The sequence below is a fragment of the Dermochelys coriacea genome, chromosome 14, assembly GCF_009764565.3.
Source record: "Dermochelys coriacea isolate rDerCor1 chromosome 14, rDerCor1.pri.v4, whole genome shotgun sequence".
In the NCBI taxonomy this organism is placed as follows: Eukaryota; Metazoa; Chordata; order Testudines; family Dermochelyidae; genus Dermochelys; species Dermochelys coriacea.
In genome coordinates, this window is record NC_050081.1 from 11,654,395 (window position 1) to 11,715,342 (window position 60,948).

Sequence of the window (60,948 nt, forward strand, 5' to 3'; positions counted from 1 at the left end):
ATACAGCAACACTGTAACATACATTATGAAATATATATATGGCCAGCCATTTGTATGGAAGACAGCAGAAGAAAATCGCCAGGTACTAACCCATTTCTGTCACACACAGCTGTGAGGAGATTCAAGTATTGTATCTAATTAGTACTAGAGCATGGGATCACCCAGATACGATGCCCAGATGCAAATGCATTATTCACTATGAATAGCTGGAATGAATAAATATCCACCCTATAGAACGTTCATGAACTGTTCAGTTTGTCAATGCTGATTCTTTTAGATCCGTCATCAGCTTTTGGTACCTCAGACAATGATTATCTGACTGTGTTCCTGGGCATACCTGGAAGGGGCAGATAGCATTTCTCTTAAGTGATTCCATTCTGAGCTTTCTGAGAAGACCCAGGGGGTAACTGTGGACTATTGCTCTTCTTCCCCAAAGGTTCTCACATGCCATGGGGGGTCTATTTCATCATCTCTCTTGCTCAGTGTGTAAGAGGCCACTGGTAGGGCTCATAGGGGAAGAGATGGACTGTGAAATATTCAATATGCTGACACCCAGATCTAGGTCTGTAACATTTGACCTGGCTTTTGTGCTGGAAAATGTATCACAGGGTTTATAGGAGTTTGGGGCTTGGGTGAAAACTTGCTGATGGTGGTCCAATCCAGACAAGATGGGGCTAATGTTGATAAACTGGGAAAGCTTGGAGAAGATCCTATTGGTGCTTTTGGGAGTTTGTCACACTGGTGCACAATTCAGGTGCGTTACTAAACCCTGGGCTACTCCTGAATATGCAGGTAACATCTGCAATCTAAGAGTGCTTCCTTTTCTCTGTGCACAGTGGGAGGAAATCAGTAGGAATGCTGGCAGAGTAAGGTATTGCTCAACATGGGTAAGAGTGGCAGGATCTAGCTCTTTGAAATTAGCCAGTTACAGGATCTCATCCACCTGGGAATTAGCTAGTTTCTTAAAGATTAACGTATGTGCATACCTCACATTAATCACAATAGGAGCTGTGTGTATGAACAGAGCAAACATACCAATAAATCATACTCAGCCTTTGGGAAAACACTGTAATATTTCAATATGCTATTATAATGAAGAGAACAATATCTGAACTATGTAACGTGGTACATAAATATACTTATTGCCAATTAGGAATTCCTGATTATTTCTACTCTGACTATATGTAACATCATTGCCAGCTATATTAGATGCCTCTTCTTGACACAAATATTACCAGACAAAAATAAATAAATCTGTTAAAGAACCCAACAGATTTATCACCTGCACATAATGTCTGATATTTTCACATGCCCTGCTCTAAAGAGCAAGCTTTTGTCTGTTGGCATTTTCCAAATGTGAGAAGTTAGAGATTCAGAAACTAGCATTTCTGAAAAAGGAATGCTTAATGATTAAATCAAATTAGGCTCACATTACCTGATACAACTAGTACACGTTCCAGCAATTACTTTTTGACATACTAATCAATGAATTGTACATTCAGTTGCAACATCATTTTTAAATGCTTGTTTTAGTTAGCTACATGTGCTGGAAAAATAATGGCTGAGGTTGGGTGGGTTTCTGGATAGATAGCAGGCCCTTCTGCCTTCAAAACAACTTTGTAATCAGACTAAGGAAGAATCAGAGTCTCAAATATCTTCTCCATGTGAAATACTGAGATGCTTAAGTAGCTAACCAAAGCAAGCTTTTAAAAATGATGTTGCGATTGAATGTACACAAGAGATGGGTAGGAGGAAGAGGATAGGTGTTGAGATAAACAAGACTATGAAAGTCTTTGCAGAACCCAAATCTCTTAGCCTGCAAGACAAAATGGAAACCTCATTGATCACTTGAACACTTGCCTGAGAGGCTAAAGTTGTAGGGAAGATATGGCGCTGATGCTGGGGCTGGTTTATTATTTATTCCTTATAATTTGCTGGTTGCTTTAAATGCCTGTATTTGTGCTTAGAGCTTGAAGGGTAAATGCCTTCTGCAAATAAATATAAACTGGTCCACAGTTTTCACTAGGGTGACCAGACAGCAAGTATGAAAAATCAGGACGGGGAGGGGGAGAATAGGCACCTATAACACAAAGCCCCAAATATCAGGACTGTCCCTATAAAATCGGGACATCTGGTCACCCTAGTTTATATACAGTCCTTACTCTGGCTGACATCAAGTGGATAGAATACAAAGTGAGAGAGAATATCAGGACTAGGTCCATTCTCTGCAAAGCATAGAAATATCGTTCAAATGTTGCCCTTGAGATGTGGCTCAAACCATTTTGTCAATGCATTAAATCGTGCACTAAGGACCTGATCCAGAGAAGTGCTAAGGGCTTGTAACTCGCATCGTCCTTAGGCCTTCAGTGCCACTCAAGCTGAAGCATTGATTCAGGCATCTAGAGAGAGCTCCGATCAGCTTTCTAACAGAATGGCTACTGTGTATGTGTGTGCATAGGCAGGCATGACTTCCATCCTACACATCACCCAAATGAATACCACCTGTAACTGACAATAACTGGATTCAACAGCTTTATGTATGAATCAGCAACATTTACTGACCGCCTTAAGGATTCCATCAAATGAGGGGAATGAAGGTAAGCAAATTGCACTACAGAACTCTGGGAGAGTTTGAATGATTATCTGAAATGCTCAAATCCACAGAACTAGAAGGAAAATCACATGGGCACAAGTTTTTGGATACTTTCCAGTTGTGGTTAGAGCTAAAATATCACATGAATGGTCTCTCCTGTGATTTTTTTGGTGCTTCCCCTTTAGCTACTGGTTGGAACCAAGAAACGCAGACATGAATGAAAGTAAAAGTGTGTGTGCAGGTGTGTGTATTCTGAAAGGCATTTCTGAGATTCAAATATCAGGTTAGCTTTTAAAATATCTATAGAGAGATGTATATAGTTATTTGATAAATATAGTTTAAAAAATTAACATACTTGTTTGAATCTCAGAAATGGTTACATACAGTCTCAAGCATTGGGTAAAGGTTTAGTTCATGTCTTAGGCTCTGATCTTCGAAATATATACACATGTGGGCTCAGCAGGACTACACACCGGTTCTAAGTTACCCAAATTGACTTCCTCACCAACAGTCACCACAATTGCTTCCTGCATTCATGTTCCAAGAAAGCTGTCCCCAAACAAAGCACCCAGAAACTGTGAAGTCAGTTGTTTGTATTAAGGATGGAGTGGTACAGGATAGGTTATGGGAGTTTGGAAATCACCACTGGAAGTGGCAAATGAGGTATGAAATGACAAATCTCAGCACAGTGGCGTGCTCACCAATAACAGACTAGTGCAATCAGTGCTACTCTGTTTTGTGCCTTAGAGATACACAATAGGGCCTAATCCTTTGGAGTAACAAGCACTCCGTTCAAAAGAGTTAATGTTTACTCTGCATTTCATGGGACTGACCCCATAGAGAAACCCCACAGCAGCTCTTCACATTCATATGTTTATCTAAAGCAACAGCCCAACCACAAATAAATGACATAACCTAACGGATAGGGTACTGGACTGGGAGTCAGGACACTATGATTCTATTCCCAGCTCGGCCACTGACCTGCTATGTAACCTTGGGAGTGTCACTTCACATCTCTGTGCCTCTATTTCTCCTTCCATCACTTGTCTATTTAAATCATACGCTCTTCAAGGCAAGTACTGTTGTTAAAATAGGCATGTACAGAGCCTGACACAATGGGGCTGGAGCCTCCGAGTATTACCATAATGCAAATAATAATAACTAATAATAAAATAATAATAATGTTAGAAATTAAAAGAAAAAGTGGTGCCTGGCTTTCCTTTTTTCTCTCCCTGTCAAGGCTATTCTTTGTGAATTCTGCTGCCATTTGTTCATATACATTTTGCAGTCCTTTTGGTTATAGTTTCGGATATTTTTAGTTTTCACATTAATCACCAAATAAAAACAAACAAATAAACAAAACAGATCACCACTTTCCCTGGCAGAAAACGGTCTGCTCAAAGACTGCTTTTGGTCCTGAACCTGCAATCGGGCCCATATGGATCTCGGGGGCTACGCATAGGCCTAAGGATGTGCAAGCTTGGATGTGATTGCAACATTGAAGTCTTAAGATGTTCTCCTGTGGCAGGAACAATCAAGAAAAGGTGAACTCAGATCTTAGCAGGTAATGTGTCTGTTCTGTCCAACTTTTTGTCAAGTTTTCCTAAAGGACTTTTCACCATTTCCTTAAAGAAATATCAGTTTGCAGAAAAAAAACTGCCTTTTAAAGTGGAGGGGGGAAAATGCAGGGATTATCAGAGCTGAGATGAAGTAACCCATGGAAATACCAGGACAAAAGCAGTCTGTGATTCTGTAACCATTCCATGAACACATCTCCCATTGATTCCAGTGGAAGTTCCAAATCTTGACCAACTGAAAGATCAAATCTACCATGTTTCCTGGTTATTTCTTTCCCTTTGAGTCTGATTCTGAGCAGGCACTAACAACTGATTTACCCCTGTGTACACGAGAAGAGAATCAGACTCATTGCCTCCAATATATTTTCTCACCAGATTAAAAGCAACAACAAAAGAATAGGCAGAAATTATGCAAAAATCATATACAAGGGCTCTAAATTTTTTTTTTCTGCCAAGGGGTATGGCTTGCCTTTCATTTTTATTTTCACCCTCCACATCTGCTTTAGCAAATGCACAGCATCTGCTCTTCCATACACAGTGTGCCAGCAGAATCTGGATACTGTAGTCAGCACCGTTAGCACAGAAACAGTGGCATTCTAGATAAATGTTTGCTGAAACTGTGACATGATGTGACAATTTTCCTTACCCACCCATCTCTCTTCGCCCCTCATGTTTCTCCCTCAAATTTTCACTACTCTTGGTAGCCCTCTAGGGTGAATATCTAAAATATTGACCACAGTTACCAGCCCTGCCCAGGAAAAGATCAGTTAAGCAGCAGGGATGCACAACAATTTGGATTTTATACATTACTCTCTTCAATAGGAAACAGTTACAATGTTTATTTAAATAGTCTCTGTGCCAGAGTCACTTGTGTTGGCAAAGAAAGAATGCATGAAATGTGTACTGCATACCAATGCTGACTGTCTGCTCCACTAGAATGATTTATCAATGTTTAAATAATTTATAACACATCCAGGGCAAGATTTTGACACCTGCATTTAAACTTTACTTCCTTTGCCCAGCTGCTAAACCTCTCTCTTTCCTTAACAGAAAATTTTTCATGACTAGGAAAACCAAAAAACACATTTATTGGACTCTTAACAGGCTTTTGTGAGAGAAGTTAGCTGATATCAAGCCAGTTATATTATTGCTTTATAATATTGTATGCAAGTATAGCACCCGCACCTTCGAAGAGTAGGGTGACCAGGTGTCTGGTTTTCGACCAGATCACCTGGTCGAAAAGGCATCCTGGTGGCTCCGGTCAGCACTACTGACTGGGGCCGTTGACTGTCCAGTTGGTGGCTCCATGCAGCGGGGCTGGCAGGCTCCCTGCTAGCCTCCGCGCCACACGGCTCCCGGGTACATCCCTCCTCTAGCTCCTATGCGTAGGGGCTGCCATAGGGCTTTGCACACTGCCCCCACCCCAAGCACTGCCACTGCAGCTCCCATTGGCCAGGAACCGCGGCCAAGGGGAGCTGTGGAGGTGGCGCCTCCAGAGGGAGCAGTGTGCAGAGTCACCGGGCCACACCTCTGCATAGTAAGCGCTGCCCAGAGCCTGCACCCCAAGGCCCCCTCTCACCCTCCAAACCCCTCAATCCCAGCCCAGAGCACCCGTATGCACCCCAAATCCCTCATCCCCAGCCCCACGTCAGAGCCTGCACCCCCAGCTAGAGCCCTAACCCCCCATGCCCTAATCCCCTGCCCCAATCCTGATTCCCCCTGCCACGCTCCAAACCCCTCAGGCCCAGCCCGGAACAGTCTCCTACACCCCAAACCATTCAGCCCCAGAGTCTGCACCCCCCATCTGAACTCTCACCCCCCACCCAGTACCCCAACCTCCTGCCCCAGCCCAGAGCCCCCTCCCACACCCTGAACCCCTCATTTCTGGCCCCACCCTGGAACCCGCACACCTAGCCCCTGTACCTCCTCCCATACCCCAACCCAACAACTTTGATGTTGTGAAGGCCAAGACTATAACAGGGTTCAAAAAGAACTAGATAAATTCATGGAGGATAGGTCCATCAATGGCTATTAGCCAGGATGGGTAGGGATGGTGTCTCTAGCCTGTGTTTGCCAGAAACTGGGAATGGGTGAGAGGGGATGGATCACTTGATGACTACCTGTTCTGTTCACTCCCTCTGGGGCACCTGGTATTGGCCACTGTTGTAAGACAGGATACTGGGCTCGTTGGACCTTTGGCCTGACCCACTATGGCCATTCTTATGTTAACCCCCGCCTTAGCCCAGAACCCCCTCCCATACTCCAAACCCCTAGCTCCACCTACCCAGTCTGGACCCCCCTCCTGTATTGTAAACCCTTCATTCCTGGCCCCATCCCTGGGCTCATACCCCCATCCAGAGCCCTCATCCCTTCTCGTATCCCAACCCACTGCCTCAACCTGGAGCCCCCTCCTGCTCTCTGAACTCCTAATTTCTCTCCACCCCAGAGCCCGCACCCGCAGCTGGAGTGCTCACTCCCTCCCACACCCTGGCCCCCTCCCGTGGTGAAAAAGAGAGAGAGAGAGAGAGAGAGATGGAGAGAGTATGAGCGTGGGTGTGTGTGTGTGTGAGAGTGAGTGGGGAGAGCGAGGGATAGAGGGAGAGGGGCATAGAGTGAGCAGGGGCAGGGCCTTGGAGAAGGGGCATAGCATGGGCAGTACCTCGGAGGAGGGGTGGCACAGTGGACGGGGCAAAGGTGTTTGATTTTGTGCGAGTAGAAAGTTGGCAACCCTATCCAAGACTCACAAAGTGCTTTGCAAACAAACAGTGAAGCTTCACAACACACCTGAGAAGTATTATTACCCCCTCTTACAAATGGGGAAACTGTCACAGAGAGGGGACATGCCTGGCCATGGTTACACAGAGAGCCTGGGACAACGACAGGAATAGAAACCAGCTCTCTATGCTCCCAGTCATGAGCTTTTCCCACTAGGCGTCACTTACTTTCTGTATTCCCCAGAGTTCCAACTGGCCAAAACAAAGCATGAAAATTTTTGCAGCAAACTATTTCAGAAAATATTCCAGCAGCCCTGCTCTAAATCTATTACATGATTTGTTTTGCATTTTGGTAACTAAGTCCTTAAGGACTGAACCCTGTTCTCATCTTATTTGGGCATGTAATCCCACTCGGATCATTTGTGGGCTGGTGAGAATATCCATTTGTATTAGCTTAACTGTGACATCGGGGATGGGATTTAGTACTGAGAAGTTCTAATACCACCTGTATTACTGTAACTCACCTAAAGGCTCCAAGTGAAATTGTAGCACTGTTGGGCTAAGCACTGCACGAACACAAGGTGAGAGAGAATCAGAGTAGCAGCCGTGTTATTTGCAAAAAGAAAAGGAGTACTTGTGGCACCTTAGAGACTAACACATTTATTTGAGCATAAGCTTTCGTGAGCTTCAGCTCACTTCATCGGATGCATTTGATGGAAAATACAGAGGGGAGATTGATATACACACACAGAGAACATGAAACAATGGGTTTTATCATACACACTGTAAGGAGCGTGATCACTTAAGATAAGCCATCACCAGCAGCAGGGGGGGGAAAAGGAGGAAAACCTTTCATGGTGACAAGCAAGGTAGGCTATTTCCAGCAGTTAAAAAGAATATCTGAGGAACAGTGGGGGGGAGAAATAACATGGGGAAATAGTTTTACTTTGTGTAATGACTCATCCATTCCCAGTCTCTACAAGCCGTCAGGAACAGTATCCCTGATAATGTCACAGCTAACCTGGTAGCTGGACTTTGTCCTCACCCATAACTTTTTCACATTTGGGGACAATGTATACCTTCAAATCAGCGGCACTGCGATGGGTACCCGCATGGCCCCACAATATGCCAACATTTTTATGGCTGACTTAGAACAACGCTTCCTCAGCTCTCGTCTCCTAATGCCCCTACTCTACTTGCTCTACATTGATGACATCATCATCTGGACCCATGGAAATGAAGCCCTTGAAGAATTCCACCATGATTTCAACAATTTCCATCCCACCATCAACCTCAGCCTGGACCAGTCCACACAAGAGATCCAGATCATACCACAAGATCCATTGTCTACAGCCAAGCTCTACGATATAACCGCATTTGCTCCAACCCCTCAGACAGAGACAAACACCTACAACATCTCTATCATGCATTCCTACAACTACAGTACCCACCTGCTGAAGTGAAGAAACAGATTGACAGAGCCAGAAGAGTACCCAGAAGTCACCTGCTACAGGACAGGCCCAACAAAGAAAATAACAGAACGCCACTAGCCATCACCTTCAGCCCCCAACTACAAACCTCTCCAACGCATCATCAAGGATCTACAACCTATCCTGAAGGACGACCCATCACTCTCACAGATCTTGGGAGACAGGCCAGTCCTTGCTTACAGACAGCCCCCCCAATCTGAAGCAAATACTCACCAGCAACCACACAACAGAACCACTAACCCAGGAACCTATCCTTGCAACAAAGCCCGTTGCCAACTCTGTCCACATATCTATTCAGGGGATACCATCATAGGGCCTAATCACATCAGCCACACTATCAGAGGCTCGTTCACCTGCGCATCTACCAATGTGATATATGCCATCATGTGCCAGCCATGCCCCTCTGCCATGTACATTGGCCAAACTGGACAGTCTCTACGTAAAAGAATGAATGGACACAAATCAGACGTCAAGAATTATAACATTCAAAAACCAGTTGGAGAACACTTCAATCTCTCTGGTCACTCGATCACAGACCTAAGAGTGGCTATCCTTCAACAAAAAAGCTTCAAAAACAGACTCCAACGAGAGACTGCTGAATTGGAATTAATTTGCAAACTGGATACAATTAACTTAGGCTTGAATAGAGACTGGGAATGGATGAGTCATTACACAAAGTAAAACTATTTCCCCATGGTATTTCTCCCCCCCCGCCCCACCCCTCACTGTTCCTCAGATGTTCTTGTTAACTGCTGGAAATAGCCTACCTTGCTTGTCGCCATGAAAGGTTTTCCTCCTTTCCCCCCGCTGCTGCTGGTGATGGCTTATCTTAAGTGATCACTCTCCTTACAAAAAGAAAAAGGAGTACTTGTGGCACCTTAGAGACTAACAAATTTATTAGAGCATAAGCTTTCGTGAGCTACAGCTCACTTCATCGGATGTGAGCTGTAGCTCACGAAAGCTTATGCTCTAATAAATTTGTTAGTCTCTAAGGTGCCACAAGTACTCCTTTTTCTTTTTGCGAATACAGACTAACACGGCTGCTACTCTGAAACCTGTCACTCTCCTTACAGTATGTATGATATAACCCATTGTTTCATGTTCTCTGTGTGTGTATATCAATCTCCCCTCTGTATTTTCCACCAAATGCATCCGATGAAGTGAGCTGTAGTTCACGAAAGCTTATGCTCAAATAAATTTGTTAGTCTCTAAGGTGCCACAAGTACTCCTTTTCTTTTTGAGAGAGAATCCTCACCCTACAGAGTTTACAATTTAAATAGACCAAAAGAGACTAAAGAAAGAGAGAAAAGGAGTATTCTCCTCACTTTACAACGGGGAACTGAAACAGAGAAAGATTAAGTGACTTGCCCATGGTCACACACAATCTGTGACAGAGCCAAGGATTGAAACCAGGTGTGCAGCCTAGTTCAATGCATTAACAATGGGGCCCACAAGCAGTCCATTTGGTCCCAGCAGTATCTATCTTCCTTCATTTTTAGCCCTGTGTTATACACAGTACTTTTATTTGAAACGTCTGTCATGGGGGCTTTCTTTGTTTTCTTAATTCCATTAGGCTCAGCGTGCTGGACGTAGGTACAATATGCACTAGCAATGCCATTAAAAAAAAAAGTTAAAGCACTACAGCATAAAGAGAAATAAATAATTCCAGAGAAAAAAAACCAAACTGAAAATGAGGTTAAAGCACTGAGTCTTCTAATCTGTAGAATTTAATGTATACCCATAATGATCACACATTTCTTCCTTATTACATTTCCTCTATTTAACTGATATTGATGTTGTCCCAAATGTAATTGCCCTACACTGGCTTCAACAAGATGAAGCTGAGCTTCAGTAGTTTTCCAAAAACAACTTCTTATCATCATCTTTCCTGCTTCAATAAGAGAATCCTTTCCATAATGCAATATGGATGGCTTCTCATTTGTATGCACAGCTTCTATATTGCAACAGCAGTCCAGGATCACATCCAAATGTCTTATGGGTTTTTTATGGCTACAGTACATTTGATTTACAGCTACTCCGGCAAACTGTTGTATTCATTATCATTGTAAGTTGAGGCACTTATATCCCTTTTGCTTTCATGTTCCTTGCATTATTGCAAGTTTAAGAGGCTCTAGTAACATATCACTGACAAAATCAGGCTCATATTATATTTTTCCACTTAGAATTATCCCCAACCCTGGGATGGAAAATACTTTCTGACCACACTGGTGGGAAAGGACCTTTTTTTTTTTTTTTTTTTTGTACTGACACTACAATTCTTGTAAAGTACCACTATTAATTCTGAATAAAAGGAAGTTTAACAATCATTGTTCTGATTCATTGGACTGGCCAAGTCACAATGTTTAAAATATTGATTATCACAATATCTCAGGATTCCCAAGTGTGTTTCACAAACTTCAAGGGCAGTCACTATCTACATAATTGCATAGATGTTTATCTAAGATATAGAGGAACATATTGTATCCACTACGGAAATTATTTTGCTTATTAGTAGACATGCATATTTTCATTTGAGTAGCTGACAGGGTCAAGGCTTGGGAAGTAACGTATCCTGACATGAATTGATTTGAACAATAAAAGATCTACGAAACATACCTTTGTAAAATCAAATTGACTCAATTATTAATTAGCACACCTTGACCTCCCTCTTATTTCAAAGAATGCACTTTCTTTAATTTATAATTAAACCTGAATGGGAGCCAAAATGTATACTGCAAAAACCCAGTTGGATTATTAACCATGTATTTCTTAACAGCAAAATGCCCATTCTAAAAAAAAGTTGCAAGATATAAAACCTGATAACAGTTTAAAACCAACTTTTTTGAACAACTATAAGAAAGCTGTTTTATCTTTAATTAATCCTCATGGGTTAGAGCACTCACAGATCAAGTTCACACCCAGGGAGCACTAGGTCTCTAAATCACAAGAGACATGGGGCAGTGGTTTTGAATGATTTCTGTTGTAATCTCTATTCCTCCATTTTGATTCTGCCCATTCTCAAAGTTTGTACAATAGTTTGCAGCTATCTGTTTGCTTTCTATAGATTACTACAAGCTCTGGACTGACTATATATTTTGTCTTCATATTTTCACCATCGATCAAGAACTGCAGTCAAGAAGAGAACTTGGAGTATTGGTTGATCATAGGATGACTATGAGCTGCCAATGTGATATGGCTGTGAAAAAAGCTAATGCGGTTTTGGGATGCATCAGTAGAGGCATTTCCAGTAGGGATAAGGAGGTTTTAGTACCGTTATACAAGGCGCCGGTGAGACCTCACCTAGAATACTGTGTGCAGTTCTGGTCTCCCATGTTTAAAAAGGATGAATTCAAGCTGGAGCAGGTACAGAGAAGGGCTACTAGGATGATCCAAGGAATGGAAAACTTTTCTTATGAAAGGAGACTTAAGGAGCTTGGCTTGTTTAGCCTAACTAAAAGAAGGTTGAGGGGAGATATGATTGCTCTCTCTAAATATATCAGAGGGATAAATATAGGAGAGGGAGAGGAATTATTTAAGCTCAGCCCCAATGTGGACACAAGAACAAATGGGTATAAACTGGCCACCAGGAAGTCTAGACTTGAAATCAGACGAAGGTTTTTAACCATCAGAGGAGTGAAGTTTTGGAATAGCCTTCCAAGGGAAGCAGTGGGGGCAAAAGATCTATCTGGTTTTAAGATTCTACTCGATAAGTTTATGGAGGAGATGGTATGATGGGATAATGGGATTTTGGTAAGTAATTGATCTTTAAATATTCAGGGTAAATAGGCCAAATCCCCTGAGATGGGATATTAGATGGATGGGATCCGAGTTACCCAGGAAAGAATTTTCTGTAGTATGTGGCTGGTGAATCTTGCCCATATGCTCAGGGTTTAGCTGATCGCCATTTGGGGTCGGGAAGGAATTTTCCTCCAGGGCAGATTGGAGAGGCCCTGGAGGTTTTTCGCCTTCCTCTGTAGCATGGGGCATGGTTGACTTGAGGGAGGCTTCTCTGCTCCTTGAAGTCTTTAAACCATGATTTAAGGACTTCAATAGCTCAGACATGGGTGAGGTTTTTCATAGGAGTGGGTGGGTGAGATTCTCTGGCCTGCGTTGTGCAGGAGGTCAGACTAGATGATCAGAATGGTCCCTTCTGACCTTAGTATCTATGAATCTATAAACTTCTTTTACTATGCACCTCTGAATTCATCTGTACCTTTGAAGAATCTTTCCTCTAGTAATCTTTTTATTTTAAAGCCTATACTTCAGACTTTAAGAATAATTAGGACCTGTAGGGACTTCAAAATGACATTCAGGCTCATATTTATCATTACCAAATTAATTAGCACTCTTCCACTAAGGACAAAATAATTAACTAATCATGTTTCATGTAATTTCAATGATAGTTGATGTCTCTAAGAAAGAAATCTAAAATACATTCATTGGAGTAATTTGCTACTAGTTGGATTTTTACTAAATTAAACTTCCTTTCCTGATTTATGTGGAACAGCTTTTCTCATTTCACTGTTATAAAACAAAGGTATCAGAGACCCCTGGTCATTTTTAGAATTGTTTGTGAACCATTACATTATACATGCTCACTTCCATAAGTAAGAGGACTATTATTGGCCAAGCATTCATTTTTATAGGCATGTTCCTTGCATTAAATTAAACTAATTGCTCCATGGCTACTGAGCAAGGGATAAGTGATTGCAAGAGATCAGATCTCAGTAGTATTGTGAAGTTGGAATGGAGAAGTATGCATTTGTTCAGAATCTCATCTACAAATTATCCAAAATTTTGATCATAGGGCAGATCCTCTCCTTAACCACTTTCTTCCCTCTTAAGCTAGTATCACCTCATTTCTCTTCCAGTCCTTGCTCCTAAATTTCATGGTAATGTTGGCTCCAGCTGTTGCATGTTTGTGTGTGTATTCTTGCTGAAGCTACAATATTGTACTGCTTTAATGGGAACAGCATGAGTACCTAGACAGAGAGTCATTCTATCCCATCTCTGATATTTAAAATAAGGACCCCCGTTGGGACCAGGTTCCAACATGACACTTTGGTTTCATTTTACTTTGAATGGCATTTTAGAAGTTATTAGTCAGGATTAAAATTGTTGCAAATTACAAGACACATTTATTAACACACCAGAGAAATTCAGGCAATATGGGGCATCAGGAATTGAGGACACTCCCAGTGCTTAAATCCTCCTCTGACGTACCATCTGCCCCCTTCCTTGAGGCCTTTTGCTTGGGGGGGGGGGGGAAGGAGGAGGGCAGAATGGGAGGAAAATGGGCAGGGACGGGGTGGAATCAGGGGAGCACATCCCCTACCACTCCTACCCTCCTAGAGCCACTCTCCCCATCCCCATGACAGGGAGCCCCTTTAAAGGGAATAGTAGAGGTATCGGAGGTCAGAGGAGTCAATGGGCCCCTGACTTCATGATAGCAGGGACCTGCCAGGGGCCCAGAGCCATCTCAGAGGTATAGATCCTCCATTCAAGTGGTCCTGGCATCCTACATACAGAATTTAGGGTTAGGTCCAAAGGCCTATTACTTGGAGGCTGACATATAGTATAGTTGGATAGATTAACAATATTGCTGGTTGGGTTTCATGAAGTTGACAGATTTCCACTTAATGCATCCAATGAAGTGAGCTGTAGCTCACGAAAGCTTATGCTCTAATAAATTTGTTAGTCTCTAAGGTGCCACAAGTACTCCTTTTCTTTTTGCGAATACAGACTAACACGGCTGCTACTCTGAAACCTGTCATTATTCAAGGCACTGAATTTACCATATAGAGTGGAAATCTGTCAACTTCATGAAAAAACTCGCACAGATACAGACAGACATCATCTTCCTCTCCAAATGCAAACAGATGGACATCATACCGAAAGGACTGAAGGTAAAAAATCCATTACAATCTACATACCACACAGACTATGCTGACAGCTTGTGCCACACACTCTCAAAGAAACTGCGGAACCACCTGATCAACATCCTCTACAGCAAACAGGGAAAGATTAAGAATGAGCTCTCAAAACTGGATACTTTCATAAAGAACCAACCTTCCACACAAACTTCCTCGTGGCTGGACTTTACAAAAACTAGACAAGCCATTTACAAATCACGCTTTGCTTCTCTACAAAAGAAAAAGGACACTAAGCTATCTAAACTACTATATGCCACAAGGGGCCACAACAATGGTTCCCGTAACCCACCCAGCAATATGTTAATCTATCCAACTATACTCTTAGCCCAGCAGAAGAATCTGTCCTATCTCGGGGCCTCTCCTTTTGCCCCTCCCCCCCACGAACATGATACAGTTCTGTGGTGAGCTAGAATCCTATTTTCGACGTCTCAGACTCAAGGAATATTTCCAACACCTCTGACCAACATATTAACCCACAGAGACCTTCCTGCCAACACTACAAAAAGAAGGATTCTGGGTGGACTCCTCCTGAAGGTCGAAACAGCAGCCTGGATTTCTACATAGACTGCTTCCGCCAACGTGCACGAGCTGAAATTGTGGAAAAGCAGCATCGCTTACCCCATAACCTCAGCCATGCAGAACACAGTGCCATCCACAGCCTCAGAAACAACTCTGACATCATAATCAAAAAGGCTGACAAAGGAGGTGCTGTCGTCATCATGAATAGGTCGGAGTATGAACAAGAGGCTACTAGGCTCTCCAACACCACTTTCTACAAGCCATTACCCTCTGATCCCACTGAGAGTTACCAAAAGAAACTACAGCATTTGCTCAAGAAACTCCCTGAAAAAGCACAAGAACAAATCCGCACAGACACACCCTGGAGCCCCGACCTGGGGTATTCTATCTGCTACCCAAGATCCAAACCTGGAAATCCTGGACGCCCCATCATCTCAGGCATTGGCACCCTGACAGCAGGATTGTCTGGCTATGTAGACTCCCTCCTCAGGCCCTTCGTTACCAGCACTCCCAGCTATCTTCGAGACACCACTGACTTCCTGAGGAAACTACAGTCCATTGGTGATCTTCCTAAAAACACCATCCTAGCCACTATGGATGTAGAAGCCCTCTACACCAACATTCCACACAAAGATGGACTACAAGCCGTCAGGAACAGTATCCCCAATACTGTTACGGCTAACCTGGTGGCAGAACTTTGTGACTTTGTCTGACCCATAACTATTTCACATTTGGTGACAATGTATACCTTCAAATCAGCGGCACTGCGATGGGTACCCGCATGGCCCCACAGTATGCCAACATTTTTATGGCTGACTTAGAACAACGCTTCCTCAGCTCTCGTCCCCTAATGCCCCTACTCTATTTGCGCTACATTGATGACATCTTCATCATCTGGACCCATGGAAAAGAAGCTCTTGAGGAATTCCACCATGATTTCAACAATTTCCATCCCACCATCAACCTCAGCCTGGACCAGTCCACACAAGAGATCCACTTCCTGGACACTACGGTGCTAATAAGCGATGGTCACATAAACACCACCCTATATCGGAAACCTACTGACCGCTATTCCTACCTACATGCCTCTAGCTTTCATCCAGATCATACCACTCGATCCATTGTCTACAGCCAAGCGCTACGATATAACCGCATTTGCTCCAACCCCTCAGACAGAGACAAACACCTACAAGATCTCTATCATGCATTCCTACAACTACAATACCCACCTGCTGAAGTGAAGAAACAGATTGACAGAGCCAGAAGAGTACCCAGAAGTCACCTACTACAGGACAGGCCCAACAAAGAAAACAACAGAACGCCACTAGCCGTCACCTTCAGCCCCCAACTAAAACCTCCAAAATCTCCAACGCATCATCAAGGATCTACAACCTATCCTGAAGGACGACCCATCACTCTCACAGATCTTGGGAGACAGACCAGTCCTTGCTTACAGACAGCCCCCCAATCTGAAGCAAATACTCACCAGCAACCACACAACAGAACCACTAACCCAGGAACCTATCCTTGCAACAAAGCCCGTTGCCAACTCTGTCCACATATCTATTCAGGGGATACCATCATAGGGCCCAATCACATCAGCCACACTATCAGAGGCTCGTTCACCTGCGCATCTACCAATGTGATATATGCCATCATGTGCCAGCAATGCCCCTCTGCCACGTACATTGGCCAAACTGGACAGTCTCTACGTAAAAGAATGAATGGACACAAATCAGACGTCAAGAATTATAACATTCAAAAACCAGTTGGGGAACACTTCAATCTCTCTGGTCACTCGATCACAGACCTAAGAGTGGCTATACTTCAACAAAAAAGCTTCAAAAACAGACTCCAACGAGAGACTGCTGAATTGGAATTAATTTGCAAACTGGATACAATTAACTTAGGCTTGAATAGAGACTGGGAATGGATGAGTCATTACACAAAGTAAAACTATTTCCCCATGGTATTTCTCCCTCCCACCCCACCCCCCACTGTTCCTCTGATATTCTTGTTAACTGCTGGAATTAGCCTACCTTGCTTGTCACCATGAAAGGTTTTCCTCCTTTCCCCCTGCTGCTGCTGGTGATGGCTTATCTTAAGTGATCACTCTCCTTACAGTGTGTATGATAAACCCATTGTTTCATGTGTTCTCTGTGTGTGTGTGTGTGTGTGTGTGTATATAAATCTCTCCTCTGCTTTTTCCACCAAATGCATCCGATGAAGTGAGCTGTAGCTCACGAAAGCTTATGCTCTAATAAATTTGTTAGTCTCTAAGGTGCCACAAGTACTCCTTTTCTTTTTGTGAATCCATTTTGCTTTCATTTGAAGATCATCCCTTCAGAAGCAGTAGACTGTTGCCAAGATACAATGCACTTGCAATGCTGTGGCAAGGCACAGCTATTCCAAGTAGATTCACTAATCAGTTCATCACCCGTTTTTATTGCACAGTTTTCATGTATTTTTTTTAAACAATGTTTATCTTGGAATCAGCACAGGATGTATAGGATTTGCTGAACAGAGTAGTATATTTTTGATTTAAAGTTTTTTAATTTTATACAGCAAAGATTTGTTTTCCCAGGCTCTATTTTAATACTTCAACAACACTATTATTTGCTTAAAAATATACTTCAACAATCTCTTATTTTCACTACAGAACACTCCCAAGTGAGTAGAGAATATATGGTATGAAAATAAAATTGCTTTTAGAAGATTTTCAAGATTTCTTTTATGCATTCCTTATAGAGGCAAAGGATGGTCGGGGGTTAAGGTATTCTAAACTGTGACCTTGGTTCCTTCCCAGCTCCACTACAGTCTTCCTGGATGATCTTTGTGCATCAGTTCCCCATCGGTAAAATGGAGACAGTATTTCCCTACCTCACAGGGACATTGTCTGGCTAGAGTCATTAATGCATAGGAGATGCTCAATCACCACGCTGATGAGCGCCATAGAAAAGCCAAATTTCCATTTGCTTTGCCTTCAAAATCAGAATCTTAAAGGGCACAAATTGTTATCTTTCCTACTATCTTAACTACTTTTAGGTACCCATTAGGAATTAAAGATTATGAGATGCTCAGATACTTTGAGGTCAGGAAGTGCTAGTGTCCCCGTTTTATGGATGGAGAACTGAGGGACAGAGACAAGTTGACATGTCCAAGATTACAGAAGTTTGTAGCAGAGTAGGGAGTTAAACTTGGATCTCCCTTGCCCCAAGCTAATATCCTAGCCCTGGCAGTTCTTTCCTCTTCTCATAGGTGGACTCAAGGGTGCATGATGTCTTTTGATCTTGTTGAAATCTGAAAAAAAAAGCACACTGGGCCCACATTCTCCCTTGTGCTAGTACTACATTGTGTCAAACTGCCCGCGCATAGTAGATCTCAGGCTTGGTAGCCAGGCCCAAGAGGGTCACAGCAGTATAATGTTCCTATGCCATCCTTATGTCTTCATAAGGGGTATGGGGCCACCACCATAGCCTGAAGATCCCTACCTGTTGTGATGACCTTTTGGGGACATCAGCATCTGTCATAATTTAGAACCACCTTCAGACTTTACCTTGCACTGAGAAACCACCCAAAACACAATCATCCCAGGATTGGGAGAGTACAAAGAGTTCATAAACCTCACTCTCCTTGAGTTATATTGTATTATCCTTGGCCACAGCAGGTAATTGGGAATCTCCATTTGGATTATGCACTGAAATCCATAAGGAATGGAGGAGACAAAATAGTAAATTAAATGATCTACTGGTAACAGGAAACAGATTCCTTTATGTGCGTCTTCAAGGAGGAAATATATACCAACCATCAATTCAAATGAGATTAAATACCAGCCATCCACTATATAAATAGTCTGTGTGGTTTTTTTTTTTGTTTGTTTTTTTAAAAACACCAGGCAGGTAGGGATGACCTTTTGTAAGTAATTTACATTATAATTGTCTTGTTGTCAATCCCTTCATTTCCATTCTATGTCAGTCTTTGGCTTTCCAGTGCAATTTCTATTTTAACCTAAAAGTTCCCCGATTTATACAACTTGGAGATGACTCTGGATGAACTTTTTGCCATGGTGCAGCTACTTTTCCATTTATCTACCATGGCCATCACTATAGTATATAGATGCTGTCATCCGTCTCTGCAGGAAAATTTGAATTAGAAATGGGCTAGAGGGTTATGGGGTGATATTAAATCTTGCCGTTATGGGTCAGGCCTGGCTGCCGCCTCACATTCAGAATAAATGTGAAGAAGCCATTCTAATCACATGGCTCAAACAATAGCAGTAGCACCCCAAAACACAGGCACATGGAAAAGCTCAGTAGAAGCTCAATCAAGTGGCCAAAGGGGTTTCAAATGTAAGTACTAGGGCTCTGGTTTGGAGGAACTGTTTTTGGTCTGGGTTTGCCCACGAGATAGACAATGGAAGCAGAAGCAACACAGGACAAGGTGAGGCATGACAAAGAGAAGCAGAAGGAAAGCCAAACATGCATAGCCTCAATAGTCTGGCATAAAGAGCTTGTGCTGCAAAGAAGGAAGCTGCCTCCTGCATTCAGAGAAGCAAGACTTTCTATATACCTTGTAAATAAACAAGACTGCATGAAAGAAAACAGACTCCATCATTGATTTCTACTCCCAACTAGAAAAACCTGAGGGCCCTGAACTTTGACTAGCCACCCGGGTCAAAAGGGGGGAACAGTGGTTTAGTCAGGGTTGAAACAGATCTCCAAAGCTTCAGGCTTCCCTACTATGGAGGTGCTTGCTAACTTAGAGGTGATGGGTCTGCCTATTCCATCACTGGGAAGTTGCCACTTTTGGAAACAAAATTGAAATTCTCTAAACACTCTCTCTGGAGACTCCATTCCCTAACCGTAAAATAGGGATAATACTTTCTCCCACCCTGTGTCTTTTTTCCTCTACTTAGACTGTAAGCCGTTTGGGACACAGACTGCAACACTGTGTTGGAGTACATTGGGGGCACAGTATTTGTTGGAGCCTCTACACTCTCCTGTAATAAAAACAGTCTACCAATTTTCTGCACCAATTGTTGTAAACTACATGTCATTTTCTCTCATATTACACCTCATATTAAATGGATTCAGTGAATATTCAGGTTTCAGAGTAGCAGCCGTGTTAGTCTGTATTCGCAAAAAGAAAAGGAGGACTTGTGGCACCTTAGAGATTAACAAATTTATTAGAGCATAAGCTTTATGCATCCGATGAAGTGAGCTGTAGCTCACGAAAGCTTATGCTCTAATAAATTTGTTAGTCTCTAAGGTGCCACAAGTACTCCTTTTCTTTTTAGTGAATATTCAGTGAATCAAATGAAAAACCCACTTTTGTCAGGTTTTTTTCCATAAGAATATTGCTGCTATAACATAGATATCATTAACCCAGTCAAGCTGCTTCCACGGTTATTACTCCTAGTTCGCTATTCTTCATAATCATTGCCTGGCATATTTTATGGTTGTGTACGAGTCCCACATAACAATGTCTTAATGTAATGGACTTAAAGCAAAGAGAACCTTCAATCGATGGCACAGTCAACATTGCCTGTCTTGCAATGTCCACAGGGAGGTAGCTGACAATTTCTAACTGCCTGTTTACCCTAACAAAATATAAAACCTTATCCTTGAAAGTTCAGAATCCATATGTATATTTAAAATGATCAAATTATTGGGGAGCTAGGAATTTATGAGGGAACTATATACACTCCTAACACTCATTCCCACCTGATTTCCCATTAGAGATGGGAACAGACGTAAGAGGATATTTGCAGAAAGGTCCTACTGAATTGAGAAGATACTATACTAATAAGAACCCTATTGTATTTCTGAAGTTATCCTGAAAAAAACAATTTAATAGCTATTATTAACCTCCTGTGAGGTGTCATAATTTAATGTCCCATAATTCCAAAGATGAGACCATTCTCAATTCAGTTCTATAGGATGAAGAATGGGTATTTATTAGTTGTTGGACCTGGAGTCTCTTCTGTGCTTAGTTTCTGTTCCTCGACACCTTTGCTGGGGTTGTAGGAAGTGAAGGACATGAGTCTGTAACAGCTCCCTGGTTTTCAGACCCAATACAGTTTAGAGAAATCTGGAGACTCTTCCAACTTCTGCCAGCTGGCAATAATTCCCAAGAGACAACTGGCCAGCTGGGAGTAGCTGAATTGCACCTTGCTCTGACCACGCACCACCCCATGGCATGCTGCAAGTTGTGTCACAAACTGGCTATGCCAGCTCAATGCCTGCTGAGGATTCTCTCTGAACAGCCAGTCTCTGTAACAGCACAAAAGGGGCAAAGCAGGTCAGAGACTCCAATCCATCATTCTCAAATAAATTCTAGCGGCTTTTTCTAGGGCTACTTTGGTGCCACTCCAGCAATGGAAACCAACCTGAGGTTGGTTTATAAGGAAGAGGAAGCAAAGAACTTTTCTTCTCTTCCTTCCCTTTAGTTCCTTCCTCTGTTCCATGTTTTTCATTCACTCAGGATGCCTTTTAAACTCGGGCCTTTGTCTGATTTCTGCTGCAGCCAAGCTGCTGTTCAGCATCCTACAGGACAACGCTGATTCAGCTCTCGGAGGGACAGGGCAAAGAGATTGACTTAACTGACAAAAAAAATGGGTGTGCCCTTTGACCAGAAAAAATTATCAGGTGCATAGTTGTCTACACATACGCTTGCCGGATCCCGCCCTACCACATCTCAAAGGCAGACAGTCATAATAAATAATAATAAAAGAGTACAGAGTACGTAAATTTTAAAAATGCAAACAGAAGAGACCTATTAGCAGTAGGCCACCTCTATGCTCCTATTAGATGTTTTGTATCTGCAGGAGTTGAGAGTCATCTGGGTTGAGGCACGGGCCCCTTCAACCTTCATGCCACATCTCACTGGTAGCCTGGCGCCACTGGATTTTATGAGAGTTATTTCTGCTCCAAGCCAGAAAGTGCAGTGTGAATATTAAAACATTAAGCTCCCAGCTCTGCAAGCCTCACTTGCTTTGTGTGGTACTTTGCTCTGCTGATAAACTCATTGATTTCACCAGGATTATTTGTAGAACAAGGTACTACTCAGTATGAGCAAGGTTGGCTGAACCGGGACCTTAAATAAGGAATTGTAGTTTTTCAAACCTCAGGGTTTGGGTTGGATTTCTGATCTGAGCAAAGCTTTCAGTTGCTTCTCATGTTATTCAAACAGATGGCCTGCCCTTACTGTATTTGCTGTTTTATTCTGCAGATGATTCTCCCATCATTTCAGCAAATCCAGAGATCTAGCCTTGGAGATTTTTGATGCCTTCCCCCCCCACCCCCAGTTTCCATGCAACTTCATTCAGTTGGACCCAATTTAATTGATAATCCTGGATAACAGACGCTCCAGTCTCAGCTCCCGACATTGAGACAACACTCCTCTCCCCCCCCCACACACTTTGAAAACCTACAATTCCTTATTTTAGGTCCCAGTTCGGCCAGTCTGGCTCATACGGAGTAGTACCTTGTTCTACAAATAAGCTCATTGATTTTCACCAGGATTACCAGCAGAGCAAGATCCTACACAAAGCTTTCCATACGAATATCTCCACGTTCTTTAACAAAACTGATCTTAGGTACTTATATAGTCCCCGTTACCAATTCAATTTTTTTTTATCATCATGCATCACGTGTCTATTTATCACAGCTACATTTAGTGTTTGAGCATACTCACAATCTTTAACGTGTGAGGAAAAACACCACCCAAGCAAGATAGGGGCATTGCTATTATCCCTATTTTATGGAGGGGTAACGGAGGCATAGAGAGACCTAGTCATTTACCCATTGTCACAAAGGGAAATGAACCGAGGTCTCCCCTGCCCCACACTAGTGCCCTATCCACTGGGCTGTTCTTCCTCACAAGTGTAAACTTTGCTATCCCTATTATTTTAGCTGGAATAAATGACACACAGAACAGTCCACAGCCCAATTGTCAGAGGAGCTTAGCACCTCAGCTCAAACAGATTACTCACCATTAGTAGAGGGAGGAATGGAACACAGACTATCCAGTCCTCCACTCAGTCTATCATACCTCAGCTGTGGAGTTGCACAGCTGGTAAAGGAATGTGGTACGCATAGCTATTTGTTTTCCCAATAACAGACTTTTTGCTCTCACTTTTATATATCATACTGCACTTTAGACCCATCCCATTAAAGAGGCATTGAATTCCTTTATACCTACTTGCTCATTATGCTGAAGTCATACAATTTATTTCCTTCACTTTATCACCTCTCGTATATATAGCCTGTAAACAAACAAGGTTTGCAATAGAAATTTTAGGAACATGTAAATCAGTTGGAAACATTAATATATGGGTACCACAAATGCCTTTTATTTAACTGGAGGACCTGCTAGCTTCACTGGAGGGTTGTATGAAATCTTAGCAGGTAGCACAAATGCCCAGAATCTGAGAGGCTAATCAAACTACTGCTTCAGAACACTGACAGAGCTTTGACTCCTGGTATACCTGAAGACTTTGCCTTCTCATTAATCTTTCGCTGTTGACAGAGCATTTCCATTGGGTCTCAGAGTCATCCTCTCTGAGCACAGGCTTGGCAAAAGCAAGAATATTCTCTTTTTAAAAAGCTTTTCCCCTGTTGCCCCCTTAAACTTAATGGCTTTGGAAATCTGCTTCTAGGTTTATTTTCATCACAGCAAAATCAGCTGTATTTGTGGAACGATACCAAGCAAGCTGCATGCTAATTATTTTGATAATAGACTCAAGGTCATAAGATTTCTGACAATAGCAACTGTAGCTCCATACTAGAGGGACTCTGCTTTTCCACGTATAAAAAAAATAAGTCACATTAAAAAAAGCTCTGCTAGAAAGGCATTGAAATAATTAGCATGCAGCAAACATGGAGAGGGGGAAAAGTTCTTTAGTGCAGTAATGCATACTCCTTTCCTGAGCCTCATCACTGCAGTTCGTGCGTTGAATATGAATTGGGCACTTAAGGTCCAATTATTAAAAAAGGTGAGGTATTAGAGAAATTAGAAATGTACAGCCTATACTTTCTGGCTAAGATATTGAGTATGATTTTATAAGCAGAATAGGTTATTATTGATTTGTAATGTGGCAGTGGCAAAAGGTCTCACTCAGGATCAGGAATCCAATACTAGGTGCTATAAAAACATAAAGACATGCTTCTTGCAGCAGGTATGAGGGGAGGATTATGAGCCACAAAATTCAATGTTCACACATAAAAGGGAAATGTACGTTGGGTGGAATAAACTCATAGGTTCTAAATAACTATAACTGCCCCGAGAAGGGGTCTATGCACATCATTGTGGCCAGCCCAATGAGAACCTCTGTCCAATGCCAAAGACATACACTAAGCAAACAAAATGTTAGCGTTAGAGCTGGGCAAAGCATTTTTTTTACGGGGGGGAGGGGGTGGGGGGGAATGTAGATTCCGGTCAATTATTTCGGTCAAAATGAAAAACAAAACAAAAAAAAAAACAATAAAACCACCACTCAGAAAGTTGAATGAAATGTTTCAATTCAATGGGGGCTAGATTCACAAGTGTTTAGGGTCCATTTACAAAACCAAACAGGTGGCACCTGCCTTAAACCTAATAGTACAGTGGACCAACGTGTTCCAGGTGCAGGCCCTAACCACTGGGCTACAGAGTCATGCTCTCCCCCCACAGTGACTATTCAAATATTTTATACAAAGCAGAGAAGCTTCAACAGAAGAGTGAGAGAGAGACCCAGAATACCCAATATCTCAGTGGTTAGGACATTCACCAGGGTGGGGAGACACCTACATTCAAGTCCCTGCTCCAGAAAGATTTGAACCTAGATGTCCAGCGTCCTTAGGGAGCTCCCTGACCCACTGGGCTACTAGCAGGAGGGACAGGGAACCCTGACCACGTCATTGCTGTGAATCTAGGCCTTCATTTCCTTGGATTTTGTTAAAAAAAAAGTTTACAAATACCCCACACAAAAGGTTTCATTTTGGGTCAAGGGGAACCATCTGGCACAAAACAAGTTTCCTCAACCTTCTCAATTAGCTGAAAATTGAAAACAATTTCCATTTCAGTTCAGGCTAAACTGATTTTTTTTTTAAATTGCCAGCAAACTGACAAGTCAATTATTCACACAGCTCCAGTTAGGATGTAGAAAGAATGGATGGAAAATAGTAAAATATTATACATGGATGGTATGGCTCACATGAAACACTATACTAAACTGGAGTCAGCCCATCAGAAAACAAAACTATAGCAGGAATAGGTATCCCAGGTTACAGTATGTGATCAAATTGATGAGAGACACAGAAAGGCTTTTATGTGAGGACAAGGATCATAAGATAAAATAGGGAAGAGTGACAATGAACTTTGTTCCTCCATAAAAAGACAAATATTCATCACAATTAAAACTGTCTTTGGTCTCTAGATCTGGCTTGCAAACATGGTAGAACATCACACACAGTCTTTGCTATCCATAAAGTTGATGCTTTGCTGTAGCCTATGTTCTAGGTTCAAAGGTTATTTCCTTGGTCTTTTCTCATTGGAGGTCAGATATTTCTTCCAGCTCCTTTTGCTGTTGCTGTTCACCATTCACTCATGCTTTGCAACATGGGAGTTGAGGGTAAATGATGTCACCAGGATTCTTAAAGAGACGCTGTTGTGTTTCCAGGACACCACTGCTGGCTGGCACACTAAAGTGAGTCAACTTCTATCAAACTGAGCTTGTACTGATAGTATTTGATAGCCAATAGCTGATCAGGAGATTTCCTGCCTCCTGTCCCCAAACAAACCAAAATAAATATAATGATTAGTCACATGAGGATCAGGCTCTGTACATCATGGCCATTTCTACAGTATTTTCTAGTTATTCCCTTCGTTAGGCCTTGAGACATTTACAGATTCCACTAATTTCGGGAAGATACTATCTAGTAACAAAGGCACACATGGAACATTAAGGCTGACCACAATACAGAATAGTTTAGGATGTGCACAGCCAGATTCTTAGGATGGGTTACAGCCCCTATGCACCACTCAGGTGACAGAAAGGGGCCATAATCCAGCCACCAATCACCAGTAGAGAATTCTCCAGGTGAAGGTCATCTCTGGTATAGCCTAGTGGGATTGAACATTGGACTGCTGCTCAGGAGACCTGGTGTTTATTGCTAGCTTGCCACGACCTGCTCAGTGATCTTGGGCAAGTCACTTCCCCCCCTTTTCCCTCCCCTGGGACCCCCATGCCCACCCCCCCCCCCCCTCCTGGCCGCAGTGTCCCCATCTGTAAGTTAGGCAGAGATACTGACATCCTTTGTAAACACTTTGAGACTACCATGAAAAGTACTATATAAAAGAGAGAATTATATTAAGTACAACATTTACCTCATAGGTTCTTTGGGGACTGGGCTATCTGACCTTGTACAGCAACCAGGACAATAGAGCCTTGATCTGAAAGGAGGCTCCTATGCATTGCAATAATACAAATAAATGGGCAATTCTTAAGGTACCGTTTACACTTTTCTACAAAAGAAACATTTTACCTCTTCTCTGATTTGCTATTTGTATTTAAAAAAGTCAACAAATCTGAATGAAACCCAAAGGTGAGTAGTCAGAGCTGGTGCACTCAAGAGCAGTGGTGGATTATGCTCTTTCACCAATCTCTTAATCGATTCCTACCGAGGACATATGATCAAGTTAATTCTTTACTTAACAAAGAATGTTTTTTCCCGTACACAGTCTAATTTTTTAATGTAAACACTGAGTTGCTTACCTGAATCCCACCACAAGCTAGTGCAGTATACAGCATCACTGTCTAAACCAGTCAGTCCTGAGCATAAATTTGTATGCAAAAATTGTATAGTTCCTGTAAGCAACTTTATTCATAACTCCTGTTATGAATAAAGCCCTAGGACAGAAATCAGTCCTCCAAGCAAAGCCTATGTGCAAGCTACTAAATTGAAAAGAAATCTGTCAGATGGAAGTGCTGATCTGGGACCTTTCATGTGGGTTCTGTTGCCAAGGAAACCACTTCCTTTCTGTCTGTTAAAAGCAACTGTTTCATTTGGAGCCTAGCTCTCAGGTATTCCTCAATATGCCAGAACATTAGAGAATAAGGAAAAACAGCTGGGAATGTCTTAGGGAAAGGGAAAAAAAAAGAAAATGAGGACTTCAAGAAATTGGCGTTTCCTAAAAAAAAAAAGCAGGGAAAGGACCCCTATTTCTGTGAAGCTTAAAGATCTTGGTCATGAACTGATTGTGAAATAACTCTCCCTTTTATTTCCAAAGACTAAAGCAAAGGATCATGGAGACAACTTTGTGCCTACTTTACTTTTAAATAAATCTAGTGAAATTTCTAAACACGTCATTTCAAATGAAGTCAAAACCTGTCATTTAGAAAATATCAAAATGAAATGTTTTGACTTTTGAAAGTTTTCCTTTATCCCAAAATGAAATTAGTTGAATTCAGACTGAATTCACATAGTTTAAATTCACCCACAACTGCATTTTTCTGAGTCACCTATTCATCTGATAAATTTTGCCCATCTCTAGTCTTTCATAGAGCAACCACAGAGAAAAAAAACATTAAGAATAGGAAAATATTTCTGTACACCCACACAGATTGTCAGGGGATCTCAGGAGCACATGAAGTACCTGAAACTACTTTTTAAAATTCATTTTGAAATTGACTACATTTCAAGTCAACAGCAAACAGTATTTTTCTTAAGGACATATTTTATCTGAGAGAGATAATAAATACACACGCCCCTCACCCAAAGGGTGCAAGGAAAGCAGCCCTTTCACTGAAGAAATAACTCTTCATAAACCAACCTCCTGGGTTTCAATTTCAGCCAATGACAGACCACCTCAAATAAAGTGAGGTTCCAGAGCACCAAATGTTAATCCACTGATTTCTATTACCCGACAGGAATCACAAGTGAAGGTTGGGATAAGGGTCACCTACCATATCCAAAAAGAAATCCTGAGCTTCGATGCTCAATCATAGTCAAGTGACTTTTCAGCCAATTACAGTTAAGGATCTGTTCAGCCCACTTTATAAAGAAATATAGCTAATGTCCTTGAAGGGGAATGTAAATGTTATACTTAATCTATGCAACCATTTTGGCAGTTTTTAATCTTTGGAATGGAAATATCTGTAGTACATTCTGAAATATACTAAATCAGTCCTTTGAGCTAATCATTTTTAATTTTTAACTTTTTATTTTATCATTAACATACAAGAACTTTCCATATACATATTAACAATCCTATTAATAGCCTGTATTCGTTAAATCCAAAAAAGGCCCATGTGTTTGGTCAACTTATCAACTGTGTATTCATTTTTGTTCAAACTGCTTGATCCTGATTTATAAGGATGTCTGTCATTTTAGCTATTGAAAGGATTTCCCATACTTTATTTCTTCCTATCACTAAAATTGAGCTAAGAATTTTTAATACCAATTTCCTATATATCATCATTTGAAAGTTGCATTGCAGAGATTCTTTTCTAAGGAGGAGGACAGGCCACAGTAACCAGACAGGTTAGCCCATCACATTACAATCTGAGATTTCACAATATTTTCCATTATGCTTTGGTACAAAACCTAGATCTTTGAAACTTTTCAAAAAATTTCAATTTTCAACTGAATGAAATTTTTCAGTGAGAAAATATTTCACTGGCAGATTTACAACCAACTCTAGCAGTAAATAATCCATGGATCTGCACCCTGTTGAACAATTGCTCATGAAGAGGGATGGGGAACATGAGACCAGAAACTAACAAACTACACTGTCATTAGAACCAGGAAAAATTCTTCAGACAAATCCTTTATTCACTGAAAAATGCAGTTTCTGGTTCATCAAAACTAACCCTGAATTCAGGGCATATTCAATGAATAATTTCAGTCAAAAAATTATTATTAATTTTTTTTAAATGTCTAAATGAAGCATTTCAACATTTTCAAAATGAAGTGTTAAGTTTTCATTGAAAAATGTTTTGTTTAGAAATTTAGCTGGATTTAATAATAAAAGGTTAAAAAACCCACCTAAAATGTACCCTTCTAAATAGAAGAATCAGTTTTCGCTCAACTCTGTCGCTATTAAATCCAGTACCTCATTTACAAAACTGAATTAATAAAGCTATATCCTCAAAGATGACGCAGACACATAATAGGTGACTGTTCTTTCCTCCCCAACAGAATAAACAAAGTGTTCACTACAAATAGATGAATGAGGAAATTAAGATGAATGAAACTCATGGCTTTCATTTAATTATTTTAGTATTTATTGATGCTTAGGATGCTTGCTCCTGCTGAACAAAAAATGGATATTTCTTTGGTTTTGGTATGATCCTAAAAAAAAAATGCAGTAAAATCTACTATGCTTGACGGGAAGTACAGTATAGAATAATTTATTTATAGTACCAGTTAAAGCCACTATAATTAATTGCCTGTTGCTTCCATAATAAACACGGTCTTTCACAAGGTTAGAATGAGTCAAATTGTTGCTGCATGCTGAAAATTGATACACAATTGTACAGGCTATCCAACTCTGAATTCAATTCTGGGCTTATAATATTGGAAATTAGGAGCAACTCCTGTTAAATCAATAGTGTCTCAAGTTAAACCATTTGAGGACTAGATTATGAAGATATATAAATATCTTAATAGAGTACCACTAAGTTAAGTGGGAGTACTTGTATGTGCAAAGTTACTCACAGGTTTAAATGTTTGCAGGGAGCACAGAATCAGACCTAAAGGCTCAGTGGTCAGGTCTAGCTGAGCTGTGCATGTCAGAGGAGGTGGGGGTGGGAAGGTTAAGATGGCCTTATGAAACCATTGTGCCCCCCGGATCCTGGAGTTGGCTGTTTTGACTTTCAGAGAAACACTAAGTTATGGCCAAGTAAAAAATTCCCAAGGGGCTGGGGATAATGAGACCTGAGCAGCACTGCAACCAGGCCTTTTAATACCCAACACCACCTCTACACTGAGGGAAATGGTGGCAGAGGGCTAATTATGATAACTGGTCCTGTGACGGATTCCCCCACATAAGGAGAATGTTCACCTGACCACTTAGGTCAGTTTTAAATCTGAAGTACATCCTTCTTTCCAAATGTCTGCAGATCTTTATCTAGTATTTCATTTACTTAGCACCTTGTCAACAATTTCAAGCGCCTGGACCTACATGATGCATGACCTCTTAGTATCCTGCAGTGTTACTATGTAGCAGGAATTACAAAGGGGCAGGGGCATCCTAAACTTCACAAGGTCCTAGCTCTCAATTTAGCACCTAACTAAAACAGTGAACTATTCAGCTGGAAACCAAGCTCTGAATTATAATACTGATGGCATATCGTGTTAACTGCAGCTGCAAAGTCTTTCAGAGATAACAGTTTTGACCTTCTGGTTTGCGAAACTGATGCCATGCACTAAAGTCCAGTACACGATAGTTCCCTGGCATGTGTTCACTCAAGCCCATCTGCTGGACATGACATAGTGCCTATTCACATTAGAGAATGCCAGTTTCAGTTAGATATAGGTACCAACCAAAAATGGGCTTAGAAAAATGCAGTGTCCCAAAGTGCAAGAGGTACCCAGCCTTCTCTATAATGGGTCACTGATGATGGGAATTACAGCACTGATAAACATCTTTAGTCTGGATTCAGTTTTCTAAACTGTAAATGGAAAAGGAATAGAGTTGTCCATGGACCATATTTATCAGGAATAATTATATACCCGGCACAAATATAATCCTTCTCTAAGGGGCACCCTATGTGAATATTGCCACAAGCTTATGAAGCTCCACAAGGTTGCTGTATTTAGGGAGTTCCCATGCTCCTGAGAATACAGATCATGTTTGAGGGAAGATGTCACCAGGGAAGAGACTTTTCCTGCTCTGAATAACTCTTCAGAAGTTTTTAAGAAATACTGGATCTGATTCTGCTTTCACTTCTCCTCCTGGGAATCAGGAGGAACTGAAGTCTGTGGAGCAATGATGGGTGACCAGAGCATGAGTTCTGTCCAAGACTCAGAAATGAAACACTGTGCAGAAATGAAACAGTGAAGAGCCACGTTTAGAATACATTCCGTTATCTACTATAGGGCACTGCTTCTCTCATTCATATCAACAATGGCAAGTATACAAATTAATACTTGAAATAAATAGACATAGATCCTATTATTTATAAAATATTACATTTGCATTGTACTTTACAGACATCTAAACCAACGAGCTAACAATGGATAATAGATGTACGAGTACTGATAACACACCAAAAAATGGGGGAAAGACAGCGTGTGCAGAACAGCTTGTAAACATGACCTGAGAATTGGCTAAGGTTCAAATCCCAGAAGGATAAAGTAAAAAATAAAACCCCCAAATTTTAAATCTCATTTTTAAACCCTGCTCATGATTTCACTTTTTTTTTTGGTAGGGGAAGTCTGATTGGTGATATTTGAATGTTTGCAATAGAAAGGGAATTCAGTTCTTGGGGAAGCACTGATTTTTGAAGAAAGCAGCAAAATATTATGTATACTGTGCAGATGTAATTGTGCATTCTCAAGAAGCCAGGAAACTCAGATTTCATACATATGTACATAAACAGATTACATACATATGACAGACAAAACCAGATTCAGTAGCTTAATCAGAAAGCCCCCCAACTCTGTCTCTCTCTCTTGCCTACTTCCTGTTGCTTACTGACTCGGTCCACAAGATGGTGCTATGTCAGAGAGTCACCCTCCTTTCCTTAGGTTGGTATCAGCAAAGGCACTCAGGATAATTTATATTGGAGGAGACTGCAGCCAGGGCATTTTCAGCGAAGACCCCTTGAGTCTGAAAATTATTCTCCCTGTCTGGACACCAGAGCCTGTGTCTTTTCTCTTTCAGGGAATACGTGGCTCTATTTACTCCAACTTTCCCTCAGTGAGTGAGCTGATGGTAATGGATTAGGAAGGTAGGTTAGAGGTGGAATTTTCAAATCAAATTAGGATTACAAAAAAATCAATGTCCAATGGTGATTTTTTTTGTTTTTAGTTTTGGCATGCAATTTAAAAGTGAAATGTACATAAGCCTTGAGAGGTACAATTTAAATAATCTAAAGAACAATGACAATACAGAGTGAAATTTTCAAGGGACAGTGATAATCCCATTGAATTTAGGCTCATAAATAACTGATATAGATATGAAAGAAAGACTCTTCACACAGTTTTCATACAAAGGCAGTGATGCTTTGAGGGAATGATTATGAATTAACAATTCATTTTGCTGCAACTCTGCACTCCTGAGAATGACAGGTGAAGAAGCTAAAGATCAATACAGCTAGTAGATCTCTTTCCTAAGCTATATTGCTATCATTTAAACAGAACCAGATAAATATCACAACTAAATAGCATCAAGGGTGCTTCTGGAGGGAGAGGAAAGAGAAAGCAAGACTTATTCCAAACTAAAAAGAGAGGGAGGATGGCTGAAAACATGTACAGACACGTAGCTAGACCCTGCCAAACATGCAGCTGCAGAGGTGTAGACAGGAATGGCAAGAGAGAAGTCAGCTTGCACAAACGCAAATGAAATTTTAAAATGTAGCAGTTATACATCCATTACCAGTGTATGCAGAGACGGGGTATGAGGGAGATTGTGGTGTTGTCCATCTGCTTCTTTTTTTGGCATCCAGCATTTTGAAGAACAGACGGAATACATTATCTGCACACTAGGTCTTTGAACCCTAAATTCTTTAGTTTGCATATGATTAACAATGGATCAAACAGTATCATACATACACAGGAGTCATGTTAGAGAGCTCTCAGAACAACTCCATGGGGTAGCCAGCTACAAAGAAGCAATAGGCTTCAGTTGTGATTTATTCTTTCTGCTAAAAAGTTTTATTTCTAAGTAAATTTTGCCTGGGACTGGATGACTACAGAGAATGACAGAAGATGTGTGGCAGAAGTCAAGCATCTGTTTATAGATGCGTCAGGCAACAAGCAGAACAGAAAGTAGGAAAAATATCCATACTGTGGTGTCAAGGCTTCAAACAAGTCAGAGTTCTTTGTTTGCTAATTATACTCAACTAAGGGGTCACGTTTTAGATTCCTCACTCAAGTTAATACCAGTTAAACTAAGTGGGAGTTCGCCCAACAATTTCATCCAAAGCAATTTATGCCCTGGTTTTAATGCATGTCCACGAATTATGGGAGCCTTAGTTTTTTGGATACTTTACTTTTATAAATCTATTCCTCTGCATTTGCAGTACTACCCAAACTTTCCTGTGCTTATAGTCCTAGAATACTGCAGATATTATGGAAAAGTCATTTAGGGCCCAGTTCTGCCAACCATACCTTGGCGTGGATTCTTCGGGCTGGAACCAATCCTACATTCCTTTGGAAGTGGATGCACACTGCAAAAGGGGTACATACCACTTGTTTGTGTGTGTCCCCTCAAGGATATGGTGCAGGGATAATGATGCAAAGAGTGGTGGATTTCTTCAACATAACCCCTACAGTAGTGCCTATTGAGAGTCTGTTGTAAAATTGAGGAGGCTGGAGATGGGTAAGATATTATGGAGGCAGCGTTCCCTACTTCCTTGTCTCTCATCTGAGAGCTTCTCTACATGGGGACATTCAGATTAACTTCTAAAGTGGATTAGTTAAACCACATCAAACGTCTGTGTAAACACTCATGTGGAATGAAAATGGCCTTAGTTTGTTTTAGCTGAATTAATTAATTGAATTAATATAAACTGAATAAGGGCCACTTTAATTTTGAATGAGAGCATCCACACAGTGATTCAATGTGGGTTTACTAATCCATTTTAAATTCAGACCTTTAGTTAATTCAGATTAATTTGTCTGACTGTCCTTGTGAAGGCAAGCCGTGAGTTGCCTCCACTGACAGAAGCAGTAGAGATGACCTATCTAAAGGTCCATCCAATGACTGAGTTTCCATGGTCATACTTTATATTAAGGTTTTATTTACAAATAGGTTAGGCATGGTTAATCAATAACTATAGATGTTTTAACAATGGGTTCCCAATTGTTATAGCATGACTTATACCAATGTTTAACAACTACTGATGGTTTTAAAACCATTTATAAACACATACACCTCATGCCCTTAACATGCTTAGAGCATGTGTTAACCCTTTATAAAAACTGTTTCACAAGTAGTCTTGGCAGAATACAGATTTTTTTAAAATAAATTTCAATGAATACTATCAACGTTTATTTTAAAGCATTTTTCACTTGTTGATTTAAATTCTTACAGTTGCATAAATGTATGGCAGGGAAGTCAGTCAATAGGGAGCAATCAGAATTATTTAAGGACAATAGACTTTGGGATTCAAAAATTTAAAGCTTTATAACAATTAAAACAAATTCTCAACATCAGATGTCAAAATATGCAAAGTAAATAACCTTAAATCCAACTCTAATAAGTTCTCAAACAGCATTTTTCTTACTTTGCCTATCTGTAGATTTTGATTATCCTCAGTGGAAATATTTAGTCATCAATTTGTGTGTATACACTGGAATCGACATTTACTAATAAAAGTTTAATCTTTCCAACCCTATTTATAAAGAATGCAGCATTGCCTAATGGGCGGAGCATTGGATTGACTATCAGGAGAGCTTGGTTCAATTCCTGGCTCTGGCCTGCTGAGTGACCTTATGCAAATCACTTTAACCTCTGTGCCTCAGTTTCCCCACCTGTAAACTGGAGATAATGATCCTGACCTCCTTAATAAAGTACTTTGAAATCTACCAATAAAAAGTGCTACACAAGAGCAAGATATTATTCATTTATAAAAAGTGACCCTTTTCATCACAGAACCATAGGACTGGCAGGGACCTTGAGAGATCTAGTCCAGTCCCCTGCATTCATGACAGGACTAAGTATTATAACATAAGACACAATATAAACGTATAACTGTTTTGCTTTGCAAAATTTGCAGAGGAGAAACAGATGACTATAACACAAAGTGCTCATTAGTAGCATCTTTGACGGTCTACAAAAACACCCACTGGAAAGGTTCACTTGCATCCGTGCCCTTTTTAGTACTAACAGCTCATTGATCTCCTCCCTCAAGCCTAATTTTAGTGGAATGTAAAGATCATTTGGTCCATTGTAGCTCATCCCAGCCCTCTAGGCATGCCATTAAATGATTCCTCTTATTATCCAAATCTTTTCAGCCCAAATAAACTTGCTTAGTAAGCCATTCCACAAGAGTTATCTGATTTTTAGACCAGTGAACAGGAGTTGTGCTGATATATCTGCTGAGCTGGTATGCTTTTCAAGTATTTACAGCAGCCTGTGTAATAGTGGTGGCAAGGATATAGTCAGAAAGCACCACACCAGCTGTTGTGCTCTCCGGCCAATAGCAGCTACTGAAAATTAACATTTAAAACGTGTTCATTTAATCAAATGGACAATCCTCCTGCAACAGATCCCCTTCAGAAAATAGCAGAACAAACATTACATTTTATGTTAACTATTAAAACATAATAGCCACGTTATATAGTTAAGTTCCAATAAACAAGAATTTTCACACATTTATTTGGTTGAGCCAACAGTCACCCTAAGCAACATGAAGACAAAAATGCTTTCAGCCTGGCTAAAGGAATGTTAAGAAGCGGCATACACTTTTAGACTGGGACTTTCAAAAGGATCTAAAAGAGTTTAAGGTCTGGTATACCCCTAAAAATGTAGGTCGACCAAGCTACATCACTCAGGACTGTGAAAAATGATATGCCCTGTGTGACATAGTTAGGTCAACCAACTCCCAAGTGTAGATGCAGCGAGGTCAATAGAAAAATTCTTCTGATGATCTAATGACTGTCTTTTAGAGAGGTGGATTAAGTAATTTGATGGGAAAGCCCCTTCCGTTGATGTAGTAGTGCCACAGTAGTACTTATGGTGGAGACATTTAGATGCCCAGCATTGGGAGTTGGCTTGCTTCCTTAGACCTTTTTGAAAATCCCAGACTTATAAACCTCCATTATCTCAATGAAACTTTAGAGATCAACATTCTGTGGTACATCCTTTGCGTCATGCTAAACCAACTTCCCATAACACTGTGATACAACAACACAAAGCCATTTGCAAGAAGACCAAGAAGGCAATAAGGAAAGTAGTATCTGGATATAGCACTCCTCCTCATCTTAGATCAGTTTTATAGCAGGCCAGTTTCAGGGCAACACGGAAAGCAGTCCGCACAATATCTGTCAGTGTACATCCTGGCAACCAGCTTTAGCTTTCTGGGCATCCACATATGACATGTGATTTAGCATGCCAATATATTTTGGGCAAAATGAATTCTATTTTTCCCCCTCAATCCTTAGTGAGACCAGATTTATACTAGTGTAACTAAGAGCTCCATTTGTCTCAATGTCTCTTTTCCAGTCTGCTTCTTTGCATACAAGATAACTGTGCTAAGAGCAAGACTTTCTAAACTTTAAATGAACAAATATGAACCTTGTTCATATAAAATATGCATAATTTCTGAACTGCAATTAACCTCTTTATACAGACCATAATCAGATTCCATCATTGAGCCATTCATCTAGCACTACATAAAAGCCCCCAAATGTGTGTGTGCACCTTTTGTTTCAATCCCTGTAATAAGCTATATAAACAGCAACTCTAGCTTTGCTTCCTTGCATGTCAGTCATCTCTCCAGTCTTCATTCTTGAGGTAGGATGGGGAAATAATTTTTATTTCCCAAAGAATCCAGGATGCACAATGCACACGGATTGGGTTATGAAGATGAATTTTTGCAAGATACAAGTGTACAGTCTACAGGGGATTAAGAGACAATCAGGTACCATCCATCTTCCCACTACTCCAATTTATACACACACACACACACACACACACACACACACACACACACGTGCATACACACAAATATTACCTCCTGGAGATTTCACTCTGTTACACCTAGCACCTGTCTTAGTGAGCATAGGATTTCATGAACCTAAAATAAAACTAAGACATACAGGCCAGGATTTTCGAAGGGGCTCAAGGGAATTAGGTGTTGAACTTCAACTGGCTTTCAATAGGAGTTGGACACTTACCTCCCTAGATCCCTTTGAATACTCTACCCCAAAAATATTCAAATGCAGTTACCTAAAACCTAAGAACCAAGTGTCTGATTTTTAACAGGTGCTGGGAGCTTATGACTCTCACTTAAGTCCAAAGGCCCTTCAGATGATCAGCACCTGTGGACATCAGGATATTTAACTAAGGGTCTAGCCCTACTATGGATTTTATGAATTTGACTTAGTCATTTATTTTAAGTTTTGGGAGAGACTGAGCCAATTCTCACTGGCAACAGCTTTACACTAGTATAGCTCCATTAACTTTAATGTAATTACCTCCAATTCACACTAGTGTAGCTGAAAGAAGAATCAGGCCCATTGTATTTCACTGTATTTGAAATCGCATGGAGGAAGTGGTACTTTATGTATTTGCTTTAAAAATCAGAAGATACAACAGTAACAGCATGCCCACCCTTACGCCACGTACCTGCTGTGTCTTTTGTGGTGGTACCAGAAAGTTGATCTTCAGATTGGCCAAAAGAAATAGAATACAGTAGTTTTAAGCGTTGTAGCAGCAAAATTGTTAGATGCTTCTGTAGTGGATAAAAGGGGAAATTACCAAAGATTGTCTACAGCTAGAGACTAAGGCATGTTCAAGTGACTGGAGGCCAGCACCAAGAGCCTCATACCCAAGTTCTAACTCTGTAACCAATACCTTCGGTGTCCTTGGGCAGATCCTGTCTACTCTACTTACGCAAAGCTCCCTGATGATCACTTCATTAAGAACACTCTTTGAATAAGGACTGCATCATCAAGATCATATTCCAGGATCCTCAGCTCATATAAAAATCAGCATAGCTCCATTGACTCCATACTTGCTGAGGATCCAGCCCTGTGCCTCATGTCTTCCAGCTTGTGTAATTATTAATCAGTTACTGTTTGTAGAATTCTTTGAAGAAAAATATCATTGTTTTTGGGACCACATTTCTCAGAGGTGATATTAGGTCAGCCCAAAGATATAGGAGAGGCAAGAAATCCAAACACCACTAACATCCTAAAAGTGAGGATCTGGTACATGTAATGTGGGTAACTGTGACTGTTTCCCTGCCTTGCATACAATATTCATAAAATCTTGATTCTTTCAGGTACTATTTCTTCTGCAAGAATTTGAGAACATCAATTCACAGCCTGAAATATATGGTGAAGACAGTAAAGCTAAACAACCTGATGTCAGCGAAGAATTAGAAGCCCCCAGAAAGGAGACAAGAACTGATTTTCATTGTAAAAATGGAAAGTAAAGTCTCAAGTGCCTGGTTAAGCACGTTCACCAAATGGGAAGCCTCAGCAAATGAGTTCCATTTTTGCTAGCTGAGATCATTTGGGCATCTGGAAATATACTATGGATACATACTTTTTTCTACTCTCCTGTAATAGCCTCCTCCAGAACTGCCTTCAAAACTATTGCATTTAGATTACTCGACTCAGATCATATACATCTAATCTTTCAGGGCTGTCAACAAAAGCTGGCATGGCATATGTAAATTTGATTTTTGATCTGGAATCCCATTTTAACTAAATAACCCACTTCAAAGTGTGTATAATATTAGCAGTGCCTGCCGTGCTAGTATTAAACTGCTTTCTGCAAGAGTTATTGAAAGAAGTAACTTTAAGATGGAAGTGACGAAGGATGCCTTTATATTTAATCTGGAATCTAGGTTTTATAACAGGCTTTGGTTCAAGACATTCTGGCAGTCTTTGATAAATTATGTCTGACCCTGGGGATTCTTGCAAGCTGACACTAAATTCCTTGTTGTCACAATGTTTGGGAACTCCAGCAGAGCAGCACAGCTGGCATATTATTTCCCAGGAGAAGACTTAAGGTGCACAAGGTAAAGCATTCCCAGCATTGGATTAGAGCTGGGTTGGGTGCAATTTTTCAGAGAAAGTTTATTCATCAAAGGGGAAAAAAAGAAGGTATTGTGGGTCACCTGAAACTATTAACAAATGTCTGTCAAATTTGCTAAACAGTTTAGACTGAACTGAAAAAAAAATCATTTTGGTAATGTCAAAATGAAATGTTTTGTTTTGACCAAACACATTTTGCCTTACACTTCCAGGCATTTTTCCAGACTGCCAAGGAAATAGTTCCCAGAACGTCTGCAGGAGGATATGGTGGTGAGGGTGGCAACGGGAGCTCTCTTATACGCTTTAGTCCACTGGTAGAACACTCAGCTGGGACACGGGAGATCCAGGTTCAGTTGTCCCCTATGCCTGACAGAGAAGAGATTTTAAAAGAGGTGTCCCATGAAGCAGGAAAGTATCCCTAACTACTGAGCTATGGAGCATTCTGGTGAACTATATTCACTGGTCCATTGATTTACCAAAATATATTTCTCAATCTCTCCTCTTGAAGCTGTTCAACTTTGCATAAATAACTAAACATCTGCTGGAGCAGGGACTTGAACTTGGGTCTCCCCACATCCCAGGCGAGGCCCTACCTACCAAGCAATCGAGTCATTCTTACTCTCTTTCCCTGGCCCAATGACTGTCCATTGTCATTCATAAAACCAATTCATAGCCATTCACAATGACAATGGATAGTCAAAATCAAAACGCTTTGCAAAATCGTGTGGATTTTGTGGGAATTTTGTTTCCGAAGAAAACTGGAGAAAAAGTTCAAACAATGCAAAACGTCCCATTAACATTTTCAAAACGAAATATTTCTGGATTTCATTTTGAAACAAACTTTTCATTTCAATTTCTTTATTTCTATTATCTATTAAAACATAATATATATATTTTTAAAGTTGAAATTTACCTGACACAAACATTTTAAGTGGTACCAGTGTGGGCGTTCCAGGCTCCTACCATATATCCCATAACTCTGAATAGACTCTCCTCAGCCTATGCATAGGACTCAGGAATCTCCCCGCCACTAAAAGTGGGAGGACCTCAGCCCATAAGGCCTCTCCCCATCCCACGAGCACAAGGCCAATCAATAAAACCCCAGGTTGCCTTGTACTTTTGGGAACCATCCCTTCTAGCCGCACTGGAAACTGGGTGCAAGTTTCAATGAACTAAAATCTGCACCAAGTACTACCATGAATTACTAAATCCTATTCCTGTTTAACCTAGCTGTACCTCTAGGATGCTGTGAGGAAGGAGAACCCCCCCCACACACACCCCAAACTTATGCCAGTGTAGCCCCGATAGGGAGAAAAATATTCCTTCCTGACCCAATACCAGGTGTTTGGACAGACTCACAGCATCTCCAAAACACAGCTCTGAATCTATAGTTAGAGAATGGGGACAAGACTGCTGAAACAGCAATGAAAGCCTCCACACAGCCTGGACTCGTGTTGCCATTAAAGAAAGGGATATCAACAGACCAATCAGCCCCCTTCCTCCCACAGCTGGCCAATAAATGGATAGAGCCTCTGGAAGGGGAGGGGTCACCTCTGCATCCGCCAGTGACCGCTCTCCTCTCCCTTTCCCAATAGTTTTCATTGGTTGCAAAACTCAAAAGGTGCAGAACAGAAACAGGAAATGAAGAAGGGAATACCTGGATGGACAGTGAAGGGAGGGAACTGAACAACATGGGAAAGGTCCTAAGAAGCAAGTGTAACATCCTCATATATTTCATTGTCAAAGATACAGATTGAATTGGGCTCGCTACTGATGTTGCTCTCTACTCAATAAGATTAACATACATGTAATTTTATTGGTGATGAAGGTCCACCCCTGCCCCATCAGCATTCCAGCTGTTTTGTGAGTCTATGTTGAGTTAGTATACAGACTGGAAAAATTCTGCAAAACAGTGTTTACAAACATTCACATGAATTCTGAACAGCTTTTTGGTTCAACCATGTTTATGCCCCTTGTTGTTCATGAATATCCAAATGAACACGTTTTTATTTGCACAAATGGTTGGGAAGCGGCTAGTCTTGTAAGTATATATTCTCATGCAAACAAGAATATTCCTGAGGGAACAAAAGTGACGTTTTCTACTAACTGTCTATTATTCCCTTGTTTAAAAAGTTTCAGTCATCCAGTCAGGTAATAGAGACAACACCATGTGACCTAGGTTAGAAATCCTACCCGATAACACATAAGTAGTAAATAGGCAAAGAAAGAAACTTACTAACACACTATAGATTGAAATTTGTTCTCAGACTTGTTCATGCAAATTTGTTCATTTGATATTAACAAAGAGCAAAAAGATTAGCAGAAAAAATCCAATGTTGTTTGTGAACAGAAAAAAAGGCTAAATTACTTGACTATTATTCACAATGAATAATTCACGTAGTTCTGGTAATATGCCTTGATTCCGATTCAGAAAACTCTTGTTCTTAGCTTATTCATGAGGAAGGGAAAAGAATAAAAACATTCTGATCTCTTGACATTCTCTGAACCATATTCATTTTGCCTTAAAATATTCTCTCTCTTCTGCCACCTACAGAAAATTGTAATGTGTTAAGCATAGGAGTCTTTTCTTTCTTGTATTTTAAATTTGTTCCAAGAGGGAATAGACATAAAAGACATATGAATGTATCTGTCTTAAAGGTGCATCAGCTGCATTGTCATGCATGACTTCAGTAGAGTAGGAAAATGGGTAACTAGAGTTGGCTATTGCATTCCCACACTGAAGGTCAGGATAGCCTTTGCTTTGCCCGTCCTGTAGTTATTACTTAGTCATGTACAGCTCTCTGCTGTCCCAAGAGTTAACTCACTTGAGCAAAGAGTGCAAGTGAAGATGTTAGAAGTTCACTTGGTTCAGGCAGGTTTCCTGCTGTCGTTCAGACAATGTTTTCATAGTCTGTATAGTGAGGTTATAATGTATTTTCGGCCATCATAAAACAGCATGCAGGAAGCTGAGCTTCAATAAGCAGAGAGAGAAAACACACAGTATTTCTATTAATTATGTCAGTGTATTTCTTTACTTGTGCAATGAAATTTAGCATATGTAAACAAACAGAGGAGCCGGTACCAAACTGTTGTGGTATCTCCCAGCCATCATAAAGGTTTGGATGTAAGGTGTTAATCCTTTGCTGGGAGAGGAATGAATGGACACAGACATTTCATCCTAGTTTGTCTACAACTGGGTTCCCCTACTAGGTCATAGGCTTCTGATTGGAGTGCCTCCATGTCTTCCCTGCAACAGAGCCTATCCTAGGCTTCATTCCCCCTGGGAACTCATATCCTGGGAGATGCCTGTCCTGCTTTTAAACGAATACCCAAGGTCTGAAATTGGGGGGGGGGGGCTTGGAAGGGCATTTTTAAGGTTGTGTGTGTCATCATTAATAAATGCATTTCCTATAACTAATTCTACTTCCCTGACATCCACATATGAACACATGAAGATTTTTGTTGCTACAAAGCCCTTTTTGTTTTTCCTCCTTTATGCTAATGCTCATATATTCTGACCAATTGCTCCATCTATAGAAAAGCTTCTGCCAGCAACTTACAAAATCCTTTAGTGCCTTCACAGAATACCCACCTGCATGTGCACACTTGAATCTTAATACATTTAGTTAAAAATTATCCAAAGAAACTTAAGGAATACCCTGGCTCATGTAACTAGATATTGCTATTTACACCTAGGGACTGCAGACTGCATACATATTGAATGGATATTAATATTTATGCTTATACACATAATATTCTGAAACATGAAGATAGATATGAAGATATCCGATTATTGACCTAACAAGACCCAACTCCAAAACTAAATACTCTGTATATTTTAGAGCATGGACTTAATTTGAGAGTTAGATGGGAGTTGCCTTCTCATATCATATCTCAGACAGTTTAGTCTAAATGTTGTTTGAAACATTCCAGACTCAAAGCATGGCTAACATTTCAGCCACAACATTTCTAAGTGTTCTTTCTTGGCCTGGACATTTTTTATTAGTTTAATCCCTCCTGAGGAGTTCATGTCAAGATTTTTACCCATTTACATCAGGTTTATTCCTTTCCTGTTATGTGAATAATCAGACAGTATTGTCCTACTTTATATCTAGCTTTTCCAGCTACAGTTACTCAGTGCCTTCAACTTCCAGGCACTTACATGAGTGCTGATGGTTCTCTGGCCTTTATTCATCCATGCACCATTCCAGAGCCCAGCACAGCAACAGAGTGGAAGTGACATGCATTCCACTCCCCATACCTTTTCAGAATCCAGGAAACTATTCAGTTCCCAGTGCTGGTTAGGACAGTCCTGAGGCTGCTCTAATTTGCAACTGGCTGACTAAGATCTATCATAGGGTGACTCCACCTGGGGCACTCCCCTGCAGTAGACCTCAGCATGACAGATGCACCTGCCTCAGTTTCCTCTTTCAGAGTACCCCAAAAGTCAGTCAGTCTTAGTGCAAATGGCCCTTGTGTGGTGGCTGTTTTATTAAAAAAAAAAAAAAAAAAAGTGTCCCATGCACATAAATAGTAACAAAAGTCCCACAGCCATACCCAGAATTCCCCCCAGCATAGTCCAAATAATACATGCAACTTACAGCCTGACCTCTCTCACCAGGCCCTGGCATAGCCCGGCATCCTTCATCACACCCCGGCTCTCCAGCGCACCCCTCTCCTGTCCTTGTATCAGGAAAATCACCCCTGGCCTTCCAACTGGAACGCAAGCTGCGGTTCTCACAAGAGCCCCGCAACTCCTCTGCTGGGAGTATCCTTGCCAGGGAACCATCTATCACTTCCCTTGGCTCCTCTAGGTCCAGCTCCCTGAGATGTCAGTGGGTAAGTTACTCCACCGCTGCCTTGCCTTCAGCCCTCTCTGGCCTTTGGCTCTACTTTAGAGTCAGCAGACTACTCCCTCTGCTGCTCTGCCTGCCTTCAGCCCTCTCCAACACTGCGTCTCTGGTTTGGGGATACCAACCACCCCTCTTTCTGCTCTCCTACCTTCAGCCTTGTTCCAACCTTACACAGTCTCCTAGCAGCCAATTCCTCCCTCTTCCCGGGAGGGCCTGCAGAGAGTTTCTGGTCTCTGCAGCTTGGCCCTAGAGACCTCCTCCTGTCTCCTGACTGACTCAGTCTCACTGCCCATTAATAGCCCCAGGTGCTGCCACACTCTCTCGGCCAAATGGGAGTACTTGCTCTGGCACAGGGGAGCAGGACCTGCTTCATTTACAGGGCTCAGCCTTCCTTTGCGGCATTTGGGGTATAATCAGGCTGCAGGATCACCTGACCACATCCCCCTTTATCTCCGCAACACCCTCCCTATTGGTAAATACCACACAAATTAAGGATTAAAGTTTGCTTACAGTGCTGAAAAAAAAAAAACACAGATAATTTAAAAATCATGAAGACAGGAGCTTTTTTTAAACTCAAAATCAGTAACTGAGCCCTTGTTGGTAAATGCAAGAGTCCAAAATGGAAGGTCTTGCCATGATGTGAGGAAATATCTTCTGATCTCATATGCAGCAGTAAATGAAGTTCCATTGGATTAAAAGTAGCAATTTCCATTATTTTAACAAACTCATTCTCATGCAACTTACATTTGTTGTAGAGTCACATCAGGGAAAATTAAAAAAAAAAACCAACAATCAGGTGAATAGCTTGATCAGCTTCTTCTAAAATGATTTTATCACAAGGAAATGTCACTATTTGTTAATATGGATAACTGCAGTTTGTAGATTCAATTTCTCAGTCCAAATAGAAGCACAAATTAATTCTTGTATTGAACCTTTCTGGGAGATCTAAAATTAACTAGAATACACAGTCTGAGATAATTCAGCTGTACATTTGTTCAGGTCATGACCTGGGTAAATAGTTGAACTCTGTATGACTTTGTATTTGGAGTGCCTCCCTTATTACATATGTACCTATGAGTAGCTCAAGAATTATTACCTATATTAGCTAGGGGAAAATATGCCAGTTTGTTAAGAAAAACCTTTACACAGCAAGACAGTAATAAAAGCACAACAAGGGGAATCTGGACAACAGGTTCTCTCTATATATAAAAAAAAAAAAAAAGATTCCCCTGGATCATATTGTATCCAGGTAATTGAATCTGAACTTCAGAAACTTTGTGCTGTAAGGCCAACTACTGTAAAACTCAACTCAAGTTATTCTTGCAACAAATAAAAGAGACTTATGTACAATTAAAGTGAAGAACAATAAAACTTGTTTGTTTTGTTCTTCCTTGAAGCACAAGTAATGATGCAATCAGCTGAATTTTCTGTAGGCTGAGCAAAGGGAGATCAGCTGTAAAGTGATATTTTGAAAGTTTTAAATAAAAAATATGCAAGATAAACTTTTACATAAAATGTTGGGTCTATTTTTAAAGACTGAAATGATTGTAGTCTCTAACTGGGGACACATTCAGATCAAGTTAAGAAGACAAATACTCACCCTACCTGCCTCACCAACGTTAAAAGCAAACGTAGATCATATCAAGGAGACTTACCCCCAGCAAAAGCAATGTTAAAAACAAACCTCTGAATAGCTTTGGAAAGTGCTCATCACTATTTATCAATGGGAACATCTTGTTTAGGGTCTGCTTCCCCTTATTCACATAGGGACATTACTTGCAATAGCACTACTTATAGAGTAAGTATGACAGGATTCTGACCTAAAGGGATTTCATTTGAAAATATCTCTTGGGTTGTTATCACTGGAGCAGTCAACCAATACTGCAGCAATAATAGATGTGTCTCTCCCACTCACGTAAAGCAAGTAGCAGAGCTTTAAAACAAACACACACAGACACAGACACAGAGTCCCTGGTCCAACCAAGTCTGCGTCAGATTGCGTAATCTATTCATTTTCCACTACAGATGCTATGTACGTACTTTGGATATTTCCCGCTTTCAGACAGACTGCTCCTTTGATATCTGCGCATTTTGCAGTTTGATAGCAGCAGCATTTCACTTGAGTTTATTGTGTGAAATAAACAAGAAAGGATATTTGAGATTGAAATTGGCAGTTTTCTAACTCAATTATACTGTCAAACTGTGGTTGTAGACCCTTTGCACGCTGATTCACTAGACAGCTACATAAAGTAATATAGTTATACACCAATAAAAAGGACAGAATAGCAGATGGAAAATCTATTAAAGAGATCATCAGAGACCTGAAAACTGGTGCCAGTGATGCAGGGATGCCAATTCTGTAGCTAGATTGATGCTATAGAAAACAATGTCACTCTTGTCTCAGTAGCAGCGCTGGCAAAAGTTTATGCTTGATGAGAAGTTTCAGAGTAGCAGCTGTGTTAGTCTGTATCCGCAAAAAGAAAAGAAGGACTTGTGACACCTTAGAGGCTAACAAATTTATTTGAGCACAAGCTTTCGTGAGCTACAGTTCACTTTATCGGATGCATGTAGTGGAAAATACAGTGGGGAAATGTATATACACAGAGAACATGAAACAATGGCTGTTACCATGCACACTGTAACGAGAGTGATCAGGTAAGGTGAGCTATTACCAGCAGGAGAGCGAGGGGGAAAAAACCTTTTGTAGTGATAATCAAGGTGGGCCATTTCCAGCAGTTGACAAGAACGTCTGAGGAACAGTGGAGGGTGGGGGAGAATAAACATGGGGAAATAATTTACTTTGTATAATGACCCATCCACTCCCAGTCTTTATTCAACCCCAAGTTAATTGTATCCAGTTTTCAAATTAATTCCAATTCAGCAGTCTCTCTCACTGGAGTCTGTTTTTGAAGTTTTTTTGTTGAAGAATTGCCACTTTTAGGTCTGTAACCAAGTGACCAAAGAGATTGAAGTGTTCTCCGACTGGTTTTTGAATGTTATAATTCTTGACATCTGATTTGTGTCCATTTATTCTTTTACATAGAGACTGTCCGGTTTGGCCAATGTACATGGCAGAGGGGCATTGCTGGCACATGATGGTATACATCACATTGGTAGATGTGCAGTGAACAAGCCTCTGATAGTGTGGCTGATGTGATTAGGCTCTATGATGGTGTCCCCTGAATAGATATGTGGGCACAGTTGGCAACAGGCTTTGTTGCAAGGATAGGTTCCTGGGTTAGTGGTTCTGTTGTGTGATTGCTGGTGAGTATTTGCTTCAGGTTGGGGGGCTGTCTGTAAGCAAGGACTGGCCTGTCTCCCAAGATCTGTGAGAGTGATGGGTCATCCATCAGGATAAGTTGTAGATCCTTGATGATGCGTTGGAGAGGTTTTAGTTCTTGTCAACTGCTGGAAATGGCCCACCTTGATTACCATGACAAAAGGTCCTTCCCTCCCCCCCCACTCTCCTGCTGGTAATAGCTCACCTTACCTGATCACTCTCATTACAGTGTGTATGGTAACACCCACTGTTCATGTTCTCCGTGTATGTAATCTCCACACTGTATTTTCCACTATATGCATCCGATGAAGTAAACTGTAGCTCACAAAAGCTAATGCTCAAATAAATTTGTTAGTCTCTAAGGTGCCACAAGTACTCCTGTTCTTCTTGATGAGAAAGTTACATAGAAATCCTCAAGAGGCATTTTGCCTGGCTCTTAGGGAAGGACAAGCATTGAAAATGTCCGAGTTGCTTGGATACCCACACGTCTTCAAAATGTGCGCATGTCCCCCACAAAAAACACATTTAATGTTATGGCTGCAGAAACAGATCAGTGGTCAGAGTGAGTGTTACCCTCCAGGAATGTTAGAGGTTTTTTTTTAAAAAATTAGAAAACCATGAAATGCAAGCTAAAGTTACAGTTCACAAAGCAGACATCCAACTATCTTCACTCTGCCCTTGTAGTGATCGCAGAGAAAATGAGAAACTTTATCCATAAGGAACATTTCATTGTATCAGCGATCACAATAACGAGACTGCCTTAAATCGCTTTACTCCATAAATATAATTATCACCCATTCTAATAATAATGCTACTGAAGTGGCAGTTAGACACCTAAATCCTTTTGTCAATCTATCCCTTAGTCATGAAGGGGTAGATTCACAAAGGAATCATCTTTCCCCAGCTTGCACATTGCTCTGGGGCTTTGGCATCAGGAGACCTAGAGTGAGGGTGCACAGTGCATGTCCAGAGGTGGAAACAAGCAATTCCACCTAGGGAATTTGTACTGCAAAACATAGGCGTGGGGTGAGTTTAGGTGCCTACAGGGCTCAGTGCCAGCTGATCAGGGCTTGGGAATGCCAGTGGGGCCCAATTCTGGGATTTAGACACCTAAATCCTTTTCTGAATCTAGCCCTAAGATTTTACACATTTTAGCCTCAAGGGAGTGGCCAATTGTTGACAGCTAGGCAGGCATGGATTGTACCACCTCATGAAGCTGACAAAGCTGTTTTGCATGCAGGCCTCATACCAAAAAGCCTAGAGAAAAACCACTGTAAAAATGTTATCAAAACTACTGATAATCAGTATCTCAAGTGAGACTAGTCTATTTCTCTTTCTTCTTGAAAAGGAGGAATTGGAAGAGACACAGAAAAATCTGTTTTACTTTCTTGTTTCATGCTTTATAATACACTTGCTGTAATTATACCATGATTACATAGCAATTACTGTGAAATACACTATGGTTATGCTTCTTGATTCCTGTAATTATCACTGATTCCCAGGACTGGAAAGTTCACTACATGACAGAACATAATTACAATGCAAGTACAATGCAGTTGGATTTTTAATAGTGTAGGTATTATGAATAACTCCTTTGGAGTTAATTTAGTTATGCAGTTAACTTATCAGCTATATCAATTAGTGGTGTTTATGTACTGAAAAGCAAAACCACAGTGTAATTCCACTGTAACTGCAAAGTAACTACAGTGTAATTACAATAACTATATTATAAAGCATTACTGTAAACAGCAATAAATTAGTAAATGAGAAATTGTGAATGGGCTATGAATGGACTAGTTTCTCTTTTTCACCTCCTTAGATGCAGATTGGCCTTATAAGTAATACAGAAACTTATCATGCTACCAGCTGCTTGCTCTCCCTCATATGCCTAACGCACCATGTGCTCACACATAAAACTCCTCAACTGTGCACGTCCCCTTTGGATACCGGCTTACTTGTTCTTTTATCATGGTAGTTTCCACCAAAGCAGTGCAAGTATGAATGGAAAATACTGGTGTAATCTAACAGTAACACTCTTTAAGTAAATACCTCAAGTTTGGCTTTTAAAGTGGAACTGGAAAAGCACCAAAAAGAAATGACCTATTTTGTCTCTAGGCACAAATATTCTCATCCGTTTTGAAACTATTCAGCTACAAATTTGTTAAACTCACTTTGCCAAGAATGTTACAATTTTTGTAAATCTTCACCATCTGTTGCACCATCTAATTGCAGAGGCAAAACCAACATAATTCACCATCGTATCATAATAAAGTTAGATCAGTGATTTATGCACTTGAATGTTCTTTATTCAGAACAGCCTGCATTTGTTAGCCTTTGCACCTGTTCCAGATACAAACTCAAACACAAAGCTGCTCTCCCCATATATACTGCACTCTTCATGTCAAACAGGAATTGTCTAAAATCAGCTACTGTATCACCGTGCATACAACCCCTATTTTACAGTGTAACAAATAGACAAGAAGCTACTAGGTTAAACTCTGCTATCTTGAAAAGTACATGAATAATTCAGATTTTCTATATAAATATTCACCATTGTAGCCTCAGTTGTCATTCAAACAAAGGTTACATTCTCTCTTTTTTTTGAAAGTCAACCAAATTCTCTTAATTATACCCTCAATCTGATATAAATATTTTTTCTTAAAATCCAAATCTACAGGGACATTTCCTGTCCATATTTAAACAAGAGGCCTCATACTGGTCTCACACCACAGTGTCACTCCACTGACTTCCATGGAATTACTACTCATTTACAACAAAGTGAAAGCAGAATCAGGTCCAGAAAGGTTTATCCCTGTCCGATGGGTGTAAATGAAAAGTTTTATTGAACTGGTGTTTAAGTGCTGTACAAATAAACTGAAATGAAATGTAACAAAAGTGAGGAAAATACCCAGAAACCTCCCCAATGCCTACAAAGGAGAATGATGGGAAAATAAAAAAAGAGGAAGAATTATAAATACATACCAACATACATACATACATAACTAAATAGTTTTACAAAAAGAAAAAAATAGTGGTTACCTACACTGTTAAGGTCAAATGCTCCAGAGCCTCTGAGCACAAAACCCCCCAGTGAAGTCAATACAAGTTGCTTGTGTAGAATACCAGTAGGATTGGGCCCTATAAACATCAGCTTATCATGTACACCACAATCCAGCATGTATTCCTCCTACTACTTTTGTGAAAGAAGGATGAGCACAGTACATGTTTTGAGCACAACTCAAATGAAACCATCCTCAATTTCTAACAAGGTAGACTATATACAGTACTTCCATCATTAACTTCAGAGTGGTCAGAGATAAACAGCCTGTATTCCTGACAACAAACAAAAGTGACTCTGCTCATCATGAATATGTTGAGCAAAACTTCTATTGTTACACACACCCTCCTCTGAGCATACCAGGTCTTCTCTATTGCTTGTTGATACAAACAAACACTGAGCTTTGGGATGGCCTTTTAAGCAAAATCAGACTTCTCACTTTTGAAAACATACCATGCTGGCAAGATTGTTTTTTAAAAAAAGGGAAAGCTAGGAAAGAATTATAGAAGTTAAAGATACTTACAAGCTAGAAGATGAAAGCTGCAGCTAGCAACAACAGTCAATTACAAAATGGCTACCTTAGGCAGCAGTAGTTTGGCTCTGACAAATTTAAAGGGCTAACTCCAGAAAGGTATGGGAGGGTGAGTTCTTGCAAGTGGGCAACCCTGTGTTGTGGGGAAAATATGGACCAGCAAATCATCTCTGTTGGGCATGTTCCCCAATCACATGATTACCCAGAACTAACCTGCAGAATAGGTATTTTTATTATGTTTCTGAAAATTAATTCTATGGAGAAAATATAAATAACTTTGTGAGGTTTACTGGAGATTTACATTCTAGACCATATGTTTAAAAAGAGCTCAGTCAGGTCTACAGATGTATGAATTGAGGTATTATCTAAGTTTTTACATGCATAGTTTGCATAGATCTCTTTTCTTCCTTTTTTGCTTTTATGCAAGTAAAAGCTAATGGCCCCAACCCTGCAAAGACTATACACATGCTCAGTGTTATGCACTTTGGGTAGTTCCCAGCCTTCTGGAATATGAGCTGACCCACTGTAGTCGCATGGAAAGACTCTTACATATGGTTAAGCACACGTATGAATCTTTGCAGGATGAGAGCCTTAGACGCTGGATGTTGTCCATTCAAAAACATACACCTAGAGAATTGCAGCCAGGCGTGAACAACATGGCCTTCTAAGTCTATTATTGCCACACAATTTAATTAAGATTCCTAGGGTGTTTTTTCTTTATATTTTATTATTGTGAGGCACTTGTCTCATTTTTATAGCTTGATTTATAAGCCTTATAAAATTATTATTATTTCAAACTTGTCTGTAGGCAACATTTTACGCCTGGATTATTACCAATAAAGGATGGCAGCGCTAGAAGAGGATCTTCTCACACAAAAAAACTCATCTGGCAAAACTACTCATTCCTTTATTTAATAAATTAAACTGGAGAGTGAGCAGAATGCTGACAATAACAAGCTGGTGACAGCAAAATTTACCACAGAATTCTGCCAATGCACCAGCCTCCTGACTTCAATCCCCCCAATTCAGCATCATCTCCTTTGAATGGAGACTGCCAATCAGAGCTGGCTGGAGAATGACAATTCCATTTCACAACCACTTTTGAGGTTTCAAAATTTATTTTGTTCTGCATTGGGGTGAAAATGAAATTTGTTGAATGTCTAAGGAATTGAATTGTGTCCAAATATCCATTTTCAGATGATTAAATCAAGTTTTCAATCAGTCTCTCTCTCTGTCTGTCTGTCTCTCTGTCTGTGACTGGAAAGTGCACCCTGGACCTCAGAATTTTTGCCATCAAAAACTTTGTTTAAAGGGCTGTATTTCAACGAGACAGCCCTATCAATGAATAATGTTTAAAAAAAAATGTTCCAACCGTCTCTACTACTGCCAATTGTGTCAAATGGTGTGCCCCAAAACTATTTGCACAGGGGATGTTAGTCAGTGTCTAACTCAGAGCTCAAGCAGCGAAAGACCACTCGCCTTTTTTTTTCCTATGACCTTTTATTTATTTATTTTAATTAAAAATTGCCAAAAAATATCAGGCCATTAAATTTGAGCAGCACTGAAATAATCAATTCCCCAGGAATTTGGCTGGCCAGCCAGCCACCCCCTTCATCCTGTGGGAAGCATACATCTATGATTCTATGATATAACCCTCTCAGACAGACATCTTTTGCAGTGTGTCTGGAAAGTCACCAAATTCAGCCTATTTTGGAACAAGGGAGAAAATAAGGCCCAGAATCCTCACAGAGAATGCCCTGCCAGCAAACCCTCTCTCTTATAACTATAGGGATCCAGCTCAAACATTTCTGCTGACTGCAGCTGTGGCTGTATGGCATGCATGGTGGAGGGGCAATCCTTCAGCTAGGTCCAAGGCCATTTGGATGTGTTATTTCAGCCAAGCTGTATAGCTTGTACAGTTGTACAAAAATTTTGCATCACCACAGTGTGTGTAATGGGTATATGAATACAGCTGTTTAGGAATTTTTTGACTACAGATATTTTCATCAGAAAAATACAATTTGTCAGAACCAAAACTGTTCATAGGGAAGGGTTGATTTCAATTCATTTCTCATTTTGGAAAAAAAATGTGGAAAAAAGGTTTAAAAATGTCAGAACTTCCATTTCCATATTTTCTGAAAGACAAATTCCATTTTTTTGGCTTGAAAAGACTATTTGTTTCAAAATATGAACTATGATTAACAAAAAAAATCAAGAATTCAAACGGTTGAAATCAAAATGCAGTGTTTCAATTGACTGGAATTGAAAAAAAATAGATTGTTGGGTTGCATAATTTTGAGATTTTTGACTTTTTGTCTTGATTTGAGATGGGGAAAATCTCAAAATTTTTCCCAGTCCAGCAAAACCATTTCCTGCCCAGCTCTACTTGTGAGCCAGATCCTGCACAATCCCAAGCACTTCCTCATGAAGAGCTGAGCACCCTCACCACCCCACTGAGTTGAAGGTGGTGCTCAGCACCTATTGGAGATGGTTTTCTGAGTAGCTGATTTACTTGTTAATTAAGCAAGACAATAAAACTTTATATAATACAATAAAAAAGTCCCCATGTAGCTAGCCGTGATTATTCATTTTACAGTTTGCACTCACTGTGAGCCTTCATCAATAGACAGTACCCGAGACCTAATTATAATTACTGTGAGTTATTTGGCATTATAAAACTGGATTGATTAAGGAATGACTTTGACTGAGTTCTGAATATAGCTTTGCATTCGTCTCTAAGAATGGAGAATTCAAATGCAATTACTCCTTGAAAAAGCCAACTTTCCATTATGCATGTGTGGGGCCAGACTCTCACCTCTTTATACCCATTGAATAGTAACTTACCTGTGGGCAGTCCTGTTGAAATACACTGATAATTTGGGGAGTAAATGACTAAAGCTACAAACCAAAATCAAAACTTAAAACCATAACGATGTAATCCGCACCCTACTGAAGTCAATGGTGGTTTTACCAGTGGTCTTCAGTGGGGCACAGATTTCACCCAGTGTTTTTCCACTTCTTTTAAAGAGTCCTTTATAATTTTCAGCAAAATGAATCTAGTGGTATTGACACCAAGGGGTAGAGGACAGCCACACTTGCTCACTGTCTTGTACTTTCTAATTTGTTGTCCACATCCTGCCCAGTAGGAAGTTATGGCAACAGTTTGCATAACTTTATGGGAGCAGGGGACCGGCCCAATGAAAGTATAGATTCCAGACTCATGAGATTCTTTAAAAAACTGAGCTCCCTGTTATTGGTTAGGCAACCACCATGATTACCAAGTAACAAAGATGTGGAAGGTAAGCAGGCAACGTTGTCTACTAGACAGAGCCTTGGGCTGGAGTCGGGAGACCGGAGTTTTATTCCTGCTATGCCACTCATGGCAGTGTGACCTTTGGCAAGTAACTTTATCTCTGTGCCTCTATCCCATCCCACCCTTGATTAACCTATTTACATTATAAACTGTTAGCGATAGGTGCTGTCTCTGACTAGTGTTTGTACTGTGCCTGAATCAAAGGGTTCCAATCTCAGTTGAGGTCTCTAGTTCTATTTTAATGCAGCTAATAATAAAAATGGATCTTGGGGAAACATTGAGTCTTTTGAAAACAGGAAGCTGCAAGTTTCAGGGGTAGTTTATGTCTCCCCCCCCCTTTTTTTTTTTTTTTTTTTTTTACTGTTGAAATCTAATTTCCTGCTTTAATAAAATTTGTTTGGGATGAGTGCAGTTTTCATTATGATTAAGGGCACTCCTCCTTCATGCTTTGTCTGGCAAATGTTATAGAATAGCTGTGTTAGCCAAATGTGACTTGAATCTAGAGGTCATTACCCACTTCTCTAATGGGCCAGCAGGCTTTCAATTAATTAAAGTGGAGAAATCACTGGGGATGACGGCAGGAGAAGGATTTCAATCTTCCAAATGACGTGCCGAGATAATAAATTAAATGAACTGTGCCAGTAGCTAGCAAACAGAGGCTATTGTGCTTGGGAGAGCTGGGCAAAAGTTTCATGGCATGAAATGAATCTCCGTCATGTAAGTAGCTCAAGAAACATTGCCAATTTCATTAGGGTTCACAAATCTGTCAGCATGGGGCAGAATTTTGTAATCACTTATGAAATGTCAGAGTAGTTTGGGGCCATGTTATGGCTACCATAGACTCATCTACAGTTTATATACAGGCATCCATGGACATGCAAAGAGAGCATGAATGATGGTGTGAAATAACAGTCTCATCAGCATGAACTTGGGATGGCGACAAAGAAATAACTGAGATATGCCAATGATGCTAATAAAACCTTTATACATCACCACAATATCAGGCATTTGGAACATAGTTTACAGAAAAGTTGCCTTAGAAATATGATTCGGACTATTTCTTTTATGCCTCCACCCCTAAACCCAGCCTCCTTTAGTACCAGGAATCTAGGTGTATAGGATTTGGAAGGAGAAATAAATTATTATTTGTATTACAGGATCACGGGTCCCCATTGAGGTCAGGACTCCACTGTGATAGGTGATGTAGAAACACATAGTAAGAGAAAACCCCTGCCCTGAATAGTTTATAGTCTAAATAGCCAAAGCAGCAAAAGGGTGGAAATGGAAATGGAGGCCTGGTGAGGTACAATGACTTCTCTAAGACCATGCAATGGGCCTGTAGCCACGGTGGAAACAGACTCCAGGTCCCCTTAATCATACTCAAGTATTCCAGCCACTGGGCTTTGCGCTCTCTGTTCATTTTTTCTGGACTTCTGACAATTTAAAATAGCTTTTCCCTACAAAAATAATGTCAGGATTTTACGGTCCGTTATCTTGGAAGATTGTAGCACCCGTGCCCTAAATCCCTCTGGAAAGTTTGTAATCTTCTTCTTTCCAAGGGTTTGAAGGGCTCAGTTCTTGCCTTACATTGTCACAAGATAGAAGCCTGCCCCTACTGCAGGACTGACTGCTGGCCGACTTGCATCTCAGGGCATCTTGAGAGTAAATTCCATATTTTAAGAGAAGGAGGGAAAAAATTCATTGCAAAAAAAAAAAAGCCATATGTTTTTACGGCTCAGAGAGTTTGTAATTCAGAATTGGAAATAATCCTGGTGTTAGATGGATCAGTGATAAATTGTACAGGAGATAGTCATCTCTACACTAATACACACAGTCTTGGACTCTTAAAATTTCACCTGTCCTGGAGGGGCTTTCCTACCTTGCAGAGGGAATTTCATTGAATAACACAGCATCCCTGTAAGAATGAAAGAAACTCTGTTCCCACTAGGCAGGTGAAAATTTTGGCTGCAGCACTGAGATACACAAATACTTTGCATTTACATGGCACTTTTTATCCAGGGAATGCAAAACAGAGTAGCTAAGTCTTGAACTTGTCTGTGAGGTAGATGCATATTTTATAATCTCTTTAGTGGATGAAGAAACTGAGGCATGCAGAGGCAAATAACTTGCCCGAGGTCATATGACAAGTCAATAATACAGCCCAGAATAGAAATCTTGTGTCTTGACTCCCCTGTCTCTTATTTATCATTAGGTCATAAGTCTTCTTATATTTTCAGCTAGACTGGTCTGTCCTAATTGCTTATGGCTGCAATGTATGCCTGCAAGATTTGTGCCTGAATTTTTCCACCCAGCAAATGGATTGAGGTCCGAAGCCTGATTATTTGCAGTTCTGGTTACCTGTATGGGAATCAGACCACCGAAATATTATTGTGGGTTGTGCTACTGACTTGCTATGAATTTGGGAAAGTCATTTAACCTCACTGTAGCATTAGCAAGCACAAACTGATCATTAGTGTTGCAGCTACTCCAGTTTAGGCCTGCAATTGAATTATCTCTAGAAAAGGAAGGTCACCTTTCTGCAAAATGTGCCCCTTTATCAGCACTACATATGAAAAAAATTGATTTTAAAATGAAGATATTATTTGCATAGGTCTAGTGAAATATAATGGCAGAAGTTCATGCGTGTAGCTAAGGGTCTTGCTTATAGGGAATAGGAGTCAAAGAGAAGGGTCCATCAACGCTAATACAAAAGCATTCAGGTGGTAGACCAACTGAGTGTCCACCCTCATGATCATGGTTATAACAGAGTAATTTTCTCATTTGACATTACAATCCCTGCAGTTTGGCCTGTGGCACCTCCACACTTCTAAAGTGAGAACACTTTGAATTAAATAGAAATAATCTATAATTTAGCAGCATTGGGGCTAGCTGGAAAATTATACGTGTCACACACTATTTGAAAGCAATTTAAATAGTTAGCAAGCTGCAGTATCTGTGGATAGCACATTAATCACTCTGTGCTTCTTCTGAGAAAGAATTCTGATATGGTGTGGTAATGAACTAGCTCATGCTTATGTGTGCCCTTTAGTATATGGAATCAGAACTGCTCAATAGTATGTCATATGCCCTTTATGGATGGCAGCTACTGGAGATTCTCTTTTAGCTCAAATAGTAGAACTCTTTGATTTTGGAGAAGGATCTAAGTTTTATATCCATTGGCCCTGTGAATTTGCAAATGGCAACGTGGTGAAATATTTGAACTCCTATTTTATATCTTCAGTACTATATATGCTGTCTGCTTTCCTGAGGGAGGAGATAGTGGAGGTACTGTAGTTCTTGAAAGAGTAAGTTCTACTTAAGATTTCATTGGTGGGGGCAAAGGGTCAGGTTCACCCTGGCTGCTTTACACTCCTCTGGATATGCAAAGCATCTATATGAAATCTATATCAAATACAGCACAGGGAGAGAGGCAGATCTCAAGCTAGTTAAGGCTTGATAGGGTTAAAGCCACCATCTTTTAATTCAACCCAGAAGTTAATTATCTAGTTTACAGCTGCTTTGCATCACCAACATAGCACAAAGCAGCTGGAGTGTATCGGTGAATTGGGCCCATTTTTCCACGGCTGTTTTTAAACAGTGTGAGCAATTATTTTCATTTCCCCTTGTTTTTAAATTGGTCTTTTACAGTGTACGTAGTGCTTGTGATTGATGCTGGGAGAGGCATTACTAAAAAGGTCCAGTGGCAGGGCACTGGACTGAGAGTCAGGAGAGCTGAGTTTTACTGCTGGCTTTATCACTGGCCTGTTCCTCTATCGCCTGGGCCAGTCACTTCAACTTCTATGCATCCGTTTCCCCTCCCACCCTTTGTCTCTCTTCAAGGAAGAGGCTGTCTCTTTCTGTGTGCATGTACAGTGCCTCGGACAATGAGGACCTGATATTAGTTGGAGACTCTAATACACATAATAATTCTACGGACCTCATACGTAGTGGTAACACGAGATTCCCCACTTTACCCTGCTCCAAGCCTGCCCAGAAAGGTCAAGCTCTGGATAAGAGAATAATTTACACCTCCAGTCACTGACCTCACTGCTGAGAGTGCCAACCAAACTGCTGTACTCTACCCCTGACTTCAGTACAAGAGGCTCCATGATGTTTGTACATAGTAGTTTTGCATGTGACATGCAAGTAAAAGTCTGGCCTCAGGAGGACAGTCACTGCCAATTGCAATGCAGGTTTTGTGATGTGAACACACTCTCTGAAAACTGGCCTGAGAGACACATACCAACGTGTTTCACATAGACTACAGCACTGCTAGCATACAGTAGCAAACAAGAGAGGGTCCCAGTGCATGGTCCTGGGAGAGAAGAAAGGAACACGCACACACACACACACACGGCCATTTATATGGATAACAAGAATATCCAGAGTTATTTAGGGATATTAAACCTTCATGCTTCAGGGCTTAAGCCAATCTTAATTGGAGGTAAGGATGGGACCGAATCAGGGGCACAAATGTTCTCACTTCTAGTTGTGCAGGATTCTTAACAGCCCTTGATGCATGAGGTACTGGCCTCTGTCAGAGACAGGATAATAGAGTACCTGGAGTCCCTCCAGTCTGAACTACTCTGGCAATTCCTACGTTCCTACCTTTTATTGTGGGAGGCACTCCCTGGTGTATAAAGGCTGGGGCCAGAGCTCTGACCCTTCTTTGTGCTCGTTGGAGCACTCTATGCCTAAACGGAATTGGGATGGAATAGTCCCCAGAGCAGAGAGCCTGGTCCTTATGGGGGTCAAGCAAGGAGCAGGGTATATAGCAGCCCAGCAGAAAAAAGCTCCTTAGCAAAACAGCATTCCTCCCTGTCAAGGTTCCTTCCCCACTCTGAACTCTAGGGTACAGATGTGGGGACCTGCATGAAAACCCCCCTAAGCTTATTTTTACCAGCTTAGGTTAAAACTTCCCCAAGGTACAAACTATTTTACCCTTTGCCCTTGGACTTCCACTGCCACCACCAAACGTCTGGGTTTATTTTTGAGAAAGCATTCTTTGGAAAGGTCTTTCCCCCCAAAAATCCTCACCAAAACCTTGCACCCCCCTGCCTGGGGAAGGCTTGATAAAAATCCTCACCGATTTGCATAGGTGACCACAGACCCAACCCTTGGATCTTAAGAACAATGAAAAAACATTCAATTTCTTACAAGAAGAATTTTAATATAAGAAAAGGTAAAAAGAATCACCTCCATAAAATCAGGATGGTAAATACCTTACAGGTTAATTAGATTCAAAACATAGAGAATCCCTCTAGGCAAAACCTTAAGTTACAAGAAAGACACAAAGACAAGAATATTCATTCTATTCAGCACAGTCTAATTTCTCAGCCATTTAAAGAAATCATAATCTAACGCATATCTAGCTAGATTACTTACTAAGTTCTAAGATTCTATTCCTGTTCTGTCCCCAAAAGCGACAGACAGACAGACCCTTTGTTTCTCCCTCCCTCCAGCTTTGAAAGTATCTTGTCTCCTCATTGGTCATTGTGGTCAGGTGCCAGTGAGGTTATCCTAGCTTTTTAACCCTTTACAGGTGAGAGGATTTTTCCTCTGGCCAGGAGGGATTTTAAAGGTGTTTACCCTTCTCTTTATTTTTATAAAAAGAAAAGGAGTACTTGTGGCACCTTAGAGACTAACACATTTATTAGAGCATAAGCTTTCGTGAGCTACAGCTCACTTCATCGGATGCATTTCGATGAAGTGAGCTGTAGCTCACGAAAGCTTATGCTCTAATAAATTTGTTAGTCTCTAAGGTGCCACAAGTCCTCCTTTTCTTTTTGCGAATACAGACTAACACGGCTGCTACTCTGAAACCTTTATTTTTATGACACTCTCCCTCCCCACCTCAATGCCTCCTCACTATTCCACACACACAGACACAATAGTCTGAGTGAAACTTGTTCAGACAGATATGAGGAATTATTCTGGACTGATTCCCCATGAAGGTTAGAATGTTGTCAGGTTATGGGGTTATAGGTTTCTAGAAAGTAAGAAGATTAGATCTACGATAGTGCTTTTCACATTTTTGGCAAACTGTTTCTGGCAGCTCTATAAGCTGGTGGCCTATGATTTATTAATTCCATCCTGCTGCCTCTGTTGATTTTAAGATTATATAAATTCTAATTTGAATAATTCTCATGTATCCACTGTGGAAAATGCCTCCCCCCCACCTCCCAGGCCCGCGCCCTCACCCCTTGGGTTTGAATTAAGGATCAATACGATAAACAACATTGGGCCATCTATCCTGCTTTTATATTATATTTTATATTTGTACAACCCTCCGACTGACTTCATTGGGAAGCTTTCCCATGATAACAGTAGCAGAATGTGGCCCATAATAAATATCAAGCATCTTTTTTTGCCACAGAAAGCTATTACTCCTAAACCTACAAGTGGCCAACTTTTAAAATGTTGGAGACAAGATTGACCTGAAAAGGAAGCACAGTACAGGTAAAAATTATGGGCGGGATTTTCAGAAGTCCTCAGCATTGGCCTAAAAGTAACAGCTGAGAATGAGACCAATACTGAAGTCCCACCATACATGTTCATTGGCACGGAAACTTATAGTGCTAAGAGAGGTGAAGAAAAGCACTATCTTCCTTCTATGGCCCACAAGCACAGGTTCTTTACTACTCAGGGAGGTGCCTTTAGGCTGCGGTTGTCTGGGAAGCTCCTACCTTTCCTCAGGAGTTGAAGGTCTGTTCTCTTCCCTGATCTGCCAACAGGTGAGCTGCTCCGCTCCCCTTTTAAGCTCCTCCTCCAGCCTGTGCACGTCTTGCAGGTGTGGCAGGTGGAGCTAGCTGAGCTCAGAGCTGCTCCTTAACCCTTTGTTGTCCAGAGTGGGGTTTGTATACCACCCCATCACAGACGGCAATACAGCACAGGGAGAGAGGCAGATCTCAAGCTAGTTAAGGCTTGATAGGGTTAAAGCCACCATCTTTTAATTCAACCCAGAAGTTAATAGGCAACCAATGAAGAGCACAGACGTCATGAGCTTCCAATATGGCGCCCCAGCACCTGGTGTGCAACCGCTTTCTACAGCAGTTCCAACCTAGTAATAGACATATGATGTGGCCCCGTGAAAGGCCATAGCATAGATGAAAAAATGCTGCCCCGATGAGAAGCAGTTATTTGCTACTGCTAAGGAGATTTTGGTCCA

The 60,948-nt window shown here is 40.8% G+C and overlaps 1 long non-coding RNA gene across 4 annotated transcripts; it reads right to left on the reverse strand.

Moving 5' to 3' along the window:
- Positions 1-24,275: 24,275 nt before the first annotated feature.
- Positions 24,276-60,510, reverse strand: LOC119842923. 4 transcript variants are annotated; one of them, XR_005288840.2, is made up of 4 exons: positions 50,459-50,509; positions 38,949-39,110; positions 37,327-37,432; positions 24,276-25,591 (listed from the first exon to the last, which is right to left on the reverse strand). It is a non-coding gene; the product is annotated as an uncharacterized LOC119842923 (long non-coding RNA). The 4 variants fall into 4 exon arrangements; XR_006275712.1 differs by lacking the exon at positions 50,459-50,509 and adding an exon at positions 41,570-41,677; XR_005288841.2 differs by lacking the exons at positions 38,949-39,110; positions 50,459-50,509 and adding an exon at positions 60,467-60,510.
- Between the last annotated feature and the right edge of the window lie 438 nt (positions 60,511-60,948).